This window comes from Myxocyprinus asiaticus, chromosome 15 (genome assembly GCF_019703515.2).
Source record: "Myxocyprinus asiaticus isolate MX2 ecotype Aquarium Trade chromosome 15, UBuf_Myxa_2, whole genome shotgun sequence".
NCBI lineage: Eukaryota > Metazoa > Chordata > Actinopteri > Cypriniformes > Catostomidae > Myxocyprinus > Myxocyprinus asiaticus.
The window spans coordinates 9,082,080-9,154,168 of record NC_059358.1 but is presented as its reverse complement, the minus strand read 5'-3'; the positions used below and the strand labels follow the sequence as shown (position 1 = coordinate 9,154,168).

Sequence of the window (72,089 nt, the reverse complement as noted above, 5' to 3'; positions counted from 1 at the left end):
GTTTTTTCGTGGTTTTCTAAGCTAGGATTAAAGCTGGGGAGTGTAATATTTTCAGTATTAGAGATAATTTCTCCCATTCCATCATTATATGCAGAGACAACTATAAGTAAGCCATTTGCAACTTGCCTCTGTTGTGGATTCAATCTGTTACAGTGGCCCAGCCAGCTTGACACAGCATGTTTGGGGCGGGACTTTCTGTTTGTGTGATCAGTGACAGATGAGGGTGATTTCAGAAATCAGTTTGAAAACAACAATAATAACGATGTGTATTTATTTGATTTTTTTTGCAATTCCATTTGGTGACACTAGTGTCGCAGAAATGAAACACTACAGAATTAAACGTGGGTCTTACACCTGTTATAAATGTATCTGTCCATCAAGAAGTGTGGTCAGAGCTTATTTATGTGTGTGTATACATCAGGTGCATTTTTCTTTTAGTATTATGACCAAATAATTAGTGTGTTTGTAATCATTCTATCAGTGTTTTAGGAATTTCCAGAGATTTGAGAAGGACTAATCTTTGTTTTATACTTCAGAACTAGAAAAAGTAGCCGTTTCGTGTGTCTGCATAATTCTTGTTGCAGGTTCAGCCTAAGAGCTTTTCGAATTTTAAGCCACTGCATGAACATTTTAGCTGAGGTCATGGATTAAAAACACTTTAGTGAAGACAAAAGTGTTTTCTTTTCAAAAGAAGCCTTTGAAATTACTTGTTGACTGTAGGAGATGGCAGCTAGATGCCATCTGCTTTACAGGAATGCTTGGCATCATTAGTATGTTGCCTGAGAGATGTAGTTAAGATTCTAACCACCAGTGCTCCTCTAGTTTTTTGTAATTGCTGCCTTCTACTGTATTATTATGATAATTATTTTTATTTTTAGTAAGGCTCTCAAAGAGTCAAACAACAGAAATGAATGTCTTTCTTCCATTTAGACCCATTTCAACCAGTTTAATTATGGTAAATTGAAAACCATGTTTATGCGGCCTCTTTCAGTCATCTAAGGACCAGAGACTTGTCTATTCTGGACGGCTTTTGCAGGATCACTTGCAGTTGAGTGATGTGCTAAGAAAGGTACTCTACTGATCTTTGATTTATGATTACATATCAAATCAAATGCAATATGGACAAAACAAACATTCTTGAAAATAAGTTTGATGTTTCTTCATGATTGTTGAAACTAAGTATGCGTTTGTCCTGTTGGTCTTTGCTTTGAGGAGTGTGCACCAACGAGCAATGGAACAGTTCCTGTTGTACAGTTCATGACAATAATATTAAATATACTTTTGTTTTTCTCAAATAGTACTTTGCATTTATCCTTTTTTTTTTTTTTTTTTGAACACAGTAAAAACTAATGATTTGACTTTTTTGTTGTTGTTGTTGTGATGAGTCTAATCACTGAATTTATTTAACCCTAACAGCAAGATGAATATCACATGGTCCACCTGGTCTGTGCTTCACGAAGCCCCCCATCATCCCCAACTCTTGGAAGCCCTGTTGGTACTATTAATTCAAGCTCTTTAGTGAGTATCATTAAAGAAATTGTTCACCCAAAAATGAAAATTCTGTCATTATTTACTCACCCTCATGCCATCCCAGATGTGTATGACTTTCTTTCTTCTGCAGAACCCAAACTTAGAAGAATATTTCAGCTCTGTAGAACCATACAAAGCAAGTGAATGATAATCAAAACTTTGAATTTCAAAGCACATACAGTCAGCATAAAAGTGATTCATATGACTCCAGTGATTAAATCCATGTTTTCTGAAGCTCCAGGTTGTTTTGAATGCACCAGTGAGACATTCAGCCTCCATTGTGTATGCAGACTCACCGTTATCTTGGATGAGGCTGATGACAGTAGTGTCATCTGCAAACTTCAAGAGCTTGACAGAGGGGTCCTTGGCAGTGCAGTCGTTGGTATACAGGGAGAAGAGTAGTGGGGGGAGCACACATCCCTGGGGGGCACCAATGCTGATCGTACAGGTGCTGGAAGTGAATTCCCCCAGTCTCACTAGCTGCTGCCTGTCCATCAGAAAGCTGGTGATCCACTGACAGATATAGGTGGGAACAGAGAATTGGTTTAATTTAGTCCGGAGAATAGCTGGGATGATGGTGTTGAAAGCCGAACTGAGTCCACGAAAAGGATCCTTGCATATGTCCCTGGTCTGTCCAGATGTTGCAGGATATGATGCAATCCCATGTTAACTGCATCATCCACAGACCTGTTTGCTCGATAAGCACATTGAAGGGGATCTAGAAAGGGTTCAGTGATGTTGTTCAGGTGGACCAACACCAGTCTCTCAAATGACTTCATGACCAAAGACATCAGAGCGATGGATCTGTAGTCATTAAGTCCTGTGATTTTGGGTTTCTTTGGGACAGGAATGATGGTGGAGCGTTTGAAGCAGCAGGGAACTTCGCACTGCTCCAGTGATCTGTTGAAGATCAGTGTGAAGATGGGGGGCCAGTTGTTCAGCACAGGATTTTATTGAAGTGGGTGAAACACGGTCTGGGCCCTGTGCATTCCTTGTCTTTTCTTTCCAGAAGACACGGCACACCTCCTCTTCACAGATCTTAAGTGCAGATTGAGTAGCGGCGGGGGGGGGGGGGGTTTGCAGGAGGTGTTTATGTTTGTGTGAAGTGAAGGTCAGAGCAGGTGTGGGGTGTGAGACTGGGCCTTTCAAATCTACAATAAAACACATTCAAATCATCAGCCAGATTTTGATTCCCTACAGTGTTGGGGGATGATGTGTTGTAGTTAGTCTTTCATTTAGACATGTCTTTCAGGCCTCTCCAGACTAATGCAGGGTCGTTAGCTGAATTTTTTTTCTTCAGCTTATCAGAATAGCTTCTTTTAGCCACTCTGATTTCCTTAGTCTGTGTATTCCTGGCCTGATTGTACAAGACTTTAAACCCACTTCTGTAAGCATCCTCTTTGGTCTGACGAAGCTGCCTGAGTTTTGCTGTAAACCATGGTTTGTCATTGTTGTATGTTAAATAAGTCCTAGTAGGAATGCACAATCCTACTAGGTGTGAACAGACTAAAATATAACTCCTTTTTCACTATAAACATCTTGACGTCTGCAGTCTCATTGGCGATCATGATTTCAAGCTTGATTACATTTCCTACCGCCATCTAGCGCTCTGTGCATGTGTCAAGCACTATGAAGTGTTTTCGAGCTTGAAATCATGATTGTGCCTAGAGACTGCAGTGTTTTCAAACTTTTGTAATGTTTTGAAACTTTGAAGCTTTTTGAAGCATCATCATTTACTTGCTTGGTATGAACCTACAAAGCTGAGATATCCTTCTAAAAATCTTTGTGATCTGAAGAAGAATAAAAGTAACTTGAAGACTCAACTTGCTTTGTGCCTGCTCTCTCAGTTTTTACAGAGTAGTGGCATATAGTGTTCTTGATACCACGGTTCACAAATGTCAGTTAAATTAACATTGTTTCAAGTTATTTGAGAAAGGCAAACGACAATAAAATAAGAACAAAGAAACAAAGTCAAATAAAGACTATAGAGCAAAGATAGAACTGGAGTAAAGGTTTCTGTCTAATAAATAAACGAATAGAAGAAAGACAATAAAAGAGAGATACAAATTGAGTAAGCAAAGATTTTCAGTTATCTAACAGCAGTATCATGTGCATACACACTTAAACCTATGCAAAGAATTAACAAAACTTGTAAAAACGTCATATCTGTCTTTGGTTAAGACTGAAGAATTCAGTGATTTTGTTAAATATGCAAATTTTTTTGTTCTTATTCCTAGACTTCAGACAGTGCTGGTCCGTCCTCCTCAGCTTCCACCCCCAGTCAGGATATCCCTACTGGGAGTTCTGATGGTCTGCGGCACCGGGGAATCCCGGTACAAACACATGGCCTCAACCCTGCCCCTACTGGTGTGATGCAGAGGTAATGACACACCAGTGACACACTCTTGTTTGGGACAATCATGTCATCCAGGGTTTGGTTTTGACGTCTTTTTCCCCATTCAGGCCTGAAGGAATGCCTCTTCCCATGCAAGGTGGTCCCGCTGCAGGCTTCCCCGCCCACCCTATGTACATGCCGATGCAAATGTTTTGGTGGCAGCAGATGTATGCTCGCCATTATTACGTGCAATAGTAAGTTACTTCTTACTTAAATTTTGTTTTGATTCCTTCATAAGAGGGGCCATTCACTCTCGTTTCATCTTCTTATCTTATCCTACAGTCAGGCAGCCATGGCAGCCTCCCAGGCGTCCAGCATGGCCCCTTCTACCACTCCCAGTGCTGTCCCCCCTACTCAGCCAGCACAGCCTAATGAACCTGAAGTCCCTTTGGGACCAAACCCCGCCCCCGAAGATCACCCTGCCAACCCTAACATCCAGATGAACGCTCAAGGAGGAGCCATGCTGAACGATGACGAGCTCAACCGGGACTGGCTGGACTGGATATATACAGTGTCACGTGCTGCCATCCTGCTCAGCATCGTCTACTTCTATTCCTCCTTCGGCCGCTTCGTCATGGTGATCGGTGCCATGCTACTGGTTTATCTGTAGGTCACATCCTAGTCAGAATCTTCCTGTTGAACATGAGCAGACTTTTGCACAAATCACTGAAACTCAAATATTGTTTGTATGAAACATGCAGCATTTGTTGTCTTATAGCTTAAGTTTGTTTGTATGTTCTAGGCACCAGGCTGGCTGGTTTCCCTTTAGAGCAGAGTTGCAGAATCCAAGAGCTGGAGAAGGTCCTCAAGACGAGGCTGATCAAAACCAAGATATGCAGGAGATGGTTAGTAATAGTGGTTGACCAATATGGGTTTCTCAGAAACGGATGCCAGTGTTTAGAGAGCAGGGTTGCTGATAGATGCTAAAATGCCGATATACCTGTCAAAAGTTTAGATGCGTCTGATTCAATTTATGTTTCTCCTGATCTTAAAGGAATAGTTTACCCAAATAATGATAATTCTCTTATAACTGACTCTACCCTTATACCGCCTCAATTTCGGATGACTTTCTTTCCTCTGCGGAACACAAATTAAGATTTTTTTTTAAAGGAATAGTTCATCCATGAAAATTCTCTCATTATTCACTTACCCTGATGCCATCCCAGATGTGTTTGACTGTCTTTCTTCAGCAGAACACAAATTAAGGTTTTTAGAAAAATGTTGAAGCTCTGTAGGTCCTTATAATGTAAGTAAATGGGTGCCATCAGGCTGCTGGCTATTTGATGGTCCAAAAGGCATATTTAGGCAGCATAAAAGTAATCCACATGACTCCAGTCGATCAGTTAATGTCTTCTGAAGCAAATCGCTAAGTTGGTGTAAGAAACAAATCGATAAGTAAAACATTTTTAACTTTAAATCGTTGCTTCTGGCCAGCACTGGGGTGCTTTTTAAAATGACCTAACTCTCGCGTGAAGTTCGTTCCTCTGTTGTATACAAAGCGCGCACTTCCGACTTCTTGCGTGAACGTGCCATAGTGCTTATGTCGCTGATGCGTCAACTGCTGGCAGGAAGCGATTTTTTTTTTATTTTTTAAAGTTAATAAAGTTTAAATTATCTATTTATTTTGTACACAAACCTGTCGATTTGCTTCAGAAGACATTAATTGATCGACTTGAGTCGTGTGGATTACTTTTATGCTGCCTAAATATGCCTTTTGGACCTTCAAATAGCCAGCAGCCTGATGGCACCCATTTACTTGCATTTAAAGGACCTACAGAGCTTCAACATTTTTCTAAAAATCTTAATTTGTGTTCTTCTGAAGAAAGACAGTCATACACATAAGGGATGGCATGAGGGTAAGTGAATAATGAGAGAATTTTCATTTTTGGGTGAACTATCATAAGTATGTATGATGTGTTTATATCCATACAATGAAAGTCGATGGGTTCATGAGAGAATCTCGTACACACTTCCTCACACTTTACTCATGTGCAGAGCGAGGAACTTTGAACAAGCGTCTCTCATGTACGTGCCACGGAGACTGCAGATACCGGTATTAAAAAAGGAGTTACAATTTGGTCTATTTCTCACCCAAAACTGATCGTATCACTTCACAAGACATGGATTAAACCACTTGAGTCAAATTGATTCCCTTTATGCTGCCTTTATGTCCTTTTTTGGTGCTTGAAAGTTTTAGACCCCAGTGACTTACATTGTCACACCTCATACATCATTAAAAAAATCATCGTTTGTGTTCCGCAGAAGAAAGAAAGTCATAGGAGTTTGAGACGGCATAAGGGTGAGCAAATGATGAGAGAATTATCATTTTTGGGTGAACTTTTCCTTTAAAAACTTTTAATTTAAAGGCTTACGCTTAAAATTTATTTTTTTGACCAATATAAACTACTCATGTTTGAATTTCAAAAAGCAGCTAACAAGAGCCCAGCATTTTACATTTATGCATTTAGCAGAAGCTTTTATCCAAAGTGACTTACAGTGCATTTATTACAGGGACAATTCCCCCCCCCCATAGATAAGTAATGTTAACGAATGCAACCTTACTGTAAAGTGTTACCATTTTACACAATCATTTACTCAGATTTTTTTTTTTAAATTGAAAACAGAAAATGTGCAATATCCAATAATGTTGTTGTTAGATTTTGAAATTTACAGTTACTTGACTGATGCTGATCATTTCAAATTGGCCACATATTGCTGCTTAAACCGTTGGGCCGGAAATATTGGTTTAGCACTACTATGTTATCAAACTGACAAATACATTCCTCGTGAACCATAGCATCAACTGTTTATATATAATAGCTATTATAATGGGTATTATAACTTGAATATCTCCTTTCTTATTTATTTATTTTTGTTCCTCTGTAGGAGCATATGATGGATGAGGGGATGGAGGATGACGAGGGGGACAGCGGAGAGGAAGGTCCTGAAGACCCCATGAATAGAGGTCCGCAACAGCCGGGCTGCCTGTCGGCCGCATGGTCGTTCATCAGCACTTTCTTCACCTCGCTAATCCCTGAGGGACCTCCACATGCTGCCAACTGAACTCACACATCTCCACATTGTCAATGCACAGTGGAGTAAAAAAAAACATAAAAAGACTGTAGACTACAAAAAATTTAAATAAAAACAACAATACAACATGGTATGCCATGTACTGCCAAGTCTGTAATGCTGCTTCAATGGTGTTCAATTCTTCCCCCTACGCTGTTCTTTCCCACCTTTTTCAGCAAGTCAGGGTGAGTTTTGAATGAGGTTTCATGGATGTGCTATCCATGTTGCGTGACGAAAGACTTTTTTCATTGATCAGTAAGACCTAGTGAACCATGCAGTTACTTAAGTGCAGAACTAATTTTTCTCTTTCTTGTGTGTAAATAAATAGTAAATATTTACAGATATGAATATATGCATCTCATTGAAATAAGGTGTTTTTAAATAAAATCAGGGTTTGGTATCTTAGTGTAATAAGTGGTTTTATTTCCTCCATATGATAAAGCAGAGCAATTACTGATACACCCACTAGTGAGCGCCACTGATTTAAAAACCCACTCATGTGCATGTGCACAATGCCTTAAATGTGCTTATGTCCTATGACTAATGCATTTTCTCACTACCTTACATTTTACTTTTTTGATTTACACCAACATATGTGAGTGTGCACTATGTCTAGCCCTCTAATGTATATTATCATTACATTGGGCTGATTCATGCATTGTTTTTTACCATTCAGGGTGTGATGTTACAAGCAAACCACTATGGCCATTAACCATAATTCTATGTGACTGTCATATATATATATATATATATATATATATATATATAATTATACACTGGTGGCCAAAAGTTTGGAATAATGTACAGATTTTGCTTTTATGGAAAGAAATTACTTTTTTTCACCAAAGTGGCATTCAGCTGATCACAGTGTATAGTCAGGACAATAATAACGTGAAAAATTACTATTACAATTTGAAAAATTTTTTTTCAAAAATTCTTAAACTACAAAGACTTCTCATCAAAAAAATCCTCCATGTGCAGCAATGACAGATTTGCAGATGCTTGGCATTCTAGCTGTCAGTTTGTCCAGATACTCAGGTGACATTTCAACCCACGCTTCCTGTAGCACTTGCCATAGATGTGGCTGTCTTGTAGGGCACTTCTCACGCACCTTATAGTCTAGCTGATCCCACAAAAGGTCAATGGGTTTAAGATCCATAACACTCTTTTCTAATTATCTGTTGTCCAATGTCTGTTTCTTTGCCCACTCTAACCTTTTCTTTTTGTTTTTCTGTTTCAAAAGTGGCTTTTTCTTTGCAATTCTTCCCATAAGACCTGCACTCCCGAGTCTTCTCTTTACTGTTGTACATGAAACTGGTGTTGAGTGGGTAGAATTCAATGAAGCTGTCAGCTGAGGGCATGTGAGGCGCCTATTTCTCAAACTAGAGTCTCTGATGTACTTATCCTCTTGTTTAGTTGTACATCTGGCCTTCCACATCTCTTTCTGTCCTTGTTAGTGCTGTTTCTAGCCATTTTACATGCACGTTATCAGGTATGATCATATTGTTTTTAACAAGAAAATTCACGTTGGATCATATTTTCTTTTTTTCTAGTAAGACCTTTGATATTAGGGCAAAAATCATATTCTTGATAATAATTTTTGTATTGTTTTCCTATAAAAATATCTAAAAATCTTTAAAACAAGATCAATTTGATTTATCTTGTTTTAGAAACAACACTGCATAATATATTTAGGTTTTTCAGAGAATGTATTTTTGACATGTGTATTTTGTCTTACTAAAACAAGTGAAAAAATCTACCAGTGCTGAAGAAGTATTCCAAAGTATTTAGAATACGTTACTGACCTTGAGTAATCTAACGGAATACGTTACAAATTACATTTTACAGCATGTATTCTGTAATCTGTCAAGGAATACATTTCAAAAGTAACCCTCCCAACCCTGGTGATTTTCTAGTATAAAATTGGCAATTTAGCATGATTACTCAAGGATAAGGTGTTGGAGTGATGGCTGCTGGAAATGGGGCCTGTCTAGATTTGATCAAAAATGAAATTTTACAAATAGTGATGGTGCTGTTTTTTACATCAGTAATGTCCTGACTATACTTTGTGATCAGTTGAATGCCACTTTGGTGTATATATATATATATATATATAAATCTGAGTTACAGTGAAGCACTTATAATGAAAGTCAGTGGGGCCAGTCTGTTAACATTTAAACATCCACAAGACAAACAATATGCGTGTTAACATGATTTTAGTGTGATAAAATCAGTAACCTTTTCTGTGTAGAGTTATATCTGATTTTACAACTTTGCCGTGACGTCTTAATGCTGTAAACCCTAAAACGACTGTGAAAATTATTATTTAAACACCTTTACAGCTCAAATAATACATGTTTTAACAGAAGAATTAATCTTTCTGATTTTAAAATAAAACCTGTCCCCATTCACTTCCATTGTAAGTACTTCACTGTAGGCTTGATTTTTGCTAGTAAAAACTAACATTAAGATTTGTTGTGATTTAATGCCATGCTTCAAAGGGCTAGAGAAAAGTGTGGATTCAGCAGCACTTAAAAATCACTAATGACAAAAATATTTGGTAAATATGTGCAATTATTTGTGCTCTGGGAAGCATTTCTCAGATCAAATATATTCATTTCATATTAGAGGCACACATAGTTGGCGTGAGTAAGAGTTCAAAATCAGGAACAGGAGTACAGGATTGGCAGACTTCTACAGAAAAGTCCTCTGAGATATGTTGCTTTCTTCTTGAGGTACACTTATAAACTGCATTCTGAAATAAAAGCAGTCATCTGCATTCCAGAGCCTGACCTTTTACATCCATCTGTCCAGTCCTACACACAGACACTGAGGTGAGATGGAGACAAAGTAGAGCATCATGCACTTCAGTGCCTTCAGAAACCTCTAATCAAATGAAGATGGATTTTGTTCGGTTCATTGTAACAACACAATTAATTATGCATGACAGAGACATTTATTGGGCTCATTTCACCCGTACTCTACTAAGTAACTGGCAAATCGGGTTATACTCCCTCTTCTCAAGGTATAGGACAACACTTATCAAGAGAACAGATCTCCAATGAGGGGTCTGTCTCTCAGACAATGATTTCACCATGAATATACATCCTTTGTTTTTGGGTCAGTCAGTCGTTGTATCTTCATGAATTTATTCTGACTGGATATAATGCTTCAGAATTCAGAAATCTTCTTGCTATTCATTGGGGAATTTAAACAGAAACAATTTGATTCATTAGCATATAAAACAAGATCTTTCAGTTTAGTTCACATTTTGGTACTGCTGGTGCTTGCATAATTATCCGCACCAAAAAAATCTGGTTAGAGAAATGGTCAAATTTGGTGGATCCCTCCTGGACATACAGAAAAGATCAAACAAGGAAAGAAAAGAACGTCTGGTAAATTTGAAAGGAAATCTCAAACATGAAAGACAAAACTTAATACAATATATACACACAATACAAGTGCTTTCCTCAAATGAAAAACAGGAGAATGTTACAAGCATTTGAGAAAAATAACAAAGAATTTGTGTTGTTTGACTCAGAAATGTAATCTATCTAATTAATCTCTGTAATTTGCTAATAAAAGTAAGTGGGCCATCTATGAAACTTACTAACATTGTCTAGCAAGGCAATAAATGACATGAACTTTATTGACAGGAATGTTGGTTAACCTTAATTCACTGGCAAAGACAGCAGACAGTTTCCCATTCCTGGCTATATCATTGAAATGTATTCTCTTTGTCTTTCCCAGACATTTTAAAGGATCATGGAGGAGAAACAAGGGAAAAAAATGAAGAAAAAAATGCAAAATTGAAAGAAATTACATTAGATTTGGCTGGCAGTCTTCGCTGTGTAAATTACACTTTTATTCCATAAAATGGACTCCCTGGCGAACTGTTCCTTTCAATTTATTTGGAAATACCTCATGGTCCTCGGATTGCCCTTCCCCTATCTCTTTAATCCAATCACCCTCTAACTGGATGTTATTTATTTGCTTATTTATTTATTTTCAAAGGATGTAACTGATTTTTATCATAGGATTGAAGTGCCTTTTCTTCCTGGTGAAACGGTGACTAACAACCTGCTATCGATTTGTTGGTTTGTCCATGAAAGTGATGGCTGTGTGATAGAGAGGCCATCTATGTATTTAGAATTATGCTACAGATACCTCAGACATTTCCTACCGGAGAGCATCCTGCCCAACAAATCACATATGCGGAACAATGAATGATAATTGGTGTCACTTCTGTGTAAATAAGTCAGAAAATGTTAGGGATTAGCTAGCAAATCCATACTTACATGAACAAATCAATATATGCTGTTAGGACTCGCGTACCTAAAGGTTCTGAAAATTCTGAAAAAGTTTTGTGGTGTTGTAGCCTACAAATTGGTCTTTTATTTGTTATTTTAACAACCTTTCTTAACAACACACTGTAAAGAACATTTTGTCAGGTAAACAAAAACATATGCTTACATCTAAATTAACTGGTTTTATTCAAGTTTTTTATTCAAAAATAATATTTAACTTGACTAAATTAACCGTGACTACAAGGTTACACCAACAAAAGTAATTTTTACTGATTATTGAGAAGTAAATAAATCCTTAAGGTATTACAATTGCAGGTTTCTGTACATTTAAAATGCCAACTGTATTTTAAGTTATGCACCGTCCGATATTCAAAGGGGCTAATTCCATTCTGCATGGAAAGCGTGCAATAAAAAAACCTACAACGTATGCATCTGCCTAAGCTTTAAAAAGAATCAATGATTTTAAAATAATGAGTTTAAAACACACACACACACACACACACACACACACACACACACACACACACACACACCTTTTGTTTTATGTCATTATGGGGACTTTCCATAGACTTATATGGAATTTATACAGATCTTATGCTAATTTCTATCCCCTAACTCTAACCCTACCCCTAAACCTAACCGTCACAGAAACCTTTTTGCATTTTTATATTTTCAAAAAAACATAATTTAGTATTTTTACAAAGCCATTTCCCTTGTGGGGACCGCTGGCTGGTCCCCACAATGTAGGTGATCTCAGGTTTTGCTATCTAAAGTATTTAAACTGTACACACACACACACACACACTCTTTGGCTGAACTTGATTCACTGACCCTCAACACTGGAGCCCCGCAGGGCTGTGTTCTCAACCCACTCCTGTATTCCCTGTACACACATGACTGTGTGGCAACACACAGCTCCAATGCCATCATTAAGTTCACTGATGATACGACGGTGGTAGGTCTGATCACTGACAATGATGAAACAACCTACAGAGAGGAGGTGCACACTCTGACATGCTGGTGTCAGGAGCACAACCTCTCCCTCAGCGTCAGCAAGACCAAGGGGCTTGTGGTGGAGTTCAGGAGAAAAAACAGATAACACAGCCCCATCACCATCAATGGAGCACCGGTAGAGAGAGTCAGCAGCTTCAAGTTCCTCGGTGTCCACATCACTGAGGAACTCACATGGTCCGTCCACACTGAAGTCGTTGTGAAGAAGGCTCACCAGCGCCTCTTCTTCCAGAGACGGCTGAGGAAGTTTGGAATGAACCACCACATCATCACACGGTTCTACACCAGCACTGTAGAGAGCATCCTGACTGGCTGCATCACTGCCTGGTTCAGCAACAGCCCTGCTCTCAACTGCAAAGCCCTGCAAAGGGTGGTGCGAACAGCCAGGCACATCATCAGAGATGAGCTTCCCTCACTCCAGGAGGTCTACACCAGGTGGTGTATGAGAAAATCTTGGAGAAACATCAGAGACTCCAGCCACCCTAGCCATGGGCTGCTCTCACTGCTACCATCAGGCAGGCGGTATCGTAGCATCAGGACCTGCACCAGCCGACTTCATGACAGCTTCTTCCCCCAAGCAATCGCTCATGATACATACTGTATATCAGCACTGCACTTTATTAGCCTCAGACTGGACTCACATTTTATACTTCTCTTAATAACAGACTGGCAATTGACTATCAACAGACAGCTGAATGTCAACACAACACTTCATATTTATTGGGGGGGCTACATATTGGGGGTACAATACAGAGAGTATTGTGTTATGTAACAAGATGTGTAAATTGTGTAAATCAGATGTTTATTGTAATTGTCATACTGCTATGTTGCTTGGAACTGCACCCAAGACTTTCACCCACTGTTGCACTTGTGTATATGGTTGAGTGACAATAAAGGGATTTGATTTGACTCAATCATGGTCAGTGGTTCCACATGTTTGAAATGAGTTTTCTCAAATTAAATTTAGCATGTAATTCCAACTGAAATACTTCAAGGAGAGGGAACTGGACTGAATCAAATAAACCCAATTTAACACGTCAAAATAACTCAAATGACACAGTTTCACTGATATACTAATTAGTGACTGGAAATGCTAGCTTGCTAAATGCATGCTGGTGGGAAGCACTAATGCAATTCAGTCACAGTGTTATAGTTAACACAAAAAATACTCTTTGGATAAAACAAAATCTTTGATACTCAAAACGTATTGGTCCTCAACCTAGGCTCAATCTCAACTGTTCACCATGATGGTAACCCCCAAAACTACAACATAACAGAAATTCTTCTAAATCTTAATACAACAAAACAGTAAACACGAACAAGTCTTCCCCTTTATATTCATCTTGCAGAAAGACACATAAAAAATAAATAAATTAAAAAACACTAAATATAACATTTACTCTCCCTGTCAAGTCCCATGCAAAGCTTGCTGGGAACTAGAAAGTCTCTGAAAATCCTCAGTGTCAGTTAGCCAAACAAAAAATATTAATGTTGTCCCAACACAAATGAATTAATTTAGGCTGACAACAAAACTTTTTTAGTTGAATCAACTCTGTTAATTTAAGTTCCCTTGGTTACATGATTTTTTGAGTAATATGAATATGGGAGGGTTGAGTAAAATTGACAATATAGTGAAAGTTTTTTTTTTTTTTTGCATGAATGACTGATAGAGAGATAGTTCTCCCCAAATTATGGAGTTGTTAGTTTGAGTCAAATTGTACAAAGAGTACAAGGATTTAGTTGTTCAGTGAATATATTTATAATTATGATCTGCTAAGTTGAATATCTGTCTATTAAAAAACATGTTTGATGTTTACACCACAGAATGAAAACCTGCTGTGCAATCAGTGTATCCTAAATAACTCATATAACTTCCTGTGCTTAATTTTGTATAATGTAAGAGTTAAATAATTGCACATTTTTTATGTTGGCTGTCCATCAAATCCCTGGACACACCATCATAAAATAAAATTATATATATTAAGTTCATAGATCACAGTTAACACAATAGGTAAAATATGTATAATTTCTTTGCTTTAAGCAATGCCAATTTAGAGGTAATACGTTTGAAAAGTGAATAAATATAGAAAGTACATTTATAGACTGATGCTTAAATTACTGTTCCTCACATTTCAATTATGAACAAAAACAAACTCTTAATAAGTCTAATTTAAATACATTTAAATGGAATTTGGGTCAAATTTATGACATTTACATTTGTCTTACAAATTTAGCTACTCTGTTTTAATTTATTGTACAATTCACACTGTAACTAAATGTAACCTAATTTAAAAGAGTCGAACATGCTTTTATGTTGGTTATTTTTCTTTAATACAATGATTGGTAGGCTGCAAAGAAAGTAAATGCAAACTGACAATGTAAAAATGATACTCTCACACACTTTCATTTTGATGGGTGATATATATTTCTCCTTGTTTACAAATAACATCTATCATTGCTTCAACTATTACATTAGCCAAATATTTTTCATAGAGCTGAAATAAATATATTGCACTTAAAAAAAAGTCATCAAAACAAAGTATTGTTAGACGTCTCCTCAAGAGGTTACATTTGAATTAGAAATACACACAAATGAAAGAAAAAGAAAGAAAAAACATTTGCTAATAAACTGCAACTACCTGTACAGTCTGTTGATAACAAATCAAAGGCTTGAAATGGTTGGCACAAGTTGTGTTTCATGGATTCCATGTTTTGAATTTAAATGTGACCAGGACTTCACAGACCATAGATTGAGGAATGCAAATTCCTTATCTGCTTTGTCTTATTGGCTCATTAGGACATCACATTTCAAATGCACACTGAATGTGAACACACAGACCAGAACCTTGAAAGCACTTTTTGAATAAGGTCAGTTTTGAAAAATAACTAGAGAGCGCCTGCATGATTATTACACAAGTGTGCAATGTTGTCATATTTAATGGGTTTTATTGTGAAAATTCACAAATATTATTGTCTCTTTATTTCTACAAATGACTTCCACACACGCACACACACTCGCAGTCCAGATCCTACATCTGGCTATTATGGCTAGCACTGTTTCTCTGTGATTTGGTTACAGGATGTTGATGAATTGTCATCAATGTGACTGTACAAATGGGACCACTTTAGCAACAAATCACCCTGGGGAAAATGCAAGCCTATTAGTTAAAAGTAAGCCCATTATTTACAGGTGTGGACTTCATCCCGGCTGGCTGTCGACAAGCAGCCTTGGGTGGTTATAGATCAGTTTTCTGGTGCTGGAAAGAGATGAGCATTCGCTCTTTCAATAAACTGTTAAAAATCACATTCAAATTTGACACGTAAGCAATATGTGTCAACCTTTAGCCATATACATATGGGATGGACCGTGAATAAGCATGAACATAAATTCTTGGTAGTGACTTGGCATCACAGTATCTGCTGATGGTTCATATTGAGAAGAAATTACATATGCCATCATGTACATTGCAGTTTGCCGTCTCCACACTGTCAAAGGTTTTGAATAATTTTCATTGATAGTTTTTCTTGTTGTAATGTTTAGCAAGTGTAACAGAATAGCAACAACTAAATTGTTGCTTGTGATATCAAACTAAACAAAACAGATAAAACATCTTGATTCAACCTTGCAAAAAGAGAATTATACTTATCTGACTATAAAGATAAAACCTACGATGACCTGACCAAATTTTCCATTGATAAAGGTTTCCGTCCAGTATTGCAATATCCTGACAACACAGTGCCTTCTAGTGTCAACAATTTGGACGAGAAGACCGAGTGGTTGGCTGCTCTGCTGATATCATATCATTAAAGAGGTGATGGATCATGGAGAATGAGAAACAGCAGTTGTCCAGTGTTCGCCCTTGTTATGTTCAGCATGTTACAGTCTGTAAGGTCCTCCCTCATTTGGCTCTGGCTGGGTTTTCCTTTTTTTGAAAGTATATAGGAGTGATAAGGGAGTAAGATGAATCATTAAAGGTAGCATAAACATGTCTGCAGATGAAGACAGATCTTTCCATCTCTGAGTCTTATCAATGCTAAAAACTCATGCTTGAGGTTCTGGTTTACCCAAATCCGTGTCCATTGGGCCTTTTTTTCGTTCATTCTTTTGTTTTCTCTCCAGTAAAACTGCACGAAACAGAGTGTCCAGGTCATTAGGTAATGTCGTGGCAGTCAATTTTTATTTACATGTTGCGAACTGGGCTTCTTCCTCATAAATATTGATAATGAGGAAATGTTCGTGTAAGCAAGTGTTTACGTGTGTGTATGGGTGCAGTATGTCTTCACATGCCAGCAATTGCAAAATCTTATCAGGCTGACCTATTCTAAAGTGGTAGGAATCATACGAACGGGGTCATGACTGTGGAAGAATGGCGCAGTCCCTGGATGGCAGCGTATGGCCCTTGCTGGAAATAGTGGTGGTAGCGTGGCATGTGGAAAGAAGGGAAGGTAGGCCCACTGCCTTGCATGGAGCCGGCCAGGGCAGAGGGGGTGAGAGGCATGCCCAGTCGACTGTAAGCGGGTAAAGAGCCCTGGATGGGGTGAGGAAGAGGACTGGCCAATGAAGCCGTGCTGGTTCCAATGGCTGACAGGGACTGAGGGTGCTGAAAGCCAGAAAAACCAGACGTGGTGGTGACCCAAGAACTAAAGGAGAGGTTGTCTGATGCAGTGAAAGCAGAACCTACAGAGAGACAAATTAGACACAATCCATATTTTATTTATATGTTTTTTTTTCATACAACAAAATAACTTATGACATATTCAGCTGAGCTGCTATAGGAGAGTTTTCTTACCCCTACTGTGTGCCGAGTGACCATCTTCACCCAAGTTCTCCTCTTCACCAGTGTAAGTCCGAATGGGTGACCGGGCATAAGAGTGCTTATGGATCAAGCTCTCAACACTTTCCCTACAGCAAAAGTAAAAAAAAAAAAAATGGCCCAAAATATATCTCTTTACTCACAACTACTTAAAATACAAATATTAAAATTGGATAACTAGCCCGAAGAGATTACAATCTGAATAACTGAAAATGGACCAAATGCAAACCAAACCATTTTTCCAATGTTCATATTTCCAACACATAACAGATTTTAGCACCTGGGTGGTTCTCATGAACCCTGTCAAGAAAGGTCCTGGTCCTATTTTACTCCAAAATAACAAGAAAAAATAAGAAATAATATTTTGAACATAGAAAATGAAGCCTATTTTAGGGCTATTAAACTTTTTTTCCATTGCGAGATAATTTTCATAACAATTATGCTTATTTTACCCCTCAATTCTCATAACCATAATGCAGAAAAAGATGGTCATTATGATATTCTCATAACTGAAATGTGAAAAAATGGCTATTTTTATGGCCATTAAGATTTTTTACATTGCAAGATTATTTTCATAACAATTACGCACATTTTACTCCCAATTCTCAATGTGCGAAAAAGATGGCCAATATAAAATTCTGATTACTGCAATGTTAAAGAAATGATATATTATGCAAATTGTAAAATATTTACACAAGCCCATTTTTAGAAAATTGTTTATCTTATTAAATAATTTTTTTTTTTTTTTTTTATTAAAGGCAGTACTACTGTGATGTATCAACACATTACAATCTACTTAATACATCATTATTGTCATATTTCAGTAATGAGAATACCATAATTGCGGTAATGAGAATTGGGGGGTTAATTGTGCTTAAGTGTCCTAAAACATGAAAATGTGCTTAAGTGTCACAATGCAAGCAACAACAACAACAACAACAACAACAACAACAACAACAACAACAACAAAGACATAATGGTCCTTAAATAAGGCATTGTTTTTTATGAAAAAATATTTTATATTTACTTGCAATGATTTAGAGTTAAATATGACCAGGACATTTCAGGTGTCTTGACATGTATTTATCATTTTAAAATAATAGTTCTGCAGCATGAGGCAGCTTGGCTTGTTGTTTGAAACATATGCAGGGAGTCACAGGCATAGGTAAGGGTTAAGAAAGAAAAAAAAAAAAAAAAAACTTCAAGCCATAGTGCAGTCCACCCAAACTAGCCTAAACAACAAGTGCATAAAAATATGTTAACACACAGCAAGCACGTAGAGAGAAGTGTGTCTGCTTGCTTTGCAGTAAGTGCATTAGCTCCTGTTAGATTAGACTCCTCAGACAGGCTGAGATGGTCTGCATCACAAGAGCCATGCGTCCACATTAGCCTCCCAATTAGGTTAGGAAAGTGCAATATCTGTCAGCAGCGCAATACAAATATGTGTGTTTTTATCTGCGATGCGCTCCCAAAAAGAGGGGCCTCGCAGCCCCACAACTTGGGTGGCTGTTTTCAATCAGTCACCGGGCCCAATTGAATTACACTGTGTTTTAGTGCAGTGCCCGACTCCAGACTAATGCGATTTCTGCAGCTCCCTGAAGATCAATTGATCAGATCTAATTCACAGCCCTTCCAAAGAGAAAGAGAGAGACAGAGAAAGAGAGAGCGGGATGCATTTTTTGTCTTGTATTTTTGGCCGTCATTGACTTTCAGTTGTTCTTTTCTTTGGTCTTAAATGGAACGTACTTGCAATGTTTATTTGAATGCTAATTTGAGAGTGCATTTCTAAAATCTGTAATTTCCAGCATTTCCAGACGTATCAAACTATTTTTGAGGCATTTGGTTGTTGTTAGGTCAGAAAAGTGACTCATTCCGACAATGTTTCTTGCACATCACCAAATTAATATTGACTTAAATGTATGCACTATTTAGAGATCAAAGAAATACTTCATGATATATTTATAAATACCAAAAAATAATTAAGTATTTTCATTTTAAAACAGTCCTCATTTTGTACTCTGCCTTATTTTCTCTCTTTTTTTTCCATTTAACCAACCCACCTACCCACACACAGCTAGGTCTAATGAGAATTTATCTAATGAAAAGTCACTTGTGCACTTGTTAATGAGAGCCGCTGAATGTTTCCCACTACACACATTTCACTCCCCAGCGCAGCTGCCCCCTCTCACTGCAATCACTCATTTTACTGAACATAGGACTGAAATCAACACAAATCTAGCAACAGAATTCCTCATACCTCTCAATATCAGTAAGTCTCGAGGAGTCCCTGAAGCCTTTGGCAAAAGGGTTGCTATCAATCTTCAGTTTGGTTATCTAGCAAAAATGAGAAAAGGCTAAATTAGCAATGTCATGAGCTTTAAATTAAACATAAGGCTGGTTGGGTTGGCTTAACAGTACATTTTTTTCAAATCATTGCCCAAGACACACTTATCTATTTATTTTCTAAGTAGTAGTAGTAATAGTAATTTTCCAAGTATTCTTGTACAAGTATAATTAAGTGTTCATACCTAATAAGATAATTAGTAAACTGGTATAGTTGTATTATACAGTACTAAGAAGTAATGTTGTTTGACTCACCAGCTGGTTCTGGTAAGCTGTGACTGCAGTAAAAACTGTCTCAGTGAAGACAAATGTACGAAACTCCTCAGACTTCAGATTAAGAAGTGAGGCTGTGTGATCTTTTTTCTTGATGATATGAACTCGAGGCTGGTACTTGTGCATGGAGTTCAGGATGATCTGTTGAACAAAATGTTCAGAAATATGAGAAAGCGTATTGGCATTTATTGACTGGAGCATATATGTAAGCTACATTAACCTTCTACACATTACTAAACAAATAGCAGTAATCACTAAGTGCTTACTATTTTAGACAATGAGTTTTCGTTTAATAAAAATGCCAAGTACAATGCCATTTTATAATCTTAAAGAACAGATTATTTTTGTTAGGCCTAATTCTGCATTATTTAAAGATAAGGCAGTCTGCAAATTAGAGTTCAGAGAGAGCAGCTATAATGTGTGGAATTAATAAATATCGTTTTGTAAAATGTACAAATTTCCTTCAGTTAATATCCTCTAAATAAAATAATAATAATAATAATAATATGTTTATTTTATATAGCGCCTTTCTTCAAACTCAAGGTCGCTTTAAATGCATCTAAATAAACGAATAGAATAAAAAGAAAAGAAAAAGAAAACACTAATGCTTTTTTAACATAATCAGACTTTTATATGATCAGTTCTGAAACAAACTTCACCTCTTAAAATGTTTATTTTAAATAATAATCGTAAAGCATGATAGCATGAGGCAAGCCGACATTTTTAATGTTTAAATTGAATAAAATAAAACAGCAACCCATTGGTGCAATTAAACGCTAATTATATATAGCAAATATTCTTTAGGACTTACGTGTCCGTGCTGGTCCAGTTCGTTATTTGTAAGCTTTACTTTTTCGAAAGAAACCATTTGTTTTAATAGCTGCTCTCCAGTAAAAGGCGAATCTGGATGTACGTACAACCTGCAAAACGAAAAACAAACAAAGAAAAAATAAGTAAATACGGTTTAGCCCATTTATTCATGCTGTAGATCGTAACAGGTCATTTATTCGATTATTTTACATTTTACTTAAGTCCATATTTACATTCTTGTTCGAATTTCATTTATCAAAAAAGTGCTGAATCTTGCTCTAAAAATAAATGTCTAAATTAACAAGCGATTTGAGGGTAAAAATTATATAAATCGTCAGGCAATAGAATTTTGCTATATTGCTTATAAGTAGCCTATTGGGTAGAACATATAAAATTCAGTATTTTTCTTTTGTTTTTTTTTTTGTGTTTTTTTTTTTTTTGTTTTGTTTTGTTTTTTTTACTTTCCGAATTACACTTTCAAATTGAATAACTTCACCGTCTTAAAACGGGCTGTTTTATATATATATATATATATATATATATATATATATATATATATATATATATATATATATATATATATATATATTGTCTTTATTCATGTAACAGCTGCAGCGGAGCTTTTCATTTAAACGATGACATAATAACTAACATTATAAACAGAAAAAAAGTGCATATGCATATAATTCGCAAGTCTTCTTACCTTGCAGGTAAAGGTGGATCTGCCTTTCCTGCAACAAGCCACGATGATCTGTGGTAGGCGTATCGATATCTTTTATTGTCCACTGGAACTATGTCCATTAGTACAATATATTTGGCGTCCGGATCCACTCCGGAAAATGATACACGAATAGTCGGAAACATTCGTCTGTTAAAAGAAAATAATGTGGACAGGCAGTCACGGTTTAGTTTAGTGTAGGTACATTTAATATGATTTTTAAGAATTTTCTTTTTCATGTGTAGTCCTATAAAAATGCTAAATGAATGCAAATAAATAATAATAATAATGATGCAACACCTGTTAAAATAAAGCTATGCTTTCACACGATTTTTGCGCATTTGAATTTAATAAACAAACTATCATTAGCTATACTGACTTAAGAAATAGGGAAACTGAAATAATCCACAATTCATCTAATTGTATTATTATTATTATTATTATTATTATTATTATTATTATTATCATTACAAAATAGTGATTAAAACTAAAATCATATTAGCACATTTTTTACCTTCCAGATTTTGTGATAATCATTTCTGTGCCGAGTTCGTGAAACTTGTCCCACAGTTCTTTAGTCTCGAGGCTGCATGAGATCTTGGCCATCTCCTCGCTGGGCACGCCGGGGGTCGTGGGAATGAGCGGCTCGGTACATAACGGAGGCGCGCTGCTGCTGCTGCTGCTGCTGCTGAACTCGCCGTGGGTTTCCAGAGAAGGCAGGTCGCCGAGGTTTTGATTGCATGACGACTTTTCTACGAATTGTTCTAGGATTAAAATCATATCATATTTAATATAGGTTTGCATGTACACAAATGTATTGCATTTGAGGATTTATTTTGGGTTACAAAAGTCTAACACGCAGATGTTCTGTTCCTTTAAAACACTAAATATATGTACAAGAATAGCATAATAGGCCTACTGTTTACATTATTAGCATTAACTACATCGTATAGCGAGAGTAGCCTTATTATATACGTGATGTAAATAAAAGATAATACCAATAGCCTAATTGCCATTCTGCACATAGGTACAACAACAAACATATAATAAGTGCATACAACAAATAACTAGATGCAGCAGTTTATTTGATTATTTACAAATTGCTTGGTCAGAATGGTTTTCAATTTCAAAATGTATATTAATTATGTCTAATACTGTATCGAAGTGTCAAAAGGAATCCAGAATAAAATAAAGTCCTAAGTCTTACAGTTACTGATGAATTTGTTCTTTTTTTATTTCTGGGCTGTAAAGTTTAAAATAAACTGTTTTACGGTATAGGCACATAAACTGTTCTCTGTTGATTCACTGAAGTAAAGCAATTCACTTAGATTTCTTCGCCTGGAAAGTGTACAAAATCTTTAGAAAACACAGAGAACCCAGAGAGATACAAGAGGCACAAGACTGCATTTTCTTATTATCTCATGGTGCATTTTATTTCCAGTTTAGGAACTGAATGAATTACTCTTCATATCGACACAAGCCATTACTTGTTTATCCAATTTCCTGAGTACGAATATGGTTCTACGACCACAAGGGGCAAAATAAATCAATAAATAAAAAATAAATAAATCTGCAACCCAATTAGAATTTGTGCAATTATTTAAATACTCATTCTTATGATAGCCTATACATATTTTTCTTTCTATCAAAACATTGTTGCCAACGCAGAGTCAGTGGTGCTCATGTCAATGCGCAACACCAGAGGCTCGCCCTCAGAAGCTCAAAACTTTCGTTCTTGTGGCAAAGCATCTGCACTTACCCAACGGCTTGATGGTGTTTTCCTCCGATTCCTTGTCCTTCGATTTTCCACTTGACATGAGAGCAGCTATTGAGAAAGCGTTCGCCCTGGAAGAGAGCTGCGGTTTTGGAGAAGAGGTGTACTCCATGATACGAGTGCTCAGAACAGCTCTCACAACACCAGAAATGTCCAGAATTAACCTTTAAATTGCGCAAGAATACTTCAGTAAGCACAACGAGGATTGCAGGCTACAGGCTGTTGTGTTTGTTACTTCCAAAACGGCTGGGACATTGTGGGTCTCGTGCTCCAGTCACCATTGAGTTCTCTTGCACAGGCAGGGTTGTCATTGTATGTTTTGGACACTTGCAGTCCCCTTAATTTCAGGAACTCCCCCGCAGTGCTCAGCTACGACCAATCGTTGTGTTTCTTGTACATCATTGGCTCTTTTACACCCTCCATCGTCTTCAGTGAGCTTATTTGCAAACCCTACTATGGTAGATGCTGTGCTCGTGAATGTAAATCAGGTCACGTGCAGTACGCCTTCATGATTTGCTGTGACGCTAGTAGGCGGGCGCAGGAGAGGAGCGAATTTACGAATGTTAATATGATGAAGGCGTGGCTTGTGAATATTAATGAGCTTACACACTACTAGACGCACCATTCAACGTCATATAATATCATTAATATTCATGAGTTAAACCTAAGCCATAGTAGGATTCGGGATTGCGTTTACGGGGAGCTGCGATTCCAACGAAAATATCCCATGGGCAGCACTGACAGAGCTGTCAAAATGCTAAATAAACGTCATTACAGTTTTACACATCACATCTGTCTACACAAAAAGGCTATATATATATATATATATATATATATATAATTCCATCATTCCACCAAAACTTCAGTGTTCACACTATGTGAGGAAAACGTCATAACACAGACCTCATCATGACGGCAGCCTAAATATCACCCGCAATTTAATCCCTAGACAGTTCTATTTAATTTGACGTATAAAGTGACCTATTTTATTTATTTATTTATTCATTTGCCGTTTTAAGTTATTCACTTCACTAATTAAAAGCAACATGCAAGCAAGAGGAAAAATAAAAAAAAACCAAGGCAAAATAAAACAAAACAGATAAGAACGGCATCAAAACAGCCTTTTAGCATAACAATAATATGCATAAAATAATGATGATAATAATAATAATAATAATAATAATAATAATAATAAATAATAATAATAACAACAGCTAGCCAATTAATTTTATTTATATTAATATTTGTATTATTGTTATTTTCACAAAACCAATAACATTCTTATCTGATTAGTTACAGTTACGGGATAGGCTACTTTTCTCCGGTTTTCCTTCGTTATCCTTTTGAACTTTTGATAAGAACAAATCCTGTCTAGACGCCATCTCAAGTCACCGCTCTCCCTAGATGCCAGATTTAAGACACAGGCCCTTTGTCAAGTGCTTATGCCGACCAAGCTTGATGAAATCATTCCTGCAGCTTTAAACGAAGTGTTTCCCACAAATAACAGTCGGGCTTATAGTTCACCAACCACTCATACCTCACATAGCTCTTTACATATTTGTCCTAAATACACGAAATGGTAAGATGTGGCACCCCAGGCAGTGATAGCGTGGTGAGGCATTGCATGGGCTATTTTGCAGAAATTCTTGCATGCTCCTTATCTGAGAGAGTCAAGTGATTTTTTCTCACTGCACCAGTCAAGACTTTACAAATAGACACATATATATATAAATCTTTCTTTAGCTCTACCCTCCTCTGTGCTCTACTGTACACTTGCAGCGCGTGCTCGTGCCTCATGAGAGAGTCTGTATATAAATATATATCTTAAAAGCGCTGACTCGTGTGTTTTTTCCGCTTGAGAAATCACCTCTCATCCTCAATGTCACTCTCTCTGGAGAGACGCAAGAGCCCCAGATCTACAGCGTTTAAACCCATTAAGGCGACACTCAAATGCAAATCCAATGCTGCAGATATATTATAAGGGACCTTGGCTGGGCAAAAATTAGATTACCGTGCAATTGCCAGCGGATAATGTGCTAAAAGCCTTCCCACTTAGCGTAACTCCTTACTGAATATTATTCACACTTTCGGGGCCGATGTGCCAGTCGGCCAAAGGCGAATTTTAAAGCCACAGCAAAGCCCCGAAACGTGCCCGTCAGTATTTCAGACTGACAAAAAAACATTGCCACATTGCATACAGAGCTGGCGGGACTTTGCTGAATCACGGTCCAGAAGACACATTCACTTCAACAGAAAACAGTTCTTTATTCGATTCGGTAGTTCAGACTGGAGGTTAAAGGTGGAGAGACACGACAACACGAATGAATATTTTGACAACATATTGTTGATTGCTCAGTTATTCGGCCTAGTTACCCTTAAGGCTAATTGGGAATCCAATTCATCGTAGTCTCCCCTACAGGTGCATTAATGCCATCTCATAACAATAACGTCTATTTATACAGGTAAGTAAAAATAATAATAATGAAATATCATTTGTTTTTTGAATATTGAATTTAGAAGTTTTTAATGAAGAGGATGGTTAAACTGTATGACTTTATGTGCTGTCAGTTTATATATATATTTATATATACACTACCGGTCAAAAGTTTTGAAACACTTACTCATTCTTTATTATATATATATATATATATATATATATATATATATATATATATATATATATATATATATATATATATATATTCACATTTTAGAATGATAGTAAATTCATTAAAACTATGGAATAACATCAGTGGAACTATGGGAATTATGTTGTGACTAAACAAAATCCAAAATAAATCAAAACTGTGTTATATTTTAGCATCTTCAAAGTAGTCACCCTTTACCTAGAAATTCCAGACATTTACTCTTGATATTTTCTCAACCAACTTCTTGAGGTATCACCCTGGGATGCTTTTTAAACAGTATTGAAGGAGTTCCCATCTATGTTGAGCACTTATTGGCAGCTTTTCTTTATTATTATTTGGTCCAAGTCATCAATTTCAAAACCTTTTTTTTTTTAAACTACATTTTAGTTTTATAATGAAATAAATTAATATGGTGGCACAATTATATTTTTGTCTACAAAACTAATTTAAAAAATGTAAGCATGTGCCTTCAGATCAAAATATTTTTAATATCATGAAAAACATTTCAGTCAAGTGTTTCAAAACTTTTGACCGGTAGTGTGTGTGTGTGTATATATATATATATATATATATATATATATATATATATATATATATACAGCTCTGGAAAAAATTAAGAGACCACTGCAAAATTATCAGTTTCTCTGGATTTACTATATATAGGTATGTGGTTTTTTTTTTTTATTATTCCATAAAGTACTGACAACATTTCTCCCAAAATTCCAAATAAAAATATTGTCATTTAGAGCATTTATTTGCAGAAAATGACAACTGGTCAAAATAACAAAAAAGATACAGTGTTTTCAGACCTCGAATAATGCAAAGAAAACAAGTTCATATTAATTTTTAAAAAGCACAGTTCTAATGTTGTAACTTGGAAAGAGTTCAGAAATCAATATTTGGTGGAATAACCCTGATTTTCAATCACAGCTTTCATGCGTCTTGGCATGCTCTTGTCTTTCACATTGCTGTTGGGTGACTTTAGGCCATTCCTGGCACAAAAATTCAAGCAGTTCGACTTTGTTTGATGGCTTGTGGGCATCCATCTTCCTCTTGATCACATTCCAGAGGTTTTCAATGGAGTTCAGGTCTGGAAATTGGGCTGGCCATAACAGGGTATTGATCTGGTGTTCCTCCATCCACACCTTGATTGACCTGGCTGTGTGGAGCATTGTCCTGCTGAAAAAAACAATCTTCAGAGTTAGGGAACATTGTCAGAGCAGAAGGAAGCAAGTTTTCTTCCAGGATAACCTTGTACTTGGCTTGATTCATGCATGCTTCACAAAAACGAATCTGCCCAATTCCAGCCTTACTGAAGCACCCCATGATCATCAACGATCCTCCACCTGGTCGTCTAATGGTTAGACGGAGACCTAGAGAGGCCTACAAGTTACAGTGTCTCACACCTGCTGTAAAATTTGGTGGAGGGTCGTGATGATCCGGGATGACACACAGCCAGGTCATCAAGGTGTGGATGGAGGAGCACTGGATCAAGACCCTGTCATGTCCAGCCCAATTTCCAGACCTGAACCCCATTGAAAACCTCTGGAATGTGATCAAGAGGAAGATGGATGGCCATGAAAGCTGTAATTGAAAATCAGGGTCATTCCACCAAATATTGATTTCTGAACTCTTCCTAAGTTAAAACATTAGTATTGTGTTGTTTAAAAATGAATATTAACTCGTTTTCTTTGCATTATACAAGATCTGAAAACACTGCATCTTTTTTGTTATTTTGACCAGTTGTCATTTTCTGCAAATAAATGCTTTAAATGACAATATTTTTATTTGGAATTTTGGGAGAAATGTTTTCAGTAGTTTATAGAATAAAACAAAAATGTTCATTTTACTCAAACAATAACTAGTATAATAAATATAATTAGTAACTGATCATTCTTCAGTGGTCTCTTAATTTTTTCCAGAGATGTATATAAATATATGTATATATGGTAAAAATGATAATATATATAACAAGACAAATCATGTAATTAAAAAAATATTTTAAAAAAATACATTTTTGATGTAAAAAGTATGATTTTACTCCGTAATTAACAGTGAAAAACAATAATCAGGCATTCCCAGAAGTCCCTGCATGACCCATCACATTTCAATATATTTTATGTAAATAGATATGTTTCTTCTTATTTTTAACATCAGTTATGTAAATTGAGTGTTATGTGTTATTTTTTTATGTAGTTTAGTTGCAATACACATATAATATGTTACCCTGATGGTGTTTTGTGTTTTTGTAACACTGTGCACTGTCCTTATATGTGTATTAATTACTGCTCCTGGAAGGGCCACACTTAATTTTTTTTTAAGTCATATTGTGGTCTTTTGTATTTACTACAGTGAATAACAATACATTTTAAAGTGAAAAGCAGACTTTTATAATTCCAATATACTGTGTGTGTGTGTGTATATATATATATATATATATATATATATATATATATATATATATATATATATAAATGAGTGTATCAAGTTCAACAAAATAATTTAATATTATAATATAATAATTCAATAATATTGATGGTAGTGAACTGTATAATATATAGGCATCAAAATTACATCCCGTAAAGCCTGAAACATGGTCACTGTTCTCACAGTAAATTTCTGGCAACCACAACTACCAGTATTTTACTGTACATTTTACGGTAGATTTTTTTACAGTGACATATACACACTGATCAGCCACAACATTAAATTCACTGACAGGTGAAGTGAATAACATTTATTATCTCGTTACAATGGTACCTGTCAAGGGGTGGGATATATTAGGCAGCAAGTGAATAGTCAGTTCTTGAATTTCATGTGTTGGAAGCAGGAAAAATGGGCAAGTGTAAGGATCAAAGCGACTTTGACAAGGGCCAAATTGTGATGGCTAGATGACTGGGTCAGAGCATCTCCAAAACGGCAGGTCTTGTGTGGTGCATCCCAGAATGCAGTGGTTAGTACCTACCAAAAGTGGTCCAAGGAAGAACAACTGGTGAACCGGCGACAGGGTCATGGGCGCCTAAGGCTCACTGATGTGCGTGGGGTCAGAGCTGTTTTGATGGTATGAGGGGGACCTACATGATTAGGCAGGTTGTTTTAATGTTGTGATCGGTATATATATATATATATATATATATATATATATATATATATATATATATATATATAAATTGGTAAAGTATTTTATTGGAGTGTTCCTTTATTTTTATTATGCCTATAGAGGTAAAAAATAAAAAAAAAACAATAAATAAAAATCGAATCTGATGTTACAGGTTATAGATGATAGCAATTATAAACTGTATAAAACAGTAGACCACAGTTTAGTTCAAAAGTACATTTGGTGTGCTTTGATACTAATACAATTTATCAAATGCAAGATGAATGTACACAGATGTTTCCCCAGACGTACAGTATATTTCTTCTTTTTACATTATTATTTGAAGTACTAATAATATTGTCAGTGTTAACATTCCTACATGATTCAGTGGAATAATTATATATCTATAATCCAGAGGTGTGAAATACAGCAATCATCCTCCATTCAGAAGCCTCAAATGCAATACAGTCAGTTGTACTAAGTTGCCATGGTTAGTAATGATCTTAAAATTCTGGAGCAGAACATTAAGTTCTATTGCATCAGGCTGTTCAAATAGAAGGAGCAGAGCTTTTTCAATTTTCAGAAGTGCCCCCATATTCGCCCTTCTCTTCCAAACTAGTCTGGGCTGACAGGCATGCAGTGGCTGAGCTAGCGTCTCCGTTCATATGACTAATTAGACAAGCTTCACGCTGCGCTGTTCTTTTTGATGCTGAGCCCTGGTGCTAATTGCCACGTCTGTCTTGGGGCACGGGGAGGTTAAGTTCAAATGCAGCGCCGGCTCGCTGCACTCTCCCACCCCACCATCTAAACTGCCCCTTCTCTCAACCCTTTTCTGCCATGACCTGGGCCATGACTGGGGCCTGTTGGGATCAGGCTTGGAATCAGGCATGTGCAGGGTGGATGGACTGTAGAGGATAAGTGGATGGATGGGGGGGGGGGGATGTAGAAAGGGTGTTAGACCAATCTCAGATTAGTCTTGTTAAAGACTGAAACAAGAATAAGGTGTCAGAGTCTTTGCTCAAGCAGGGCTAAACCAACCCAGGAAGTTGGAGTCTGACCTCTTGCCTTCTCATCACCTCAAACTCTTCTGTTCTGTCAGCTTGTGTCTAATTTTTACTGGGCCCGTCTGAGAGTGGGGTTAGCCTCGTGTGCCCAGAGTGAAAGTGGCTTAAAGTCATTAGTCTTGTGTGAGTGAGTGAGAACTTGTCAGAGTGATGCTCATAGTTTGGTTAATGCCTGGTGCAGTGTCACAAGTAAACAGGATGCCAATAATGCTGATGGATGTGGTTTTGCCTTTTTGGTGGTGACCTTTAACACCAATTTGTCTCCAGTTTACACCACCCACACCTTCTACTGTGATCAATGTTATAGCTTTGAGTTAAATTTACATGGAGTTGAATCTAATGTCCCTAATCTTTTTGATTAAGAATTTTTTTTAAGAATACATTTTGATGTATTTCTGTATTATCAATTTCCCACCTGGTCTTATAGAATCACTTTACTATACCTACATTCTTGAAAAATAATTTTTAAGTGGCTCGTTGTATGTATTGCAGCAGTTTCCTACTGAAATGAACACTGGATAGAGGTGCTACAACAACAATGACTATTATTCCCTTTCACACAAATCACGAGTAAAACGGCATATTACGGGTTAATAAAAACTTTCGCCCTATTTCTCACACAGTGTTATTGTAACGGGAGCCAGCTGGTATGTGATAGCTGTGCGGTATGTGTAAACCTAACTCCCCTGCCTCAAGAGGCGCACTAGCAACTGATGCTAGATGCTGTAGCCTTTAGCCTCCTCGTTAGCACGCCCGCCTCCCATGCAGGCTGACGCCGATTTGAATCCCGTTCGGAACAGGTCGAGCAGGACCGGTTACAGTGGTGCTGTGACCTGGATGGGAGTGAGGTTTAGGGGGGTGAGTGTAATGGGAGCCTGCTGGTACATGATAGCTGTGAGGTATGTGTAAATCGTACTCCTCCCCTGGCCTCAAGAGGAGCACTAGCAGTTGATGCTAGAGGCTTTAGCCTCGTCGTTAGCGTGCCCACCTCCCATGCCGGCTGACGCTGGTTCAAATCCCGCTCGGAGCGGGTCGAGCAGGACCAGTTACACTATTTCATGACATCTAAACACTTTATAGTGTACGAATTTTAAGGCAATATATTTTAACATGCATTACATAACCAACTACATTTACAAGCTTGTTCGAGCATGATCAGATTGCATGGTAGCTCGAGTGATGTGTGTTGCACTTGTGATACAAACGACCGGAATACCAGTCACGCAGAGCACGTGAGTCAATGAGCTACTACGCAATTTGATCACGTAGTTGTGTCAGCAATTGCATTTTTCATGTCACATTTGCTTTTTATTACACTGACGGTTAGGTGTAAGGTTTAGGGTTGGAAGGTAGGTTTTGTTGATTTAAAACTCAATGAGTATTAACCTTCAAATCTGCATCTGTTTGGCAGAAAAATAAGTCGCTTTTAGTGCCATACAGTGGACATTTCACCTCGGAACTGCTAGAATATGTGTAAGAAACCACCAAGCAATATAATTATGCAAAATGTTTGCCACTGTCACACTTTTTATGAGATCAGGTTTCAGTTTACATATTCTGTATGTCACAAGTCATAAATTAGTTGTGCTTGCAAAGGTAAGAATCTCTTTTATTACTTAGACTTAGGGTTAGATGTTCAACAATACGAATGATGTAAAAAATCATGGGACTTGTTGGAGAGGTGTGCTTTGATAATTTGATACATTACTTTAGTAATCAGACTCATGATTTATGCTTGGTGGAAGACGAACTCACATTTTCATATTTTTTTAAATTTAGCCTTTCACAGTGATTTCTCACAATGTTAAACAGCTCTTTGACTATGATAATATTACCTTGCGAAAGTTTATATTATTCCATTAATCTTCTGCAATTGAGCCATCTTATATCTGTTGATGTCAATGTCCTTCCAAAGAGTGTTTGTTTGATGTGGGACAGACTAAAAAGTGAGTGTGTGATAAAAGCCTTGGCATCTTAGTCTCTCTATGGTCACAGCGATCATCGTGTGCTCCCCACACCAAGTAGCAACCTTCAAAGGTCCCCATCAGAGATGTGATTGAATCTTTCTTGCTGCCTATGTCTTAGAGCTCTCTTTATCTCTTTTCCTCTCTCTCTCTTGCATTGGCAATAGAAAGCCACCGAGAAAGGGGACAGCATCTGTCATTCCCCTCCCCTCTGCTCATTTTTTTCTGGGATGCTCTCCTGTCTGTACATGACTATCAGACATTCTTCTGGTCAAACAAGTGTAAAATCTTTAAATGGGAATGTTTGACTTTGCCATGGCCATGAATAATAGAGAAGCCTAGTGGTTTAAAACTGTCCTAATGTGGCTTAACAGACACTTGTGAAAGAAGAATATAAGTGGCCCATCCCACTGGGAAAAGGGTGTGAGAGAGAACAGTGAAGAGAGAGAATGTCTCTGATGCTGAAAGCCTTTTTGCAGTATCACACCAACGTTGTTGGGATTTTAGCAGTGAGGATGCAGTGATAAAAGCCACTGAGAGTGCAAGAATAGCAGGACTCCAGCAGTACAACACTGCAAACTGCATAGGGACCAAATCCCACAAACATCTCTTAAATAAGCACTTTAATGTGTTTCTACTCTGACGCTTCTATCCCATCCCCCTTGTGTCTCTCCAGTGATCACATTTCCAAACAGGACTAAGGTGGTAATCTTACTTGACTCTCTAAACTGTGGGCGTCCTTTTGTTACTTTGACCTCTGCTTCTGAGCTTCTGAGTTAACTTCCACAGATTTTCTCTTGCACGGATCCTGGAAACCTTTCACCAGTGTCTACTAGATAAGTCTGCTATTTGTATTAAAAATGTTAGTACATCCAAAAATAAAAATTCAGTCATCATTCACTCACCCTTGTGCTATTTATCATCTGTTTGACTTATTTCTTTCTTTGGCAGAACACAAAAAGACACATTTTGACATATAATGAAAGCATACTGTATACCACTGACTGTAAAGCTCCAAAAAAGCACCATAAAAGTACCATATATGTACCTCATGTGACTCATGCACTATATTTCAAGTCTTATGAAGCCATATGACAGCTTTATGTGAGGAGCAGACCAAAAGTGTAGTCATTATTCACTGAAAATCTGTCACTCTGCCATAGTTCTCATTTCATTCACATTTGAATATATTTAAATATGCCACTTGTTTATTAAGAAATAAGAAGTGCGAATGCAGCCTGGTCTCATGAACATTACGTGACCGTGACAACATTTTGTAAAACAAAATTACGTGCCTTATGACACGTTTGGCTGCAGTTTCCCAGTGAAATGTACAGCAGGGGGCGCCAAATGGTGTCGTAATCAGACAAAGGTTTTTAAGGTGAATTTTAGATGCGGATTTTAGTGAGTAAAACATACCTCCCTAACCTAAAACTTTAACTTAAACCTAACAGACATCCTCACCCTTAACCAGTGCCTCAACCTAACCGATAGTGTCCAAAAACAAAATGAGAAATGAAAAACCCATTTTCTGAAGCAACCACACCATGTCATGTCACTTTTATGACACTCTCGTGTCATCTCACGTGTCAATTTGTGTGTTTGAGTGGTCTCGAACTGTAGTCTTCCAAGTCTAAAGTCCAACACTCCATAAGGGGAGCTACCGTGGAAGCTAATCACATTGGAATAAGTGTGCAAATGTAGGTGAGTAATTCAAGTTTTTCAAATGATGCATTATGGTAAAAGTGTTTTGATATCATAACAAAGCAGTGTGTGAGTAATAGTGTGAAAATACATGTTTTTAACATAGAATTCAGCATGTAAAAGTCAGTCTGCAAAAATGTACAGGTAGTTATGGTAACATTCATTCTATCATACTATGTTGTGCAAATTAGATTTGAAAGCTGTGGTAAAGGAGAAGATTATTAGTGAATAGCTATTAAAATTTGTACTCTTTTATCACATAAAGCTATTTTAAGGCCTAGAGAATAGAGAATAGTCTTCTGTGTGCTATAGAGTCTTCTCTATAGCACACAGAAGACTATATTCACATCTTTAGGGGCCATTCACTCAGAATGTGTTTTTGCATCAGTCTGCACTGTTTTTAATTGTTTTTCTATTTACAGTACATATTCGACCGTTGCAATATGTCTCACCTTTTTTTTCAGTATTTTTCACAGGTGCGCCATACTTTTTAGATGCCATGTCAGGTTAAAAAGAATGTCAACTTTTAAAAGTGTGTCTCGAAACACTTGCATTCTGTTATATTTGTCTAGCTTTTTTAGCACAAAAATGCATTCAGTCTGAACGGCCCCTTATGGAGCTTTTTTGACCTTTTTTAGAGCTTGACAAGCCATTGTCACTGCTGTATAGTCACTGTAACATTCTTCAAAATCTTTTTATTCGTGTTCCACAAAAGATAGTAAGTCATATGGGTTTGGAACAATGTGAGGGCTGAGTAAATGATAACAGTACTTTCATTTTTAAGTGAACGGATTCTTTAAATGTAGAAAAATGACAGCCAAGTTATGGAAGAAACATATTCAGTTCAGCATTGTGTTGGACACTCATTAGAATGCAGAATACATGAGAGACCAAATCAGTGTGGAGTAAACTGTATTTTACTCAAATGTGCACTCCACAGTAAACACTTTGATAAATTATTCTAACGATGGGGAAGAACATTTGGGCAGTCCGAAGAAGAATTTGTGTGTGAGAGGAGCCTGTGAGGTGCAGAAGTGCTTGTGAACAGGGGACTGTGGTGCTAATATCCAACCCAACTAGAGCAAGCCAAGGTGCTGCAATGTGCAAAGAGCTTCTGTTAGTATTGCTGTCTTTAACCTTTGCTCTGTTTAAGCACTCTTGCTGAGTCTCTCCTGGGCCTCTCTGTTCCCCTCCCACCTGCGAGGTGGTCCAACCTAAGACTTCAGCTGGTATTTGCTGGGCATATGAATGCCATAGAGGTTATTTTTGACATTTCAAAGACCTTTGTGATTTTCTTTAGTTCAAACATGGTTTACAGTCTAATTAGAATATTTTCCTGAAGTTCTCAGAATTAAAACAATAGTTCACAAACAAAATGAAAATGTTGTCATCATTTACTCACCTTTAAGTTGTTCCAAGGAGATATTAGGCAGAATGTTAGTCTCAGTCACCATTCACTTACTTTGTGTGGACTAAAAAGATGCAGTTAAAGGGTTAGTTCACTCAAAAATGAAAATTCACTCATCATTTACTCACCCTCATGCCATCCAATATGTGTATGACTGAAATATTGATCTGTTTCTCACCCACATCTATCATATCGTGTCTAAACACATGGATTTAACAACTAGAGTCATATGGATTACTTGTATTCTCAATACAGAATTTATGTGGAAATTCAACATTTTTGCACCCATTCACTTGCATTGTATGAACCTACATGTAGCTGAAATATTCTTCTAAAAATCTTAATTTGTGTTCTGCAGAAGAAAGAAAGTCATGCTCATCTGGGATGCCAGGGGGGTGAATAAATCATGAGAGAATTTTCATTTTTGCGTGAACTATCCCTTTAAAGTTAATTGTGACTTAGGTTAACTTTTTGCCTTACATCTCCTTTTGTGTTCGATGGAAGAAAGAATGTCATACTGCTTTGGCACAACAGTAATTCTGATGACAGAATTTTAATTTTAGGGTGAATTATCATGTAGCCAAGTGGAGAAATTTAATGTAATTTGGCTCTGGTCATGGATTGGATGTGTCCCCTTTAGGAACTGGAATTTTGCGACACCAGAGTTGACACTGGCACTCTCTCATGTTAGAAACCTGAGAACTTGTATCGCGCAAGAGAACTCCCATATTTGTTCATCAGTTGAGAATTCTTTGGGATGCATATGGATTACCTGTGTGGAGTTTGACCACCTTCGCTGCACATGCGAGGACTGGCCTCTACCGTATTTCATTTCCATATTCCATTTCCGTATTCCATTTTTTGTATTTTCTTTATTCTTTTTTCTTCTTCCTTTTTATGTAATACGGCCCCATCGACCGCTGTTTTTTTTTTTTTCCTTTTCAATAAACAGCCATCAGAATAAAGTCTGAAAATATATTTTTGTATCCTGTGGTGAATATTTTCAACCCACCGGCTACAAAATTAAAATGGATGAGAACATTACAAAGGGAAAGCAGACTTTTAACAGACCAAAAAAGACTTTTAACAGACCAAGTCGGAAAACAGTCACAATGAGAGAGTAGTTATCAGAGAGCATTAATTTCTCTAGGGTGTTTTTTTTTTTTTTTTTTGCTGTTTTCACATCCAGTACACACACGCACACAAATACACACACACACACATACACACACACACACACACACACACACACACACACACATACACACACACAAACTCTCACACATGAACTGGATTAATTTAAAAGCTGTGAGGTTAAATCGCCTTCCTGAGCTCAGTCTGGATTTATGTATGATTTTTAGGTTGTCAGATTGAAACACTAAGCATGGCTATGTAGAGTAGTCACCATATGGATAACAGTGGAATTATTAATAACACTAAAATAACATTTTAGAAACTGGAGCTCAGCCAGATGCCAATAAAGGTCCATTGTTTCCCAGTGTTGTTACCCCTGTAATCTAACTGACGTCACTCTCATTCAGAAGCCCTTTCTTAAGGAAACATTATTTATCTGAGGCAGATTAGCCACTGCCCCACTACACTTTACTGGGTCAGATACAGCACAATGTGAGTGTTGATGGCACAAAAGCTATTTCAGGCTTTTGAAGGTATTAGTACAAGTAGTTAAATGGATAGCTCACCTAAAACTGAAAAGTTGAAATTTTCTCACCCTGCTGTTGTTCCAAACCTGCATGACTTTCTTTCTTCTGTGGAACACAAAAGGAAAATTTAAGCAAAAAATTAGTCTCTACTTTACATATAATAAAAAGTGAATGTTGACTGAGGCAGTCAGTCCCTAACATTCTACCTAATATCTCCTTTTATGTTCTGCAGAAGAAAGAAAGTCATACAGGTTTGGAACAACAAGAGGGTAAGTACATGCAAAAAGTTTTAATTTTTACCTTTAACTCCTCCTCCTTTAACTCCTTCTGCAGTCTGCATATTGAGACCAAGAGAAGGTGTGAAACAGACAATGCCCTGGTCTACATCACCCCATGACTGACATCTGAGGTCAACCCATGTTAACTCGATGAAATGTTCTCTTTTGTTTAAATATTCACTCGATTAAAATGCTGTGGATACAAGGGTGTGGGGGGTGTTACATTGAGACCATTTCCCCAAAATAGCTCTGCTGAGTGCTCTGTCAGGAGGGAAAATCTTGCTGATTAGTCAATGATTGAGGTTTCTAAGGATAAGACAACAGGTGGGAGAGTAGGTGCCAGGGGAACGTGAAGACAGGGAAGGAGGGGTGGTGAGGCTGAGATACAGGAGGACTTCCTCGTGCCTCAACTGAAGCAGAAAATCTCTCTCAAATTGGTTACCGCAACAACGGCCTTCAGGAGCTTTCATGCATCGTGGCAGGGGGCCCACGGGGGGGTCATCGCTAAATCTCCACCTCCACCCGTAACATGCCTCCGCCCCCCTGGGCAGCGTCCATTACCACTGCAGCTTGGCAGACACATAGACCCGAGAGAGTCACTGCTTCTTTGGTATCCCCAGTGTCGCTCATTTAGCTGTCAAATGCTCTGGCTGCATTAGCACTCCACAAAAGGCGTGAAGTAAACACTCAGCTGGGACACTCACACCATTACAAACTGCTGGATGTCTTTTTTTGCTCATTCTGTTGCTCTTTGACAAAATGGTGAGCAAAATAAGAAAGTTCACTTTGCTGCCTTGATTCTGTAAAGCCTTTTTATAACACTGTGTGCATAATGTTTAGACAGATATCTTACATCTCAAAGTAGCATGATGTCTTGACCAGTATAAATGGGATTTGTACCTCACATGATGACCATGACAAAACAACAACAACAACAACAACAACAACAACAACAACTCTTTTCAAGCAAAACATTTCACTCAAAACATTTCACAAAAAGTATCAAAAAAAAATTCTGGTTGTCAGATGTTAGTGGAACATGTCCATAGTTGTTGTGATGAACTGCACCTGTGGTTACTCAGCTAGCTCACCTGTGTTAACTTATTTGTCTTTATACATAGGCTGCACTAAAAGAACCCTGGGACCAGCTGGTTTAAAGTTATTGCACAAATGGCTAAGAAAAGTGGGGTCTTAGAACCTTAGGTCTTGATATTGTGTTATCTATGCAATGAAATTTGTACACACCGTAAACCCTAATGTTGTCATTACTGGAAAAATCATGTTGTCTTGATTTTGGAGTAAATCAGAGAGAATTGGAGTAATAATGTGGAGAAATAAGTTTATTTAATGACTGACAAAGAATAAGTTATAATCTTATTTAAGATGTGTTATTGTATGACCTAAATTTGAGTCCATTCACTTAAAATTATCAAGTTGAAACAACAACATTTAAATACAAAATTAAGTTAAGTCTACTTAATATCTACCTTTACTATAGTTAAGTTCATTCCATATACCAGTTAAGTGTTAAGTGAACTTAATTACACAAGTTTTAGAGACACCATTACTCAATTCAATTGAGGGAATGATTTTACTCAATCAGTTGAGTAGAGTCAACTTATTAGGCATTTGGTGTACTTTAAAAAAAAAGTGTGTCCAAATTAGAGGTCTGCAAGGGCATTAAGTTAAAGTCCCAACTTGTCCTGTACCCGACACGTTTGACCTGACCAGACAATTCCGTCAAATTTTAAACCTGAACCCGACCCTAACCTGAAATTGCTCACTCTCTTTACGATGTATTTTCCATGCAAGTAAATCTGTTCATAAAGGTTTGTATTTTAAGGATCGTAGTCAACATAAAAAATGTGGCGGCCTTGTGCGAGATGCCATAAAAACAGAGAGACGTGGCACAAAGGTCAAAGATGTGCATTTACAAAGAAAAACAATTAAAAAAGAGCAGACAGACAAAAACACATTCTGTGTGCACAGCCACTATCTCGTCTGTTCGCTTGTGTCGTTTTCCATTCATTACAAACCCAAACCCAACCCAACCCAACCCAAACCCAACCATAACTCAAAGTTATACTTGAAAATCTGGTCGGGTAGCAGACCTCTAGTACAGATACTTTTTGGGGGCATTTTAAGCCTTGAAATGTCAAATAAGATCATCATGGTCATGCTTCTCACCAGACCTCCTCAGAGACGTGGTGTGAGTTCTCCTTTGTTCCAGGCCTGGTGATGAATGTACAGATAGATTGATGTCTCTCAGAACTTAACCCTTGGAATCTTCTATACCATAGCACTGGTGCATCTGGACTGGAAATGTTATAAGACTGTGAATTTGAACTCTCTCAGAGCACTGAACTTTAGACCCAGTGATAAAAGTGTTCGGGTCAGGCAGGGGGAGGATGGGTGAAAGTTTGCAGTCAGGCCCTGTCTGTCTAGGGGTTAATCCTGTTCTCTTTAACTCCACCAGAGGAACCCCAGTTACCCCCACCAACATTCTCCCCCTCCGGTCATCAAATTCTGTAATCATTTACTCAACCTTATGCCATTCTAAACCAGTATGACTGACAAACTGTAATTTAAATCGTTATTCACTGATAATCTTCCCATCCATTGCTGCTCTCAGATTTATTTATGTTAAGATATGAAACACACAAGAACCAGTGTCTTTTGGTGTTACTGATTACAAACCTGGTGTGATATGTTAAGTTTGAATATGCTTATATGCAAGTTAGATTTGAAAGGTGTGGTAGAAGGGAAGATTTTCAGTGAATAACGACTTAAATGTCTGTTTGTGGTGACCCGAGGTCACTGTACGATATCAATATTGCACAGAGCAGAGAGAACATTAAAACATGTCTTCATTGTGTTCCATAGAGGAAATATACTGGTGCATAAATTATGACAGAATTAAAAATTTTGGGTTGAACTATCCCTTTAAAAGAGATATCTGCTTCAAAATTTTGAGAGCATATGCCTATACTGTATGAACATATCTAGGTCTTCAGTATCTGGCTCCACAGTTCTGAATTCTCAAAGGATGAGTAATTTTTTTTATGGGCTGGGTCCCCTAAATGTAATGTCTTCTCCCTTTATATTTGCTTCACCAAAAGTGGTATAGATAAAATGCTGGAATTGCTCTTCAACCCGTTCCCAGAGAGGAAGGTGTTGGAGGTAGAAGAGTCCAAGTGGTATCAGGTCACAGGGCTGGTGTTGACAATTCCTGCAATCACTATATTTGTAGACAGTTAGCGTTTCAAGATGCCGTCAGGGCGAGATGATTAGAGATGAGCTGAACAGCTACATCTCTGTATGAGTGCAAGATATACATTGGGTCACATGTAGCCCACAGACGCCCCAGCAGATGATAGCGTTTCAGGATCAGAGACAGAGTACCAGTGGAAGGATGCTCTAACGGCCTGTGCTTCACAGATTACAGGAGGAAATGGCCCCCAGGAGCTATGGAGGCTCCTTCGCTCTATTCCCTGCCTGTCAATGCCCTCCACGAATGATGGACCTTTTCCTCAATATCACAGTGCATTTCTTATCCTGTTGGTAATGAAATCAGTCCTGACAGCACAGTGACATTCTGCAGTGCTGCTGCATTACTGGCTAATAAACTTCTTCTTTTCTCTCTAGTCATGAGTCAGACAGGAAATACATTACGCAATGCTAATTTTCTGAAAAGACCCCCATAAAGTTAGAGCTTGCTGAATGGCCTGAAGGTATAACGTAGAAACAACAGCACTGAAATGGCTTCACCAACACACTCGCGCCTCGCACACAACCAGCGTATTATTAGCGGAATACGGGAATAGTTTGTAATGGCCTGGTTAACCTATTTACTTCAATCCCATTTCCTTAAGTTAAACTTTCCTCTTTCAGAACCCAGTTATGAAGTTCTGTCATACAAGATGGATTCTGCACTTACGCTGGTTCATGGATTTGGTTATGAGCAAACAAATACATTTTCCGTCAATGTGTCTGCTGATTTCCATAACATTAGATCAAAACATTAGCTGGTTAATTTGATGTGAACTATAAGCGGACACTACGAAACAGGAACAACTCAACTCTCTCTCACTCCCTGTTTCACGTTATCAGTATTTTTTGGGATGGTGGGTGGGGGCCCTCAGGCCTGGTGTGGAGACGTTGTCGGCCCACTCCCCCTCAAATGGAGCCAGGCTTGGCTGATAAGCCGTGTCCCAGGCCTAGCAGGGAGCCAGGCCTATCTGAGCCCCCTGAGTGACTGGGTGACACGCTCTTCCATGGCCCAGACAGCAAGGGTACTGCACAGTGAGGAAGAGGAAGGATAGGATAAGGATGGAGCCATCCTTAGATTCAAACATTGGTACCCTGGGGCATTACTGCAAATATCCTGCAATTTCCCACAACCTTTGATGAACTTCTGGTTTTGATTAGATGTACAAGATTACAATTGTCCAGCCATATGCAGCAAATGGGAATTCTGTATATATACCAAACAAAGTAATGCTGTCACGATACCAACATTTCTGTAGCCGGTAATATAACAATGTGCTATTGAACACACCCGTTTAGCCTATTTAAATATGTAAATGTAAATAATAAATCAAAAGAAATGCATGTTTCCTTCAAGTGTTTCTCAATCAAGGATGCGTTGCTTAAATGTTTTTAAGTAGCGCCCTACTGAAATCTGTTTTGTTCTTTACCAAATCCTGTTTTCCTTTTTGTTATTATTATTATTTTCTAGAACTCCATGTTTTAGTTTAATTTAATTTCATAATCAAAATGATGTCTAATCAATTCATTTTAAAAACTTTTAACCAGTGAAAACATAACTTTTCAACGTCATTGCATTTTTTGTTTTGCCAAAGTTGTATTCAACAGCAGTCTTGCTTGTGATATATTGCTTTATTATTATTATTATTATTATTACTACAGTGAATATTACATTTTACTATACAGTGTAATATATTTCTATCACAATTTCCTCAATTTCAGGGCTCTAGCTTATATTTTGAAACGGTCTGACAAATTAAATGTAGGACACAGTTTTGGAGTGTTTGTATTTTGTGTTTTAGATTACTTTTGTTTGAGTACAGGTATGTGGTAATTTTTAAATGTTATGTTTTAAATTTTATTACTGTGAAGCACTTTGGTCAACTCTGTTGTTTTAAATGCTATATAAATAAAGTTGAGTTGAGATTAAAGCGCAAATGCTGTGATTTAATTATATAAATTTAGTTTACATGTGCTGCGTGGTTCACGGTATATTAGTGCTCTGCTCTGTCATCTGATACAACATGTCTTGAATGATTCTCAATATGTATGAGTGGGCGGAATAATACATTCATTCAAAATACGCAGCCTTTAGCGATTAAATAAATTACACTAATGTCACGATTTTACTGGTACTTTTGACACTAAGTGCTATACAAAGTGCTGTATCGGTAGTATCTACCATATCTGAGACAATATACCATATAGATAGTATACCAAAACTACTACATATAGTGCTATATTGATAGTTTGACACAACTACTGTACTATATACTGTATCGATAGTATGTTGAAAATACAATAAATAGTGCTTTAACAAATTATACACTATTCCTCAACTACTGTATTCGTCAATGATAATGTATACATTTAAATTACCAAGATATAAAAGCTATTTTAAAAGGTTATCTATGGTTTATAGTGAATACATTTATTTATGTTTCTTTTGAACTATCGACAAAACCAGTTTTAACTTGATTTAATAGGCCTGAAAGTAGCTATGATTTTGTCGGACATGTAACAGGTTGATACACATCCTCACACATTTAGCACACTTCTAAAGCCTGAGAAATATAAAGATGAAAACCACCACCAGACATGTAATATGCATCTTTACTGCTTAAATGATTGGTTTACATACTGTACATAATAACATCAACATTTAATATGCCATAAGTCGGTTTACATTAAACAAGTTACTTACTGCATTCGAAACAAGTTCAATGACCAATTTTAAAAGTAGTACATTATTTTTATTCGCATATCCACAAACAGCCAGTATGCGCTGGTGGTGAGACGGGTTCCGGTTCATCCCATTGCATGGTTGTCTTATTCCTAAGATGAACATTAGATCACATTTGGCCTCATTTTTGTCAAGCGATTGTACTTTGAAAATTTTAAATAGCTGTTTGCGATTGGAGTTTGTGTGATTCCTTCACACTTATCAGTGAAATATCATAGTTAATGTCAAATCCTGAGTATGTGCTGATTGACTGGTGCTGAAGGAAATTTAAAGAAGCCCAAATCTCCAATATTATTTAGCAATGGGGTGTTTCCACTCCACAAACAGCACGTTTTGGGCATTTTCAGCTCAATTTGAAGATAGAGCCCATTGAAAGCAGTTCTTTTCTTGTGTGCCAAAAGAATCCGGAAGGGCCGCCGCCAATCATTTGTATGAAAACGGTAACTTATCTACAGCATATGACTCTACATATATAGATAGTATGCCATGACCACGGGATATAGTGCTGTATTTATTGTATGCCACATCTACCATATGCAATATTATATACTGGATTGATGCTATACCACAACTTCCGTACATGGTGCTATATTGCTTGTATGGCACAACTATCACATATGATGCCGTATGTGATACTAATACCCCCTTTATGGTCACACAAATATCCCTATCAACTATAATGTGCTACAAATGTACAACAGATTAGTCTCCCCTTTAAGTTACTATACTATCTTGGCACTATCTGGTGAGAGGCAGGGTGGTCTGCAGACATGTACATCAGTTTGTTTCTCACACATTTGAAGTGGAGGGCTGAACAGAGCTCCCATACTCACAACATGACGTAACACAGGAAGATGACAGCCGAACGCTGACTGAGACAATGCATGGCAGCTCTCATAAGTTTTGGGGAGATAATGTGGGTGGTCAAAGGACGAGTGTATCCTTATGTGTGTGCGTGTGTTTGCACAAGTGTGTGCAACTAAAACCAAACCAGACTGGGTGAAATATTCAAAAGGATCTTGTCACTCCAAGGGTATCCAAGAAAGTCCACACAATTCTGTCAGAGTGACCAAAACAGTTTTGTCTGTTCAGTGACAAGAAGTGGGGTTGTTTTGTAAGGGTGACAGGGTTCTGATAAAGTCTTGCTAACATTTCTGACTGCTCTGTTTCTAGAGGAAATGTGAATGTTATAATGCTATTGCCTTTGTTGTAGATATGAGGATAACCAGACCCAAACTAGTTTGTAGACATTTCTATGTGTTAGTGTCCAGTGTTGGGTAACATTACTTTTAAAGGTAACTCACAATAATATTGCATTATTCCTTACAAAAGTAACTTAATTAATTAAAAAGTAAATATTTATGGAAAGTAAAGCGTTACGTTACTTTTGTGTTATTTTTTCTCACAAGCCACTTTCTCTTCTGTTATGTTATGCATTCCATACAAATAAGCCATGCATTACATACAAGAGACATTACAGGTCATGCTTGCTACTGTACAACACTCATGTCAAAACAACATAGGAAACAAACAGATATTTAGAAAGTAGGTCTTCACGTCATATTTATAATAAACAATCAATAACATAAATATGCATGATTTGTTTTTCCATCAACATGGCAGCCAATATGAATAATGAAGAATAACCACTATCTTACTTAAAGCAGCAAAGTCCAACACTTGAACCTGCATCATATATGTCATCATATGTTGTGCCCATCGACAATGCCAGAGTCAACTTAAGATGTTTTTCAAAAGTCAGGATAACATTCAGTGGGGAATGCCAACCTAACATGTTCAATGAATATGTCTGATAATAAAATAATAGTTTTCACTTAAGTCATCTCAGTGCACGCTTGTTTTGGGTTGATCCACGGTGCGTACAGATGCCGCAACTTCAAAGGTGCATGTTGATACAACTTGAATGGAATCACTTTTAATGCTATACCAAAATGTCATAAAAATGGTTTGTTTCATGAATCAAACTACTTGTTTATTATAAAACAAAAATTTAGAATATTTTTATCTGCATACACATTGATGTAGAACTTTGCACAGAGCGAATGATCCAGAGTCAGCTTTTCTCATCCCATTCTCCCAGTTATAGGGAGCTGTGACAGGGAGAAGTTTGGCTGTATAAGTTAGTGAATTGAGTGAGTATTTCACCATGTGTGTAATGTCATGGCCAGTGGAAGACTAGTCTTATAATCCCTCTGCCTAAACACGTTTACTGATTTTTTTAATGCAGTGTGTATTAACACATGAATCTACCGCGTTTCACTCAACCAAACGTTGACCTCATATTACGCTAAACACAAAATGCGCATGTGCGTTAGCGAGTTGATTGACAGGCGATGTCTGTATCTAAAAGGTGATTGGCTCTTTTACCTGCAAGGCGGGACTTCCTTTCTACATCTATTGATTGTTGGGTGCTAGAGCTTATTGGTTGGGCGTTCAAATTTCTCCCATTCATTTAAATAGAAGTGACTCGTCTCTGCTAAATAGTCTCTGGCCTCACACTCAATAGAACTACAATGTCCATCATGCACTACGTCTCCTCCTCGAAGTTTGCACACTTTTACTCCTGATTTCTCGCAATACAGGGACAGTAGAGGTGTACAAAAGCAACGTGTTACTTTATTTAAAAAGTATCTCCGATATTATGGTCTTAAATCTGATTACATAACTAGCGTTATTTTTATCGCTAACACTGTTAGTGTCTCTGCTTGTTGTATAGTATAGCACAACAACTGTATAGTGCTGTATTGATTGTATGTGACAACTACAATATTTGATACTCTATACAGTACAGGGCTCAACAATGAGGATGGTCCACTGACCTGGGGCCATTGTGAAAGAGTTTTGGGCCAGTTGATGGAACTGTCACTTGCCCCATCGAAAATGTTTACATATTTTCTGTAATTTAAACATATTATTTTAAAACATATTTTTATGGCACATATAAAAACACATTGTTAAATGTGTGTTTTATATGTGCAAGATTTACTGTATATGTGGCCCTCTACAAATTTAGGGGTATAATTAGATTTATACAGTTAATCAAGATTAATTTTATAATTCCAGATATTTCAAGAACTGCCAGTTACGTGTTGTAACCATAAATCGTGTATATTTTTCTTTAGCATTTTTAACCATGCAGATTATTTTAGAAGAATATTCCGGATTCAATACAAATTAAGCTCAATCAAAAGCATTTCTGGCATAACCACAAAAAGTACCACAAAAATTAATTTCAACTTGTCCCTCCTTTTCTTTAAAAATCAAACATCGAGGTTACAGTGAGGTGTGAATGGGGCCAATTTATGGAGGGTCTAAAGGCAGGAACATTAAGCTTATAAATTGATAAAGGCACTTGCATTAATTCTTCTGTTAAAACTTGGGATTTATATGAGCTGCAAATTTTTACAGTCATGTAAGGGTTTGAGGCGTTATGTCGTTATGACAAAGAAGTTGTAAAATTGGATATAGCTAAACTTTACACAGGAAAAGTTACTAAGCGATTCTATCACACTAAAATCATGTTAATTTGCATATTATTTACATCTTGTGGCTATACTTTTGAAACAATATTTTAATGTTTACTGATTGGCCCCATTAACTTCCATTGTAAGTGCCTCACTGTAACCCAAATCTAATTGTTTTTTTTTTTGTTTGTTTTTTTTTTTTTTTTTGTGGTAATCAACATTATGCTACAAATACTGTGGATAGAATTGAACCCAGAATATTCCTTTAATCTGTTTAATTTACAGTATTTAAAATAAACTGAAGTCATCTTGTGGCCCCCTTTGTAGTTGGCTGAAGCCGCGTGGTTGTGAACCACTGGTATATGCACAGTGGCAGTTCTGGCTTACTTGGTGCCCTAGGCAAGATCCGACGTGGCACAATTTGTCAACTAATGCAAATCATTTTGAAACAGCAAGATGCTTTTTTTGAGTGACAAATTCAGATGATGCTTACTCAAAATAACTACTTCAGAAAAGTAAACAATTTCCTGTTAATTTCAAACGCATTTGGCATTTTATAACATAAGTATTCTATAAAAAAAAAAAATCTCTATTATGATTGGATGAGTCAATGTGAGACCACTTTGAAAATTTTTCATAACAAATATATTCGCCCCATAACAGTGTTTTATAGGGGCCTTTAGCCCCTTCAACAGAATTTCAGAGATATTCATTAGCTATATAAATTGGCAACATTTTAAAAAATTGTAAAAATGAGATCAAATGACCTCAGAATCAACCTATAGACATTACACGCAAAGATCTCATGGAAGAGGAACATTTTCCAGTGCATAGTGACAAACAGGTGTTTAGGAAAGTGTTGTGGTAGTTTTTTGCAATTTAGTGTTTTGGGAGAAAATAAAATCAATAGAGCCTTTTACCCCGTTGTACCGTACTTTTATTCTGCCCTTATGAGATTTGTGGAGCTTCAAAGTTCTGGCCAACTTTCACTTGTATTGTATGGATGTACAGTGCTGAATATACTTCTAAAACCCTTCATTTGTATTTTGCAAAAGAAAGAAAGTCATACATATTTGGAATGGCATGAGGGCGAGTAAATGATGAGAGATTTTTCATTTTTGAGTGAACTATTCCTTTAAATAAAAATAACCAGACTATTAATATAGAAATGAAGTAACTATATAGGCTATATACATTGTATATATCTTTACATAACTTAAAATGCACTACTAAATTATAGAGCCAATAATACAGTATATGGCAGAATTCTTGCAGATTGCTGCTTGTGCTACTACACCTAATCCCTAATTTAAAATTGAACCCTCCCTTTCGTTTTTATTGATGCAAAATCATATATGACTTCGTCATATCTGCCCAGCAATCACATGGTTGGTACTAATTTTCTCAAGACCACTGAGGTGATCCTGTGTCATAGTGTACCTATACTGTTGATCATGGTTATCTTATGTTTGTTCAAAATGTAAGAATACATTATGAACATCCATACTCCTAACCATATATAGCCTTTAAAGCTGTGTAGCCTGTCAGGGCACTTTTCTCCCATCGCTCTTGAGAGCTCTGTGCGGGGGCGGGGTGGCACGATTTGAGGCACCTTTCTCCCATCGCTATCTTGCTAGCTCTTTGCGGGGGCGTCCGGGCAAGTACCCTGTCGTGCCGCCCCAAAGAGCGTTGCCGCCCTAGGCGCCCGTCTATGTCGCCTATGCCAGGATGCGCTACTGAGTATGCAACAACTACTGTATATTCTGTATCCATTGTGTGCAGTGTATATGACACTTTACATCATAATACTACAGCACTGCCTTTTTTTCTAGATGTGTGGATAACCTGACCTTAACTAGTTACATTTCTCTGTGTTAGTTTTTATACTTATATCAGTGTATCTGCATGTGTATATATTTGTGTGTGTGTGTGTGTGTGTGTGTGTGTGTGTGTGTGTGTGTGCGTGCGTGCATGCTACCAGTTCTGAGACATTGAGCAGAGCTGCAACGCTCGCTCACACTCTGATAGTGCGGCAAGCAAGAACACCAGACCAGTCCCCAGAGGGTCTATGAAAAGCCAAAAGAGTGGACGGGAGTTATACCGCAGTGTTATACTGAACTATATTGGGGCAGCAGACAAAAGAAAGAGGAATAGTTCCATAGAGAGAGAATGTGGAGTGGTAGACAGTTAGAGAATGGCTGCAGCAGGGTTTGATAGGAGCCGGCAGGGGGAGGTCTGCTCTGATAAGAGAGGGAGACAGGCAGACTGGAGAGGGAAGCAGCAGCACTGATAGAAGGAAACTTCCCTTCATCAAGCTCTCACACCGGTGTGGACACTGTTTAGGTCTACTACAAAGATGGACAAATTGTTGGAGCTGTGGCTTATTGGATAATGCATGTGCTTCAGAAATGTTGGTCCTTGGTGTTCATATTGGAAATACAGGTTCAAATCTGACATATGTCATTATTTTATCCCATTCTGCTTGTCCAAATCATTTCCCCTTTCCTCTCTATTGCTCTGTCCATTAAAAGTGGCAATAAATCTCTAATGATTGCAAAAGACAACACTGTATTGTCTGTGTTTGTATAAAGGCCTCTTTGCAGTTGAAAGTGTTTTTGACATTAGAAAAACATTCAGGAGACCCACCATTCCAATCTGGATCGCTTAGGTTTGAACATGTTTATGCAAATGTAACTTTTGTGATGAGCAATATACAGACATTATATCACATCCTTATGTAGTATTAATGAACAATAGTAGTAACATGTAACATTATTGCTTTACTTCTAATAAAATCTGGCTAAAGCCGCGGTCACTCTTCACTTTACGCCCCCTCCAACACGAATGTGTGACCACATTATGTTGAAAGGAGAGGTTTTGAATTTGTTAGGAGAAAGCAACACATGTCACATACTTGAAAAAGTATCTCAGTTATTATGCTATAAATTCAAAAAGTAATGAGTTACTTGATTCATTTTTATTTCAAGAAAATCTGATTAGGTCACGCTTAGTTTTATAAAACTGAATTGATTGTAAAGGTCATTCAATTGGTTTCATCCTAGCTTCAGTCTCCAATTAATCTTATTCTGTTTGTTTGTTTTTCCCATCAGTAAAATTTCTCTTTATCTACTCAAATCACAGTAAATGGGTTTTCAAGTGCTTTCATTCACCAAATTAGTCTGCAGCCAGATAAGTACCTGTAATGTGATGTGTGTGTTTGTGTGCTAGTGAGAATTAATGTGTTTCTTCATGGTCAATTTTGTGCTTGCTAATTTTGGATTTTGTACATTGTACTGTATATATTATTTTTATGTTTGTGTGCACAAATCTTTAATCCTGTGGGGGGCAGTGTTTCATTTGTGAATTGCCCCCCTCCACCCCCCCAAACTCTGCAACAAGTCTGTAGAGTGTTATTAAAGAGCTGTCATAGCCAATGAGGTGGCACCGATAGGAAAGCTTAGGCTGGAAGGAGGACTGTAGTGGGAATTAGATTACAATAGCAGAAGTAGTTCACCAGATTTATGTTTAGGCCAGTGAACATGTTGGCTGCCGTGATTTCAGTCTGTAATACCTCCTTTGCCCCCCTCCCGCTGCCTGTATTCTAACAAAAGCTGGGGTAATTTTAATATTTAAAGAGTGCACATTACATGACACAAGAAGTTAAGTGGTGGACTTGGATTTACTGGGGAGCAGGGCATCATCTCATTAAGAGGCACAAAATATGTTTCTTATGTTACATTTATTTACATTTTAATTTAGTTATTGCAGCAGATGCATTTGACCAAAGCGACTTAAAGGAATATATTACCCCAAAATGAAAATTCTCTAATCATTTACTCACTGTCAAGGAATTAGCAGGAAGGAGGACCCAAATGCAGGAATGAGTGAAACAAATGATTTTATTAAACAAAAGAAAAACAAACATGAAACACAAAACTCTCAAGAGGGAGGAAACTTGAAAGAAAACAGACAGAACAAAACATGATCACAAACTGATAACTGATAAACAAAATAACTAACCAGACAGAGGAGTAACACACAAACACTGGTGAACAGACATGGGACTGAAATGATCCAACAAACAAAAGAGGAATGGAGCACAATAAATACAGACAAGGCACAAGAGGAAACAGGTGAAGACAATCAACATAACAAGGACTAAACCACGGGTGAGGCCAGAGGAACGAGGGGGCGGAGTTGGGAGAGCACATGGCAAACATAAACACTAGACTAAGCCATGTGCTCATACATAACACAAACTCACACAGATAAACAATCGACAAGGGCAGAAAGGCAGACAGAGAAGGATCATGACAGCCCCCCAGATGACAGACCAGGGATGGCGGGTGGGGTAGACAAGGGGTGTGGTCTGGGCCAGGCTGTAGGTGGACCAGAAAGCCATGGCAGAGCCGGAGGAGAAACCAGAGGGCTAGATGGTCCAGGAGGCCAGGGTGGAGCCAAAGAAGGACCCAGAGGCCAAGGCAAAGTCCGAGTCGCTGAGCAGTTGGTAAGGTCATTGATGGCCACAGAGGACTGGGCAGACTGGTCGGTAATCGTAGGGGACTGGACTGGGTCAGGCAGGTCGATGACCATTGGGGACAGGACTGGGTCAGAACAAGTGAGGAGGGCTTGTCAAAATGGGCAGGGACCTCACAGGGCTGAACAGACTGGTCAGTGGTCTTTGGGGACAGGACTGGGTCAGACTGGTTGATGACTGCTGGGGACAAGACTGAATGAGTGGCAACTGCTGGGGACAGAACAGACTGACCAACAGACTGGTAGCTGGTGTCTGACTGGTGCTGGTTACTGGGCTGAGCAACAGACTGGTGGCTGGTGTCTGACGGGTGCTGGCTACTGGGCTGAGAAACATACTGGTAGCTGGGTCTGATGAGTGCTAGCCACTGGACTGAGCAACAGACTAGTCGCTGATGTCTGATGGGTGCTGGTTACTGTGTTGAGCAACCAAATCGTAGCTGGTGTCTGACAGGTGCTGGCCACTGGACTGAGCAGAAGACTGGTAGCTGGTGTCTGACAGGTGTTGGTCACTGGACTGAACAACAGACTGGTGGTATGTGTCTGACAGGTGCTGGCCACTGGACTGAGCAAAAGACTGGTCGCTGATGTCGGATGGGTGCTGGTTACTGGGCTGAACAACAGACTGGTAGCTAACTAGGGCTGGTTGTTGACTGCCTACATGAGCTAGGTGCTGGCCAAGGGCCTGGGAAACAGACTGGTAGCTGGTGTCTAATGGGTGCTGGCCACTAGACTGAGCAAAGGGCTGGACAGGATTGTTGACTGTCACAGGGGACTGAACAGGCTCGTCAGAGGTCACCGGGGGCTGGACAGGATCGTCGACTGTCACAGGTGACTAGACAGACTTGTCGACAGCCTCGGGGAACAGGACTGGTTCTTTGATGACCACGGGGAACTGGACGGGCTCTTCGACGGCCACAGGGAACTGGACTTGCTCATCGACGGCCACAGGGAAATGGGCGGGCTCATCGACGGCCTCAAGGAATTGCACAGGCTCGTCGACGGCCCTCGATGGCCACAGGGAACTGGATGGGCTCTATGACCATGGGGAACTTGACAGGCTGGGACTGGGAAACAGCCTATGTGGCCGGGAACACTGGCAGCAACAGGGGAATGGCCTCCCTGGCCAGGAACGCTGGTAGCGACTGGGGAACGGCTTCCATGGCTGGGAAAACTGGCAGCGACTTGGGAACGGCCTCCATGGCCGGGAATGCTGACAGCAACTGGGGAACGGCCTCCGTGGCCGGGAACGCTGGCAGCAACTGGGGAATGGCCTCTGTGGCCATAAGTGCTGGCAGCGACTGGGAATTGGGCACCTTACTCTGCTTCCTTCTCCTCCTCCGGACGTTCGGAAAACACAGTAGTGGGAACAGCCACTGCCTCCTGGCAGTTGGCAGCGGGAACGGACGCCATCTCCTGGTAGTCGGCAGCCACGGACTCAGGTGTGGAGCTCTGTCTCTTCCTCCAATGAGTGCTGGGTAGAGGGGCTGCAGCACCCACCTTCAGTGAGGGGGCATCGCTGTCCTTGGGCTGGGATGAAGAGAGAGAGCCTTCTGAGACACAGGCTGAGATAAAATAATCCCACTTTAAAGCCAATTTTATGGTCTCGTAAGACTCCCCTCTTCAACCCCAACAGGAATACACAACTTGATGGGCTCTACCAGGCTTGTCAAAAAGAGATCAATGAGGCATTCCTGGTTGAAACCCAAACCCGAGGCCAATGCTAGAAACTCCAGTGAGTACTCCCTCACCGGCTGGTTCCCCTGATGGAGACCAAAGAGCTTTTCAGTCTTGGCAGCTCTTTGGCGAACCAGTGAATCAGAAAAAAGAAAAATCATTCCTGCTGGGTCCATTATTGGTCGGAAAGTTATGTCAAGAGATTAGCAGGAAGGAGGACCCAAATGCAGGAATGAGCACATGGCAAACATAAACACTAAACTAAGCCATGTTCTCATACAAACACAAACTCACACAGACAAACAACTGACAAGGACAGAAGGGCAGACAGAGAAGGATCGTGACACTCACCCTCATGCTATCCCAGATCATGTGTATGATTTAATTTCTTCTGCAGAACACAAATTAAGATTTTTAGAAGAATATCTCAGCTCAGTAGGTCCACACAATGTAAGTGAATGGGCACCAAAATTTTGACACTCCAAAAATCATATAAAGGAATCATACGTAAAAGTAATCCATATGGCTCCAGTGGTTAAATCCATATCTTCTGAAGTGATATTATACATCTGGGTGAGAAACAAATCAATATTTAAGTAAATTTTTGCTTGAAATTCTTCTCCCTGCCCAGTAGGGGGCATATGCATGAAGAATGTGAATCACCAAAAACACAAGAAGAATGTGAAAGTTAAAGTGCAGCCTGACTGAGCAGGAAGGACATTTTATAGTAAAAATTGACTTAAATATTGATCTTTTTCTCACCCACACCAATCAGCTCACTTCTGGAGACATTGGTTTAACCACTGGAGTCATATGGATTACTTTTATGCTGACTTGTGTGACTTTTGAAGCTTCAAAATGTTGTCACGCATTCACTTGCATTGTATTGACCAAAAGAGCTTACAAATTCTTCTAAAAATCTTAATTTGTGTTCTGCTGAAGACAGAAAGTCACACACATCTGGGATGGCATAAGGGTAAGTAAATGATGAGATAATTTTCATTTTTAGGCGAACAATTCCTTTAAAGTTAACCTAAAATTAAATCCAATCAATAAATTTAGTTATTTCAGCAGATGTATTTGACCAAAGTGACTTAAAGTCAACTTAAAATCAACTTTGATCCTATTTAGTTCCTTTAAGTACGTTTCTGGTCATATTGTACATGATTATTTGGTGATCGTTTCCCCCCAACTTCAACCAATGATCTTCAATATCTTTTATCAACATGAGATTACTTGCTCTGACTCTGAAATTACTTTCTTCTCAGATGGGGTCACCAAGCCTTCCAAGGGGCCATTCACACTGAAAACGTTTTTACATCTGTCTGAACTGTTTTTCAGTTGTTTTCCTACAGTATATGTAAACTTGCTCTAGACGGACATCTTTTTTAGACACCATGAGAAATTCAAAAGTTCAACTGTTAAAAACACAATGCTCTATTCATGCCGCTCTGTGTTTTTTCCCCCATTGTAAATGGCCCTTGTCACACAGAGACCACTTTTCATGATATAATAAATTCTCAATGGATAAAATCAAGTCATGCTTTACATTTTTTCTTGCCAAATATAAAGGTGGCTACGTCTGATAGCTTATTTATTTTCTTAATACAACCCTCTTCTTTTCTGATGAATAAATTCCTTTTATGTTTCAGGGCTGTTTTCTTCTACTGTTATCTCTTCTCTTAAATGTTAGCAATTAGTGATTATAGGTCCACGTAATTAGTGATGTGGGTCCACAGGCACACCACCAGACACTTTTGATTCGCACGCGCACCGGGCCTGGTCCTCTCAATGACGCACAATCGGCCACCCCATCCGATTTGTGTATGTGGCTGCCATACAGATGACTGGCTTGGTGAGCAGGTGCAGCTGTTCAGGCAGCAGTGCTGTATGTATTGGGTCTGCTTGTTTGTTTTGGACAGAAAGGGTGCCACAGCCCTTAGGGCTTTGCTGTACAATGTCACAATCTTCAGAGCTTTTTTTAACCCATGCCTGTTTTTAATGATGTTGGATGAGATTTTGAGCATTGTGTGGTATTTCCCTGTTGTGAAAGTCACCAACATTTGCTGTATTTTAGATGTTAGTCCCCAGAATGGATTACTGGTGTACCCATGATGCTTCTTAACTACTAGAATTCCTTTGTCAAACAGCTTTATTAGAAAGACTATGCTGGTCCACTAGCTAGACCAGCAGTGGCCAGCATAAAGCAACCTGGAATGCTTGAGAACAACTGCTTTAGGGTAAACTTGTTGAAAAGATCATCTTAGACCATGATTCCCGATCAATTCAGTCAGAATGCTGCGTCATAGTGAACGCTATGGGGTTATCTCCACAGGCATAGCCAATCTCTGATACTCTTTCAAATCTCACCAATTTTAATTGGCAGATAGCGATTTGTGCTCTGCCTCCCCCGCAGCGGTGTACAGTGCTATCTCTTCAGAATTTTCTCCTTCAGGGTGCCGATAATCTCTCTCTTGTACTCCACAAGGAAAATTGGATTTTCTTCTACAAGGAATCAGTGTCAAGATTCGCACCTCTCACAGAGGGTGGGTCAGAGTTTCTTCTACCCCCTGCGGTGCTCCGGGCGATAGCGGATAGTAAACCTTCACCGTTGAACAGCAGTGTTGGAATATTTACTCCTGTGGACAGCGGGTGGACGAGACATCTTCACATCTTTTACCAAATCACAGTGCTGGGTTTATTCTACAGCCCGTGGGCCTCAACGGAAAGTAACCTTTGGATTATTCATTTATTGTATTGTATTGTATCGTTTTCTGTAGCGTGTAACATAAGTGCTACAGCCTGATTGTGTTTGTGTGTATCTGTATACTGTGCACAATCTAAAAGTGCAGTTTACTTAACAACGTATTTTTAAAGATGGCATTTCGTAAATGTTTTCCACCGTGTGAACTTTGTCTGAGATGCATGACAGGGATAAAGCCGTGCTGTTAGATGCCCGATTTCTCAACAGGGCCTGTTCGGTGATGCCATTAGTTCTTTCACCGGCGCAGAAGCAGTCGCAAGCCTATGAGCACCTCTTGCCAAGGCAGGGGGGCTCTGCAGCGCCTTCGACTCGTTTTAGGTCCTCCTCGTGTCAATACCCCTACAAATTCAGCATGCCCACTGCACCGCCACTGCAGAAAAAGGAGACGGAAACCCCAGTGAGGTCCCAATGCCCCAGGCCCAAGCGCAAGATTGCGGGCCAAGGTGCCAAACCAGAGCAGCATTCCTGAAGTTACTGCCATGAAACGGGGACCAGAGCCCACGGACGTGTTCATTCCAACTGCCAAGAGGACCCGGATTGTCCAGATGAGTCCCCGCAGAGCTTCAGTTGCTCTTCTGGATGGTTCTCGGGACCGACAAGAAAATTGTGTTCATGTTTCTAATGTTGTTAGCTTCGTGCCAAGAGTGTGTCAGGAACCAGTAAAGAATACAAGCCCCGATACGATTGCTCAGGGCACAAACATATTCACAACAAAGAACTCCTTTCCAATTCATGCATCAGCACAATACACACATCGCGACCGCTCCCCAGGGTGAGCGGCCCGCAGCCAGACACAGAGAGGCCCCAGTGACATCTGGCTCATTACGTATCAGCGGACGATGCCCACAGCGGATTCTACAGATGCTGTTTTCTAGTCGCCAAAAAGGACATAGGATTACACCCCATTTTGGATCTGAGATGCCTGAACCGAGCTCTCGCAAGGCTTCCGTTCAAAATGATTACTCAGAAACAAATTCTGTCTCACGTTTGTCCTATGGACTGGTTCGTATCGATCGACCTGAAAGATGCTTATTTTCTCGTCCCTCATCAAAAGCCTTTCTTAAGATTCGCATTTGAGGGGACTGCTTACCAGTTCAAAGTCTTGACGTTCGTCTTATCCCTGGCTCCTTGCACATTCACGAAATGTGTTGATGCGGCGCTCACTCCGTTGATGCTGAGCAGCGTTCACATTATGAATGACCTCGTCGACTGGTTGCTCTTAGCACAGTCAAAGGAACAAGCTTGCAAACACAGAGACCTATTACTTGCACATTTGGAGCATTTGGGACTGAAAATCAACTGGTCGAAGAGCATGTTAACGCCCAGCCTTCAGATTTCATTCCTGGGCATGAATCTCAACTCAGTATCTATGACAGCGCACCTGTCAGAAGAACGTGTTCATTACATTCACCGGTGTTTGAACATTTTCAAGCTGGGGAAATTTTTTGGGTAATGTTTGGCTTCAGTAAAACACGTTGGGGACCTTCAAGCGTTGTCAGTCAACAACTCCTGCTTAGAGTTTGGACAAGAGTTTCTCCCCCCCTTCAGTTTGCTTTGGACAAAGCGGAGAGGCTACACACACTTTGTCCTGTAAGAGAACTGCGTGCATATATCAATCACACAAGGCAAATTCGGCTTTCGGATCAGCTCTTTGTCTGCATCACATGTCGTTTTAAAGGGTTGGCTGCCTCCAAACAAAGGCCTTCACATTGAATAGTGGATGCCATTGCACTCGCATATGACTCGCAAGGCATACAGTGTCCTATTGGAATAAAAGCTCACTCCACTAGAGGAATGGCATCTTCATGGGCATTGTCCAATGGTGTTTCCCTTGAAGACGTCTACCTAGCTGCAGGTTGGGCTTCCCTTAGCACTTTCGCCAGATTTTACAAACTGGATGTCTCCTTTCTCTATTCCTAGGTGCTTAATGTGAAGAAGAGTTAAACTATTTATCCTGCTGCTTACTACCAGTTTATTCATACATGGTCATCCCATAAACCGTAGTTAGCAGTCAATTTATATAAGTTTTCACTACACATTTGGTTAGTCCCTTATTTATACTTATTCACACATGATAGTGATTTAATTCATCTAGCGATGACTGCGCTACACGAACTGGATAGCGTCATCGCCATGTATATCCATCCATTGGTCATTCTACGCCTCCCTTCTCATTGCAATGCGAAGAGGAGACTCTGTTGATGCTTTTCGCTACCCATTGGTTAGTAGGCATCATTAAGTGTGAACCAGTAGCACGGCGTGATGGTATACATTCCCCATAGCATCAGCTATGACGCAGCATTCTGACTGAATTGGTAGGGAATGATAAGATTACGACTGTGTAACCATGGTTCCCTGATATGAGGGAATGAATGCTGCATAAGCTGGCTGTGCTACCGAATCTTCGCTACAAGGGTCGAGTATCGCATGTACCCTTCAGTCGAATATTCTGAAGAGATTGCACTGTGCACCGCTGTTATATACGGCCACTACGCACGCGAGGGAGGCAAAGCACAAAGCGCTATCTGCTAATTAAAATTGGCTAGATTTTAAAGAGTTTCAGAGATTGGCTACATCTGCGGGGATAACCCCATAGCGTCAGTGAAGACAGCATTCATTCCCTAATTTCAGGGAATCATGGCTACAGTCGTAACCTTATAGTTTTCAATCTATATTTCATAGAAGAAAGAAAGTCATGCAAGTTTTGGATGGCATGAGGGTAAGTAAATGATGAAAAACTTTCATTTGGGGGGGTTATTCCTTTAATTATTCACAAACTGCACTGCCAATATCAGAACATGATCTTACATTATTAAACACACAGAAACAATTGAAATTGTAAACAGATGAATAAAAAACATGGTCATTTAGTGTTTAAAGGTACACTCGGTAATTTTTTCCTAATTAAAAAAGCTTTACTCCTACAAATAAAATAAAATGAATAGTATGAAACATATGCTTAAAATCATGACAACTCACATGAGATTTAGACTCCAGTTGTATCAGAAACCTTATAAAAGCTGTTTATTCTACAACCCCAATTCCAAAAAAGTTGGGACTATGAAAAATGCTAATAAAAACAAAAATGAGTGATTTGTAAATTATATTCACCCTTTGCTATATTGAAAGCACCACAACTACACATTATGTTTTACCTTGTGAATTTTATTATTATTATTATTATTAAATGTACAGTAATTTCAAATCAGATGATTGCAACACACTCCAAAAAAGTTGAGACAGGGGCAATTTAAGACTAATAACAATTTGACGAGTTGAAATAACAAGGCGATGTGAAACAGGAGATGTTAAACAGGTGAGGCAATTGTGTCATACTACTGTGTACTGTATATGGAGCCTCCAAAAACAGCCTAGTCCTTCAAAAGCATGGATTGTCCAAGATTTGTCAATTTGCCAACAGATGCTTCAGCAAATAATCCAGCACTTTGAGAACAATGTTCCCCAAAGGCAAATTGGAAGGATTTTGGGCATTTCACCCTCTACAGTGCGCAATATAGTTAAAAGATTCAAGGAATCTAGTCAAACCTTGGTGCGTAAAGTGCAAGACCACTTCTGAATGCACATGATCTCTGATCCCTCAGACGCCACTGTCTTAAAAAACATCTTTCATCTGTAATGGATATCATGAACATGGGCTTGGGATAACTTTAGTAAACTTTTGTTAGTCAACACCACTCGCTGCTGCATCCACAGATGCAAATTAAGACTTTACTATGCAAAGCAGAAGTCTTACATCAACACTGTCCAGAAGCGCTGCCGACTTCTCTGGACTCAGTCTCATCTTAGTTGGAAAGTAGAACAGTGGAACTGTGTTTTTCGGTCCAAAGGGTCCACATTTCAAATAGTTTTTGAAAAACACAGCCATCGTGTTATCTGAGCCAAAGAAGAAAAGGACCGTCCAAACTGTTATCAGCGTCAGGTCCAAAAGCCAGTGTCTGTATGGGCCAGGGGTGTGTCAGTGTCCATGGCATGGGTAACTCGCAAATCTGTGAGAACACCATAAATGCAGACAGATATGTACATATTTTGGAGCAACATATACTGCCATCCAGCACCGTATTTTCCAGGGACGTCCCTGCATTTTCCAGTAGGACATCAAACCACATACTGCCCGGATTACAAGTGCATGGCTGTGTAAGCAGAGAGTGTGTGTGCTAGACTGACCTGCCTGCAGTCCTGACCTGTCTCCAATTGAGAATGTGTGGTGCATTATTAAGCACACTATACGGCAACGAAGACCCGGTACAATTGTGCAGCTGAAGACCTACATAATGGGTGAATGGGGGAAAATTCCACTTTCTAAACTTAACAAAGTTGTGTCTTCAGTGCCCAAATGCTGAAGTGTTATTAGAAGAAATGGTGATATTTCACAATGGTAAACACTCGACTGTCCCAACTTTTTTGGAGCGTGTTGCAATCATCTGATTTTAAATGACTGTACATTTTAAAAAACCAATGAAATTCACAGGGTAAAACATCATAAAATGTGTAGTTGTTGAGCTTTCAATATAGCAAAGGGTGATTATAATTTACAAATCTCTCCTTTTTGTTTTTATTAGCATTTTTCATACTGTCCCAACTTTTTCGGAATTGGGGTTGGAGAGGGTCCCCTCATGGGGGCTGCCATGTTAAAATCGCATGGCCAACCGAATATTCGCTTAATCTCATTAACCGCCTTTTTATTGAATTTCACTCATTAATTAAATTAATCATGACTGACTGTGAATATTAAATTTCTAAAGTGGCACTGGTAACTTAAAACCTTTGCGTTTGAATGATGTTGCATCCATACCCTTATGCACTGCATAATTGTTTTCTGTATTTTTTTTCTTTTTTAATAATTTTAATAATTTGTACTTTTTTAAAATTTATTTTATTACTTTTTATTATTCTTTCTTGTTCTTCAATGGTTTTAAAATGGATTTAATCTTGTATTTTCATTTTTACGTTATGCACTTTGAATTGCCGTTGTTTATGAAATGTGCTATATAAATAAACTTTCATGATGACATACATAAATAAAATTCACTAAATGAATTTTTTTATAGTATTATTTTTAATAATATATATATATATATATATATATATATATATTTTTTTTTTAAATAATACTGACCCCTGATGTAGAGTGTGTGTTAATTTGAATAATATCAGGGAAGTAGAGATGGTAAAATAAACATTTTATAACTATGCTCAGCCTATATCAAGTTTTTCTAATGCCTGATATAAAAGTATCTAGATCAATACTTTCAGGCAGAATAGTCCCATCATCAGTCACAAATACACTTCAGAAAATTGTGCATCATGCATTAGAATCAGAACACAACTTTTTATAGGTTTAAAAGATACATGAACTAAATCAATGTGGAATATCTCAATATATATATATATATATATATATATATATATATATATATATATATATATATATATATATATATATATATTAAAATATAAAATATATATTATTAAAAATAACATAAAAAATTAATTTAGTGATTTTTTTATGTATGTCATCATGGACTTACACTGACACATAGGCAAGGCAAGTTTATTTATATAGCACATTTCATGCACAACGGCAATTCAAAGTGCTTAACATAAAAATGATAAAGAAAATACAAGATTAAATCCATTTTAAAACCATTGAAGAACAAGAAATAAGAATAAAAAGTAAAAAAAAAAAAAGAAAAAGAAAAAAAAAAGTATATTATTAAAATTAACGAAAAAGAAAAAGAATACAGAAAAACAATTATGCATTGCATAAGGGTATATATATATATTGTATTTTGAATTTCCAGAGTCACCAAGCATCCACTCAACCACAGTTTGAGAACAGCTCAAAGTAAAATGTGAATGTTGACAATGGATTTGTCCATTGACAGATGAATAATGCATCCTCAGGGCCAGTAATGATGGATAAAGGCCAATGTGATGATTTTTCTCTTTGCTTTGCGGTGCTACTGTGGTGAAAAGGCTTTGAGTTCGGAATGTCTTGTTTAGGTTTAGGGTGATTTAGGGCTATGGAGATGAGTGTTGAGGATGCTCTTTACTGCTCTGTCATATGTCAGGGGCTGTAGAGAGGGAAACCCATGGTACATTACCACTGTTTGTAGTCTGCCCAGCTCAACTTTAGATATCCTGATGAGAGGCAGGGATTAACTTTGGCTCCTGACTCCAGATTCCACTGGCTAGGGGTTTGGAGGTCTGGGGTCACTGACTGATTGGATGAGACATGCTGTCTGCTCTTGACCGATCTTTGACATTGTGGCACTAATTTTGCAGGATTGGGGTGAACGTGCATTGACCATGTGCCAATAAACCAGAGTGTCAAACAATATGCATGTTATGCATGTCATTTCTTTTGCCGATTCCAGATTTTCATAAACCAGCAGGTCATGTGAGACCCAGTGGTAATTTAAAGCTCATGCAGGTGTGGAAAGAGTACTGAAAAATCATACTCAAGTAAAAGTACTGTTACTTTAATAAAAATAAAAATAAATTATGTGTGAGTAGAATGAAAGTATCTGTCCTAAAAACTACTTGAGTAAGAGTAAAAGAGTAGCTCATGTAAAAGTACTCATGAGTAATGAGTACTGAATTGCAAATGCTATGCCCCCTTATAATAAACACTGTATGCTGCAATTTTAAAATGTAACATACATACTGTAATTCACATTCCCTTTTATAGTTGTCAGAAAGAATGAAAAATATAGCCTAGGTACCCTCCAACAGTTTAATTTTTGACTACCAACTTTTAAAATACTATCTGCTGCCAAAAAATAACAGAGAGACATGATTACTTAGATGAAAGGATGAAAAAGTTAAAGCAGGGGTGGGCAACGTTTTTGTAAATGTGCCACATCAGACTTTAAGCAGTACACGGGGCGCCACATTGTATTCCTTTTGAGATATTCCGCATTGATTTAGTTAATGTAACTTTTAAACCTATAAAAATTTGTGTTCTGATTCTAATGCATGATGCACAATTTTCTGAAGTGTATTTGTGACTGATGATGGGATTATTCTGCCTGAAAGTATTGCTCTAGATACTTTTCTATCAGGCATTAGAAAAACTTGATATAGGCTGAGCATAATTATAAAATGTTTATTTTACCATCTCTAATTCCCTGATAATTTATTATTCAAATTAACACACTCTCTACATCAGGGGTCGGTTTTATATAAAAAATAAAAAAAAACACAAATTCGTGTTGGCATGTTACGGACGTAATCTAACGTTCTTCTCTCGGATGAGACATCCAGGATAAGAACACAAATGCACCATTGTGAGTAAAAAACAGATACAAATACAGATCTTAACCAAAAGCAGTGAAGCTTTCCTCCTCAGTTGTAAACAGCGCTACTCTTCCGGGTGTGTCGCACGTGCGTCAGTTCTCGCTTGATCATGCCAACACGATTACGTCACACCCGCATTCTGCTGCTGACTGGAAGTGATGGTTTATAGTACTTCAATATTGATTTTTTTTTCACACCAAAAGCGACCATATCTCTTTAAAAGACATTAATTTAACCGCTGGAGTTGTGTGGATGATGTTTAAGCTGTATCTGTTATTTTTAGAGCTTTAGGCAAAAAGCTGGATCACCATCTACTTGCATTTTTAAGGACCTACTGAGCTGAGATATTTTTCTTCAAATGTGTTCTGCTGAAGAAAGAAAGTCATACACACCTGGGATATCATATGTGTGAGTAAATGATGAGAGAATTTTCATTTTTGGGTGAACTATCCCGTTATTGACATACTAGACAACGGCAGGTCTATTAGTTCACAGTTGACCAAGTCCGATATTTTGATACAAATCGGCTTTTTTGTCCCACTGTTTACGTCCACTTAGACATACAGTAACTGACTGTGTTTAATACCTCGCCAAGACTGGCATTTTGGTGGACTTATGAAGTGTATTTGATCATTTAGGCATGTATCCGCATTAGTAAAGCGCACACACATAAGCCGCCTGTCAGTCAAACAGCGCGCGGCTACCGAAGTGAGGAAATAAAGTATATTTTTAAGATTTTAATCAAGATCAACAAGTGGTTGTCTTACTATCGCGATCAACAGAATGAGCACTTCTAGTCTAGATGTAGAACATAGGCTAAATATCGAAAATTAGATCATTTTATCATCCAGCCCTATTCCTAACATCGCATACATCTCTCGCAGCAGCCCAAAAATCTCAGTGATAGCTAATTTACAGGCTACATTATAGATACAGAGAATCTAGTAAGCAGGGATATGAAATTTACCTTCATAAGTTTCTTCAAATTAGAGGTAGAATTAATGCTGATATCTCGACCTTGGAAACCACACCTCCACCCACCGCTCCAAATGTTTGGCCCACCCAGAGGGTCGGGCCTGTTTTCTATGTGTGATTTGATTTGACGGGAGTCACGAGACTGATCATTCTCTCTCTAGCCAATCACGTAGATGGATAAAAAAGAAAAGCAGGACAGGGATGATGCGAACTCAGACAGAGGGAAAACACCACAGTAAAAGTACAGTAACAGCACTTAAAATATACTCAAGTAAAAGTATACAATTTTTAAATTACTTTAAAAAGAGCAATTCCTTAGAAAAACTACTAAATTACAGTAACGAAAGCGTTTGTAATTCATTACTTTACAGTTTGTTAGCTCATGTAATTTTCTCATATACCAGCATAAAGGGACAGTTCACCGAAAAATGAAAATGTTGTCTTTATTTACTCGCACTAATGGAGCTCCAAACCTGTAAGACTTTTCTTCTGAACTTATACAATCACTTTGTTCTGTGAACAGACAAAACCTAAGTCACATATGGTGGCCACATTGATAACATCAAACCTCAGTCGTTCTCACTGTGTCATGTAACCAAATGTCATGACATCATGTCACAAGAACCAATGAGATTTGATGTTATCGACGTAGCCACCCTATTTGATTTACAGAGTTTATTAACAGTGTTGGGTAAATTAATCAAAGTAATCCATTACAGATTACTAATTAAATATCTAAAACTGTAAGCAGATTACTGATTAAATAATTGAAACTGTAAATCCTTTACTTATTACTTTACTTTTAAGTTACTTTCTAATAGTGTTCACAGAAAAGCTCAATGAATTTAAAATAATATCTATAACATATTTCATGTCTTAAATGTATTCTACATAAACAATATTATTTAGAAATGTGTAATGAAATATGTGTAACCCAAGTAATGTACATGTTGTACAAGTACTTAATGCACTTAATGTAAAAGTAATTAGCTTTTTCTGATTAAAAAATATTTAAAGTGTAACCCATTACTACTTTTTGACTGAAAGTAATTAGAGTACACCTACTAGTTACTTTCTTATCAAATTACACCCAAGATTGTTTATTAATGATTTAGTTTGAGGTTAAATACTGTAACTGTTTCTGTTGCCTGCCCACCTGACACAGTAACATTAGCGCAACAAGTGGTGCGAGTTTGAGCTGGGACAATCTGTTTGTTCAACCAGTGGAAGACGGGGGGGAATTTTCTATTATCTTTTTGAAAACTGTGATTATTTTTGCACAGAAATAACACACTTCAGCTATAAAAATGCCTCAGTTCTTCCTTAACCTTGTTGGGCCTCATGTGCTCAGATAGGAGACAAAGGCAGGCCTACACACCATCATAAAGCCTGACTGAGGCCTATAGGAACATTCAAAGCCTGATAACATGAAAACAATGCCAAAATCAAACAAAGGGAGTCCAAACAGACTACAGATCCCATCAAGCCTTGCTCACTTTACACCTAGGTGTGAGATTCTGAAGGATCAAACTCTCAGCTCCTATTGGATGAAATGCACGACAGAACGCATCCCTCAACCATGATGTCATCGAGAGTATACAACTCTGGAGATTCCTCCTAAGCTTGCTTCCAGCGACAGTATTTGCTGCGTCTAGTTGCAGCCCTGCTGCTCCCAGGTGTAGCGTAGGTACCTGAACTTTAGCCATACAATCTCCATCTCGCTGGACGAGCCGAGATTCTTCGTGTTCCACCGAGCATGCCAACGGATCCGAAGGAGACCGCTGAGCAATCCGCGTCTCACCCTTTTGCCTGCAGAAGTGAAGAAAGAAGATTTCTCTTCATTCTTCAACCGAACCAACTTCACTGATTTATCCGCCAACCCACCGAGAATCAGCCGCCGTACCACCCGCCGACAGAGCGAGGAAATGGCCTCCCATAATCATCCGAGCTTGAGGAACTGAGTCAGAGTCAAACGACGGACGAACACACATTCTACCCGTGTCCTCATGCGACTCAAGAGGTTTACGTCTGGACAGAGATAGATTATTATAGTGTGTTATTCTTAAGTATCAAGGTTATTGCTTGTACAGTTTACGGACCGCAGAGTCCGCTCATTGCTGCTAATAATACTCAAGGTATTTCTGTAACTTACTGTTACCACAAATGAGATTTGCTGTGTTGTCATCCAACCACGTTAGGCTGTTTGTGCATTTCCGCACACTGAGTTTAAACTCAGTAAGTTTTGAGTAAGAGTGAGACCGGCACACTGAGTTTAAACATTAAAGAACCAACAACCGTTGTGGATGGATTACGAGCCGTTCACCACGTCTCTGAGTGATTAAACTAACGGTTGCCGTCTCTCCCACGATCGCTAATCCGGCTTTGGTGCCGTCACCCTGTTCTCTCTCTCTCGTACTAACCGCACACACAGACGACCCCTCACAAACATACCTGCACACACATTTGGCAAACAGATAACTTGGCTATAGAGCCCAGCTTTGTCCCTAAGTTCTCGTACCAGCGGAGACACATGTTAAACGGGCAGACGCCATTAACCAGTCTCTCCACCCACATTTGCGGCCATATTCTCTGGCCGGAAACCTCGCATGACGCGCACTCTCCACGAGAGCCAAGCCTGCCATTTTGTGCACTCCTTCTCTCCTTACACACACACACACACACACACACACACACACATACACCCATTCGCACACACACACTTCTACCCTCCTCTCATGTATTATTGGCTTTTCGGTTACCATATCTAATCATGTTACTGTTTTGTTTGTAGTTGGAAATCGGAAGTTTATCGACTGCATTGTATTGATTATTAATTGCATCATTAAACTTTGTTATACTTTAAAGAGAAGTGTTTTGGTATTGTTCTGCATTCACCTGTGCCAAGGGCTGGCAGGAGATGTCAGTGCTTGGATTCAAGCCTTTATTGTTCACCTTTTGAATGTCGATGTTCTCCGGACATCGACTTTCCTAAGAGAACAATCCTATATTGAGACTGCTATACTGTCTGGTTATTAGTCCCTGATTCCAGGGTGGTGCCCTGGCAATATTAATTCTTATTAACATTCTACTGATTTTGATAACTGATAGTTATCTTTGATGATTGTTGATTTGAAGGATTAATAAGATAATGTTGATTCTAATCAATGTTCTATTGATTTTAATAATTAATCATTATCTTTGATAATTATTAATTTTTGCTAATAACCAAACCCGCTCCTTAACGAAACCCCAACAACCTCTTTTTATGTGTTTCCTTATATTGGGTGAAGCCTTCCTGACTCTAAAGATCTTCCGTTTCTATCACTCATCAGTAAGATCAAAAGAACGTGTGGCGGTGATGATGTATGTATGAGCATGGCAGACTCTAATCCCTGTCCAGCCTCTCTGTCCCTACAAAATATCAAGTACTGAAGAGAAAAGTGCAGGAGACAGCAAGAAAGTGGAAACAGACATGCTTTCCCAGACTGTGACGATAGAGATATCTACTATGGGAGAGTCAGCCAGGCCTAGCCCAGCTTACAGGATCTCATCAGGAGGAGCCAGCCAATAAAAGATAAGTCTGAGAGGAGCCAGCCAATAAAAGATAAGAGTGTGTGTATCTTTGACTTCCTTAGTGGATAGCACACTGATCTCCTCACTGCAGATATTAGTTATTACATAAAAACTCTTGGCATCTTTTTGGGTCCCATAAGATCTCTTCTTTTCCCTAACATAAAGCATCAGCATTCTATTCTCAACTGCTCTGAGGACTGTCTTTCCAAAGTAACAGCAACTCCTCATCCCACTCACATGGATGTGTTCCCCTTTGAGGTCACTGGCATGACGAAGCAAAGGTCGGTAATCCCACACGAGGGTGACTTTTTTCAGGTTGTTTTTTCAGCCATCAGCTGGAGTGATCTTTGTATCTACTTGTTTTGTCCCAAGCTTGCTCCAGAGCTTCTCAACACAGGATCCAAACAACATTACTATGATGTGATGGGGTCAATTAAACAGTGGCCCTAAAAAGTATTTGGACACTTAAAACACCAGTGTTGGGGAATAGCTATATAACTGTCACATAACAGTTGCTTGGTTGTTGTTGTTGTTTAAGTGTATTAGTGTGGATGTGGCATTAGTTACAGCATTTGAATAAAAATTCTGTAACTAATGCCACGTCCACACTAATATGTTTTTGTTTGAAAAAAAAAAAAATTCTCAATTTTGGCCTTCCGTCCATACTGAGACACCGTTTTTGTCAGCGAAAACTGAGCTTTTTGAAAACGCTCTCCCAAGTGGATACATTTGAAAGCGTCGTCTTCACATTAAAGTGTGGACTGGGAAAACAAATATATCTGAAAACGATGACGTATTTGTTGTCATGTGAAGCAGTGATCCATTCAACCAAAACAATCAAGATGGCGGCCCAAATAACAACGCTATTGTGCCTGATATTCAATTTGATAGCATTGTTAAAGATAAATGTTAATTTGTACAACATTCACATTGCATTCCTTCAAAGGTGACGGGAAGTTTACTTGGAATTGGTGTCTGATGACGGAACACAAGAACAATTGCGTTTCAGACCGTACATGCAATGGCGATTTTTCGGATGCGCAGTAAGGGGATTTAAGTGTTTTCATACGTTTCAGTGTAGACAAGCAACTTTTGGAAAATGGTTGAAAACGGCAGTGAGGATGGAGAGCGTTTCGAAAATGGCATTTTCAAATGTATCTGCATTAATGTACACATAGCCTAAATGATACACGGTTCGAATTGTTCAAGCAAATAAAAAAATTAAAAACGAAATTCCTTCCTTCATTTGTTCAAAACAAGAATGACTTTCTTGTGAGGAACTCAAAAGTAATATTAGGCCGAATGTTTGCCTCAGTCACCATTCACTTTCATAGAATGGAAAAGAATGCAATGAAAAAGAATGGTGACAGAGCCTAACTTTCTGTCAAACACCTCCTTTTGTGTTCCACAGATGAAAGAATGGCATACACGTTAAGAAGAACAATGACACAATTTTCATTTTTGGGTGAACTATCACTTTAATTAAATGCTGTTGTTCATCACTATATTTTCAATTCATTTATATAAATTATGAATGTTTTTGTTCCAGATAAATGCTAATAAAAAAATCTCCATTCAGTGAATGGTGACTGAGGCTGTCATTCTGCCTAACATTTCTATTTGTGTTTTTGAAAAGTCATACATGTTTTGAACATGAGGGTGACTAAATGATGACAGAATTGTCATTGTTCATACTTTTTAGGGCCACTATATTACATTTTACATATAGTAAATAATATACAGAACAGGACAGTTTTGTTTTATGAATATTCTGTCAGTCTGTTTTGTTTGCATCATTTTATAGTTGTTCTTTAAAATTTCTCTGAAATTGTTGTCAGATGATGCACACTTGTCTGTCACGTCCCCAGGGCAAGGCTCTGTCTATTCAACATATGCACTGGGAATAGTTATATCAGGCTCGCAGAGAGTCAATCCTGTTACAGATGAAAATGTAGCTCATATTGATCCCCGCAGACTTCTATTGATTTTAGCCTTTTCTTGTTTGGTCCTCCCTCCTGCTTTATCTTCCTTTTACCTTTTTCTTCCTCTTCTCCTCTGTCATTCTCTCTATTGTCTAACTCTTGTCTGCTCATTTGGGCATTCTCTCTCTCTCTTTTTCTCTTTTTATTTTCCTGTATGGATTCTTCAGTCAATTTATTTACCGACCACTGTAACTACATCTATTAGTCTGACCCCAAGAGCTCGAGGACAGCCCTGCGACAGCCATCAGACTAATGCAGCTCTGACACAATAATTACACAATGACCTAAAGAAAGGGGCCCTGCTGTCCCGTTGTATACGCAGCAGGCAAACCTGGTTACTGATGCATCCAAAGTTCTGACCACAGCCACCCCCATAATCCACCAGCTTCAACAAAACCACTCAGATGCACATGTGTTTGTGTGACAAAGTAGAAATTTGACTATATTTTGATCAGTTTTGAAGTGACAGGATTGCTGAAATTAGCTCAGCAATTGTAATAATAGCCTAGCCTTTTGTTTTCAAAGACAGATAAGATGTTAATGAAGATGATTCCTCAAACAGTGCACATAACTTGGATTTTTTGTAAAATATGGATCTAATCCAGAGAAATGAGATGCAAATTCAGTGATAATGATTTTATATAATTAATAAAGCAAGTATTATAAATTTACCATGGCATGGTGTAAAGCGGAAAGACTGTAATATACAGCTTCGAATGGCTTATTGCTTTTATAAAACTGCAGAAACAGCAATGTGATAAAAACAATAATGTTCATTAAGTAATTACATATTTTAATAATAACAATTTCAGTTTATATGATTTTGTTTATTTTATATTAATAATCACAATTAGCAATGTTTCCACCTTGTAATGCAGCTTGTATATTATAGTTTAACTATTATGGAGAGGCAAATTTCTTAAAATTAAATGATTAAATAAATAGTTAAAAATTTAAATAAATTGTTAAATACATCATTTTAAAAAGCATAAACTCTTAAATAATTAAATTTTCAGCACAAGCGTCATGTCATTTTCAGGATTTCCATTATCGACACGTCACTCAATGCAAGTGGACGTCACCATTTCTAGAGGCCGTTCACACAGGACACATTTTTGTATCCGTCTGCACTGTTTTGGAATAGTTTTTCTATGCCAACAATCGTTAAACAAACATCTTGTTCGTTGTGACTTGTCTCACTGATTTTTCAGCATGTCATGCCATGAGCTCAGCATTATGTCATGTCAAGTTGAAAGAAATTCAAATGCGTCTTGAGGCACCTGCATGTTGTGCCACATGTTCCACTGCATCTAGCTTTCTTAATGAAAGATTGCATTCTGTGTGAACGGACTCTTAATGAGTCAAATTTAGAACATGAAAAGAGCTAATCTCATGCATAAATGAAAATCAACCCAAAGCTAATAGTAAGTTAAGAAAGGTTAGTACTTTAAAAAGTTAATACAACTTTGAATGCCAATTCAATCTGATTTTAGTTAGGCATGTAAATAATGATTATTATATTCTCAATTTCATAATGTTTTTTCACCACTTTCCAATTTTCAAACATATTCCTTTGCAATTTCAGTTTTACATGCATGTCCTCTTGTTCTCTGATCTCAGTCCTTACCTCTGCTCTGAGGTATGAGCCCCCACTCACCACTGGCTAATGACGGACAGCTGAAGGCACACTCCCAGCCTCCAATCAAATTTACAGCCTTCTAATTGGATTACAGGAAGCAGGGATGGGGTTGGTCTTTTATTTATGTGGCTTTCTTTCTCTTTTTCTCTTGTTTGCGCTTTGGCCTGCGTGCTGGGGTGGCTTGTGGCGGACTGAGTGATGGACAAAAGAAGGAGCTGTCAGCAGAGCTGGGGTTTGAGCAGAGCCAACGAAGGACAGATCCACTGGTAGGCAGAGACATTGCTGCTTGGGTCAATTGTGATGGGTGACAACGTTTTGTCTGCATGCTGAGGATCTGTCCACAGAATGGCTGAATGAGAGGATGCTATCCACGGCTGACACGGCGAGCGGAAAGCAAAATGCCAGAGTAAAGAGTGAAATATCACTTAGCTCATTCCCGGGCTGCCAGCCCGTCCATTCTCCTGTACCAGCAGTTCAATACCAGACAAAACATGTCACTTCTTGTTTTTCTATGCCATGGAAGTCTTAGGGTGCAAAATATTAGAACTAAAACAAGAAATGAACATCAGATGGAGAGGGACTCAGGTAGTAGTGGCTTTTAAACAATGGACATTTTTGTTTGTGTATCAAAAACAGGAAATACCAAAGTGGGACCTAACACTGTGTACCAACCAGCTGTGTTGCCCACAAAATGAAAATTATCATAATTTACTCACCCATATGACTTACATATTATTACAGACCCATATGACTTTCTTATGTGGATAACAACAGGAAATATCACTGCCCGTCTTTTCAATACATTTTAATTTTTATTTAACCTTTATTTAAATAGAAAACTCTTGAGATTTAAAAATCTCTTTTGCGATAGTGTCCTGGCCAAGACAGGCAGCAGCTCAATGGTTACACAACAACACACACACAATATACACAGTGATATACACAGAATAAGTATATGCATGTACATAAAATAAAGAATGAACTACAAAAACATCAGAATCATAGACTTCAAAAATTAAAGAAACATAAGACATCTTAATATTTAAAAGTCACAGTTATCACAGGTCAAACGGGCAATAATGGTCAGTCATAACATAAAATTATAGTCATATTCAAAGTCTTCAGAAGGCATACAACAGGTTTTGTTACGAAACAAGCCCAAATTGAAGTAATTTTTCAGAGAAAATCTTGCCCGTTTTGCACATTCGTAAAAGCAGTGAGGGAAGCTTGTTGGCAATGGCTTGCGTTCATGCGAGAACT

The 72,089-nt window shown here is 38.2% G+C and overlaps 2 protein-coding genes across 4 annotated transcripts in view; one reads left to right on the top strand and one right to left on the bottom strand.

Annotated features, from left to right (window-relative positions):
- LOC127453478 (homocysteine-responsive endoplasmic reticulum-resident ubiquitin-like domain member 2 protein) overlaps positions 1-7,397 on the top strand; it is an 8,545-nt gene extending 1,148 nt beyond the window's left edge. Inside the window, exons 3-9 of one of the 2 annotated variants that reach the window (XM_051719870.1) lie at positions 992-1,069; positions 1,417-1,518; positions 3,768-3,910; positions 3,994-4,119; positions 4,208-4,531; positions 4,668-4,770; positions 6,812-7,397. In XM_051719870.1, coding sequence (XP_051575830.1) covers positions 992-1,069; positions 1,417-1,518; positions 3,768-3,910; positions 3,994-4,119; positions 4,208-4,531; positions 4,668-4,770; positions 6,812-6,988 — 1,053 coding nt within the window. In that variant the 3' untranslated portion in view covers positions 6,989-7,397. The remainder of the gene's footprint in view (positions 1-991; positions 1,070-1,416; positions 1,519-3,767; positions 3,911-3,993; positions 4,120-4,207; positions 4,532-4,667; positions 4,771-6,811) is intronic. The other variant, XM_051719871.1, reaches the window with a different exon arrangement.
- A 5,626-nt stretch (positions 7,398-13,023) lies between these two features.
- Positions 13,024-23,370, bottom strand: LOC127453472 (T-box transcription factor TBX20-like). Of its 2 annotated transcripts, none has more exons than XM_051719859.1 (8): positions 23,033-23,370; positions 21,788-22,037; positions 21,259-21,423; positions 20,557-20,665; positions 19,728-19,886; positions 19,387-19,463; positions 17,106-17,218; positions 13,024-16,993 (listed from the first exon to the last, which is right to left on the bottom strand). In XM_051719859.1, the coding sequence occupies exons 1-8, from the start codon at positions 23,157-23,159 to the stop codon at positions 16,653-16,655; spliced, it is 1,341 nt and encodes a 446-aa protein (XP_051575819.1). In that variant the 5' UTR covers positions 23,160-23,370; the 3' UTR covers positions 13,024-16,652. The 2 variants fall into 2 exon arrangements, with proteins under 2 accessions (XP_051575819.1, XP_051575817.1); XM_051719857.1 differs by having other exon boundaries at positions 17,106-17,222; positions 19,388-19,463.
- Between the last annotated feature and the right edge of the window lie 48,719 nt (positions 23,371-72,089).

Coding starts and splice junctions, on each gene's coding strand:
- LOC127453472 (XM_051719857.1), bottom strand. CDS start 23,159: ATGGAGTACACCTCTTCTCCAAAACCGCAGCTCTCTTCCAGGGCGAAC. Junction 19,464..19,727: donor CAGCTTACCAGAACCAGCTG/GTGAGTCAAACA, acceptor CATTTTTGCTAG/ATAACCAAACTGAAGATTGA. Junction 17,223..19,387: donor GAGACTTACTGATATTGAGA/GGTATGAGGAAT, acceptor TTTACTTTTGCT/GTAGGGAAAGTGTTGAGAGC.